We start from the raw sequence: 68,905 nt of genomic DNA, 5'->3' as shown, positions 1-68,905 counted from the left end.
GTGTGTGTGTGTGTGTGTGTGTGTGTTTCCCCTATGATGCTTGACTTCCAGACTCTTCCTTCGTCAAAAGTGTAGCAATAAAAGCGGTTTTCGTCTCCTCTCTCAGCCCCCCCCACCCCCCACCTGCTCCTCCACCCCCCCACCTCCCCCTCCACCTCCTCTCTGCATGCTGTAGCCGACTGGATCCTCCTCTTTGACCCGATAGTGTTCGTAGCCAATAGCGTCTCTCTGTGGAGTTGAAGCATGACTTAAAAAAAACATCAACTATTTTCTGTATCGTGCGAGTGTGATTCCTTTATTCTTCACTATTTTAACAAAACAAAACAAAAAGAAAGAAATTCTTTTTTTCTTTTTCCCGTGTTTGTTTACGAAGAGATATTTTCTATGGTTCAAAAATATTCTGTATTTTTATGAACTTAAAAGCTGCTTTTGGTAGAGAGAAGAAGAAAAAAAAGTTTTACGAGGAGACAACCGAAACCTCCGTGCAAAAAAATAAATAAATAAAAAAGATGATTTATTTGACGGTATATAGCATGCAACGGGCTCGGCTTACCACAGCCATTAAAACTCTCCTCTAATCTGTTCGAGCATGCACTGCCTGCAAAGCCTGTGGCTCTTAACATGCATGCTTTGATGGACCACTGATGCGGGCCGAGCACACACACACACACACACACACACACACACACACACACACACACACACACACACACACACACACACACACACACACACAGAGTTTTTTTTAATGTAGTCCTCGATGCATGCGCTAACGGTAGCGGTCCTCTTGAATGTAAGGTGCTTTATTGACCCGTGTCTTCTTCATGAGCTTTGCTGTGCGACGACCAGTTTTTTTTCGAGGATGTAACTTTCAGGATAGACGGACATCAGGCCCGGAGGCTCCGCCTCCTCCTCCAGGTAGCTGTTTTTTTTTTCAAATGTGCCAACCTATTTTCATAAACATATCAAACTCTTTTTCGTGTGGAGCTGTAGCACAAGTGAATGCGTGGCTGCGGTTATGGTGTGATTTCCTTTTTGTTTTGTTTGTATTTTTACCGTTCGAGCTTGTTTCCTTAACGGTTTTGTAACTCTTTAAAAATGACGGCAAGTGTTTGATTTCTTTCCGGGGTGGGAGATATTTACTCGGACACACACACACACACACACACACAACCTGACAGTTCGACTTCTTATCACATTTGAAAAAGTAGATTTGAAAGTCTGTATGTCGTAGCTTGAAACGCTTACTTTGAGTTTCTAAAGAGGTTTAAAATGAGGATTTTTATACACTTGCTTTTAAAACAGTTGATGGAAAAGTCGACGGAAAAGAAGTTGTGTACAATATTTTTCCTGTAAATTGGATATTTTCATACTGTATGATACGGGTTTCAATTGTTATATGTGGGTATTATTAGCTATTATTGTACATTGTAGAGTCTTTTTTCAGAGATATATTATGAATGATTCGATATTTGTCGAGTATTTTTTGTTGAAGATGTATTTATCGAGATGTTTTATGTGAATGTAAATTTTGTTAAAGACGATATTTTATACTTAAGTGTTTGCACTGCGATGATATTGACGTTTAACGATTGCAAAAATAAATAAATAAATAAAGCCAGTGGGGGACGTGTCTCCCGGAGTAAGAGCGCTCTTCCTGTGCTCATTCTCACACACACACACACACACACACACACACACACACACACACACACACACACACACACACACACACACACACACACACACACACACAAAAACACACTGTGCATATGGAGAGGCCATCAAACTCAGTTTTAAAGTTACATAACGGCAGAAAAACAGGAGCTGATGTAAGACGTTGGAGGCTACAAAGTTCAAGTTAAAATGCTTTAAAATGTCTATAATTTTGCTGCAGATTTAAAGGAAGCAGGACGGATATCAACATGTAGAATATCTGCAAAATTACCAGAAACTTTAAAAATAATAATATCCAACGTGATTCCTCTGATGCTTAAGATCACGACAATAAATGACTTGGTTTGTTCATCTAACCAAAGAAGACTGAATTAAATGATGTAAAACTACAAAACTGCAATCACAACTTCTTTGAATAAATGACCTTTTTTAAACTCTTTGATTTTCCCTTTAAAAACAAAACAGAAGGTTCCTCAATCCAACAGCTGTTCCAGATTTGTGTCGTTTATCAGATCGTCTTATTGGGACAAAAAGACGGAGCCGCCATTATTGTTATTGATTACAACCTGTAATGCTCATCTCACAGCCCTGTCGTCTGTCATCAACACAACAACACTTTAAACTGGAGATATTTCTGTGGAGAGCGTTTCAGACTGGATGTAATTTAACCTGTTTGTTTATTATCAAAACTTTTTTGTGTTTTTCTTCCACATTTTTTTTTTTTTTTTACCGTTTTTACCTCCAATCTTTGTTTCTATTTGGTCGCTGTGTTTCTTCCTTTTTTGTTGTTTTTTTGGAGTCACTTCCTGTTTTATTTTGTAGGAACTCCTCTGTCGTGTACTTTATTTCCGACCTCTCCTCACCTGTGCCTCGTCAGACTAATCAGCTCATCTGGTGCATTTAGCTCAGCCTTTCTCTTCCTCAGTTGTCAGTTGTTATTTAACGTTTTTATTTTTTGCCTTTTTGTTTCTGCCTCCTGCTTTTTTGTTTGTTTTGTGGTACGTTTTGGGTCCCTCCTTTCATATTGTGTGTCCCCCAAAATTATCAGGTATATAAAAGTCCTGCTCTTTCCTCTGAATACACACGACGCTGGACCTGCTGAATTAATGCGAAAAACCCGTATTAGAGACGACAATACGATCAGTATTATTGATCAAAAAATAATGAAACACATAAACTACATAAGTGTGATAAAAGGGATGTATTTTTCCATCCGATAAGGCATCAATCTGCTTCTCTTCATCCGTCACCAAATCCCGCAGAGATAATCGGGATTTGCTGACTCGGCGATGAATGATTGCATCTGAGCTAATTAATCACACGCACGCTGCTTTGTTCACGCTGAGGTTTCGTCACCGGACCGAACCTCACGATCAACGCTTCGAACTGCGATCGCGTTCAGATGCGGGAAAGTGTTTTGTGAACGGAGATGTAATCGCTTCACTTTAATTTCCACCTTGCAGGTTAAAACGGGACCAAACAACTCGTACCATCTTTCAATGGACTCAAATGGATGCAGCGTTTGTTGTGCTTTATTTCTGTTGCAGAATATTTTAGAATAGGTTCGATAAAATCAGTGTTTATAGACTTTGATACCAGGATGTTATTTACTTTTTAGATGGAAGTAAATAAAATCTTCAATTTGACCCAGTGAATGAGACACGGAGGCTTTTTAATTTTTTTTATTTTAAGAATTCTCCCTTAAAGTTGTGGAGCTGCAACTTGTCAAAATTTGAGGATGTTTTTATCAGCAGAACATTTTGAAGAATAGTCGAGGACTTTGAGGAGCAATGTGCAGGATTTAAGAGGCATCTAGTGGTGCGATTGAAGATTGCAAGCAACCTTTTTGAAGTATGTAAGAGAATCACCAAAAAAAACAACAATAAAAAAAAATCACTGAAACTTTAAGGGGTTAAAACTGCTCAGTCGACGGAAACTGATCTTCGAGCTGCAGCCGTGTTTGTGTTTTTGCACATCAACTCTGGTGTTAAAAAGATGACGGTTGTCGTACGATTTTCACACCTGAAAGTCCAAAACAAGGTCTTGTGTTTTTTTGTTTTTTTAAGCTCGAAACATTTCATTTTACGTTGCGGTTTCAATTTAACCGGTGAATTTTTCTGTTTGATCGGAGAAGAATTCATGAAAAAAGATAGATTTTTGATGCCACTTTATTATCTGTATTGTTGGCGTTTAAACCAACACTTTTCTCTCAGAAAATACATTTTGAAAATGTGATGTTTTTTTGTTTTTGTTAAGCCGATTTATGAATTTTTTTTTCCGAACTGAATTACAGTTAAATATTTGTTCCTCCTCCTCTCTTCACGTCTGCTTCCACCTCCCACTTCTTGTCTAAAGAGCAGCGACACGCTGCCACAGCTTCCTATAATAAATCTTCCGTGTTTCCCGAGGCGTCTCTCACCTGCTGCTCTGCTTACTGGACAACACTTAAAAAATAACTCTGAACATCCGGACCGAACGAGGAAAGTGTGAAAAGCAGCCGAGGTTAAGGACCTCAGGGGGTTAAGTGGGTTATGTACAGTGATGATGGCGGTGGTGGGGGAGGAGAGGGAGGGGGGGGGGGGGGGGGGGTGCAGAAGAAAACCAAAACAAACGTGGAGTCTTATCATTGTGTCTGAGGAGCCGAGAGCGAAGGGATGTTTCAAGTCCTGTCGCAGGAAGGACCGACGTTCAAACGTTCATCAGCGATGTGAAACTGTGTGTTTGTGTTCAGCATCCTGAGTGACAGGTTGTCATGGTAACACAACAAGATCGTGCCCCGACATGAAACCGACAAGGTTGGTGTTTTTCAGCGGGTAAATGCTAAACCAGTTTATACCCCCAACGCCCAACACACACACACACACACACACACACACACACACACACACACACACACACACACACACACACACACACACACACACACACACCCACCCTCCTCCTCCTCCTTCTTATTAGCTTTGTGATTCATGCTGATTGTGTGCAATCACCACAGAGGATGTCAATACTCCACTTGTTGATAACCGAGACATTTACACTACTGTGTGTGTGTGTGTGTGTGTGTGTGTGTGTGTGTGTGTGTGTGTGTGTGTGTGTGTGTGTGTGTGTGTGTGTGTGTGTGTGTGTGTTCACCACCTGCCGGACTCTCCCGATACGATCAAACACGCCCGGCTCACACACTCTTTGAGATAAGCGACGGAAACGGGCCCCTTTTTTTTTTTTTTGGTATCGTGGGGCCTCGTTTTACGGCCGCCTCCGACCGGGACCCTCCGCCGGGTTAACGATAGTTTCACTCCCCCCCCCTCCCCCTCCCCCTCGCGCCCTCCCGCCCCGCCCCGCCCCCTTCGCCCAATGACCCCCGTGTGTCATAACATCCCTTTACAGTAAACCCCGGCTGGAATTTGGACACTGGAGCGTGGGAGGGAAAAAACAAAACACACAAGCCGACTGCCAAACAGTCCTCCTCCGAAACTACGTAGATGTTCACCTTTAATATTTATGTGCAGACGTGTTTGTTTACATCTGTTTGTACATCTGTTCGTGTCCAGGTTTTTAAGTGGGTGCGTTTTTGTTTTTGGTTGCGCGAGCTCGACATGAAACCCGAATGACGTCTGCAGAGAAAAAAACAACTGATAAAGAACCCTGAAAAAGTGACTCCGCCACGATGCAGCTTTAAAATACTCATTTCTAAAGCCTTGTATGGATTTATTAATGGATGAATAATTCACGAAGCTGTAGCTGGTTGACGGGGTCGATTAAACGCTGATGATGTCGTGGGTATATTCTGCTTCACATTCAGTTAGTATTTCTTTTTTACGGGTTTTACGGAGAGTTTGAGAGACGCTAACACCGGCCCGACGTTAAATAACGCAACGTTAAACTACGTCGATAAAAACATCTCATCCATCATCTTGTCAAATATAGCAATATATCTTATACCCGCCTCTCTAACTCCCTCTAATAAAACTGTTGTTTTTAAATTTATTTTCCTATACAGAATACGTCATTTTTAGAGGCTATGTTTTGTTGTCTTCAGGTACAACCCCTCCTACCCACCCCCCACCCCCCTTTATCTGCATATTTAACCCAGACCATTGACTGTATGAAAAGAAGTTTACGTAGCTGATCGGGTCTGAAAAATGGTTCCGATGCAGAAGTGCATGAAGCTGCAATACCACCGAGTGCCACTAGAGGTCGGCTCCAAAAAGGCCTCCATAGACTCCCGTTCAACTTCTCTGGTGTCGTTAGTTAAAGTCGTTTCTTCTTATTAGTTTTCTGGAGGTCCATCTGAAAATAATCCCTCATTCATTAGAAAGTAAATTTCAAAAAGCCGTGTTGTCGGGGGGAGGGTGGGAGGGGGGTCTGTTTGATTGACAGGCCTGGGGTGCTGTCAGGTTACAGCTGTCGGTGGGCGGGACGTAGTATCGTCGTATTCAGATCCACCGCTCGCTGCAGGCTTTTATTGAACATGAAATCATTTTTATTTAATATTGAACATTACCGAGGACTTGAAATGACATCACTGTTTCTGATGAGAGCGTCAGCGCTCCACGAGATCCATCAAATTGAAAGGTCATCTGAAGTTCAGACATTCGAGGCTGTTTACGCCACTTTTCGGTCCCCCGGGGAAAGCGTCACACGGGACGATCAGGTTTAGAGTTGAAGCACATGATTCACCCCGAAGGTTCAAGGTTTGATCAAATCCATATGACTCGCATCAGACCCAGAAATTTCACAGCCGAGCTTCAGGAGCCCAAAAAAAAAAACACTCCAACTCGTTTCTGATTCGAAAAAACCCAAAACATCCTCCATGAGATTGTTTTCTCTCCTCAAGGATCCCCCCCCACCACCACCACCACCACCACCACCACATCCCCCACCCCCACCCGTCCCTCTCCCTCCCCTCCAAGTGCAAGAACTGTTATTCTCAGCTTCGTACGTTGTGTTTTTCGTCCAGCGCACAGATACGCGCAGGGTCAACGAACTCCCGCGTTGCGTAAGAACAGCGGCGACCCCGACGACCCCCGTCGGACCGATCCCGCATGTTCGGCCTCTTCCGAACGTCCACGCAGATGGAATGCGACGAGCTGAGAAGAAAACACCTTAAAACATGCAGAAAATGTCATAATAACCTCCCGGGGAAGAAAAAAAAAAAAGCGGATCACGGTGATCTGCAGTAAACTGATAACCCCCCCGCCCCCCCGCCCTCCACCCCCCTCCGTGGAAAACAGGACCTGGATAACATAACTTTGACCCACAGACTCACATCAGGAGACACATATTTTTCTACTTAATCAAGTCATGCAGACAGTTCAGGCTGCTTTTTAGGTGTTTGAAGGTTTTTGCTTTAATCCACAAAGAAAACAAGAGATTTTGTATTTTTTTTTAACTCGAGGAACGACTTTAAAGACCAGCTGATTTCTTCTGTGGATTATTAAGGACATTGTTTCTGGAAATTAGGGTGCTGTTGAATATTGGAAATAAAAGTAGTTCGAGGAGGCAGAAAATAACGCTCACCTCTACTTTATTTAGGGTCGAATCATCAACGAATATGGAAATCTCGACACTTTTGACCCAAATTTAGGTATAAGGTAGTGATGCTCAGGTAGTTTCAAAATAAAAGTGGGTCCAAACACCCTCGCTGGTCATTTCAGAGCACCTTGGAAACCACTGCATTCACCTGGTATCGCTGCGTACAGTCGATTCAGAGGATAAAATAAGTGGCTTTATTATTTGTTTAAGCTCCATCATGAAAACAAAAACCAGAGCTGCAAAAAACTGATAACGTGTTATTTGGGTGAACTGATTACTTTTTGTTATTGTTGTGTCTTTCTTATAATCTACGAAAAACTGTCCTTTTTTCTTTTATTTTTTTTTAAGTGTAAAAAAAATGCAACCGCTGTTTACATTAATCCGGCCCTTCGAGAAGATAATAAAGTGAAAAGAAAAGCGGAGTCAAAGAGAGTCAATGCAGTCAACATCACAAAGGTGATGGTGGTGGTGGTGGTGTGTGTGTGTGTGTGTGTGTGTGTGTGTGTGTGTGTGTGTGTGTGTGTGTGTGTGTGTGTGTGTGTGTGTGTGTGGGTGGGGGGGGGATTATGCCCCCCTCCCCCATCCTCCTCGCTCTATATGATCTTTCACTTTTTATTTACTGCTGTGGATTCTTTGAAGTGGATGTTCAGGACAGATTGTTCTATTGTGAATGAAGAAAGGATCAGCAGACACAGATTCGGATGGAGGAGGTGGAGGGGGTGGTGGTGGGAGGGCGGAGGGGTGGGGGGGTGGGGGCAAGTCTAAAGTAGCAGAAACTCCCATTTGGTTGCATGGTGGACATAATAACAGCTAATCCTACCAACACAGATCTCCTGACCCATTCATGAGACTGTTTCCAGTTCACTTTGCCAAGTGCAATCCTCTGGCTCGGACTTCCTCCTCCTTCTCATTAGAGCCGCGGCGAGAGAGGGAAGCACTGCAGCTAAAAACACACACACACACACACACACACACACACACACACACACACACACACACACACACACACACACACACACACACACACACACACACACACACACACACACACACACACTCTCACTCGCTCAGAACCAGAGAGAGAGAGGAGGAAACTAAACACAATGGATGCTGGCGCATGGGAGACTGGATTTCCTGGGTTTCCCACACACGAGCGTACAATCACAAGCTCGCAAACATCGACGCTGGTTCGGTAAAAACACGCCGTCCAACACGCACGTGAAGCCGCCGCGCCGCACGCCAAGACGCGCCGGGTTTTTCTAACCGACAGACGCCATTCACGGACCTTAAAGCGAGGCGAGAGCGGCCCGGGACGCCTTCGCCACCGATGTTTTGTTTTTTTTCCTTTCCAGAGCTCAAAATCTACGATCTGCGCTGCCCGTTTGATAAGACACGAATTATCCGATTAAGGAAATCTTGTGACAAGGAGGAGGAGAAGAAAAAGAACAACTTTGCCGGGGATTAGTGTCATTGTGCCGACTCGCATCACATTCCTGGCGGCTGATTCTCAGCCCCTGGGAGAGGATGCACCGGTGAACCGGACCACGCCTCCCAAAAATAAAAACAAAAGAAAATCGGAATCGACGCGTTCCTCATCCTTCACGGCTCAACGCGGACCAATTAAATACGTTACGAGCTCTCGCGTCGCCGATCGATTACTTTGCGACGCAAACAGGATGTTTGCGATGTTTACCAAACAACACGTCATCGTACCGAAACAACTGAGCGGGTCGTTCGCCCAAAAACTAGCGTTTGACTGTCGCGTTCGAAACCTTCGTCGTCATGGGCGACGATAATAAACACGCGGTTAATGTCGTGATGGTTTAAAAAGTGTACGTTATTTACGCAAATTAGTTCACGTACGTTAACTTAAATGAAGCCAAACGCTCAACGACACGGGACTCGAACGCTGGTCTCGTCGGGGAAAGTCCTGTTTCCTCCTCACACAGACTTTGTCACTCTTTATATTGCGTCGCCTGACTTCGTCCTTAATCCCCGCAATACTGAATAAGACCACCAGAGGGCATAAACGCATAATGAATGATGTTGTGAACTCGTATTCAGACTTTATGACTTCTTTTTGAGTTTCTACGAACTTTTATAACTCACAGAAAAGTTTTAGTTTTTTGTTGAGATCAGGACTCCTGCGGCGGTCCGAACCAATCGGCTGCTTGGGATCATCGGACGCCTTCGCCGACGTTGTCACGGAGATCTAAACAGCTTAAAGTGGCTGAAAACAAAAGGAAAAACATTTGCGTCACGGTCGGAGAAACCTCGTGTAGTATTCACGCAGGTGTGCATTCTTTACGCGGGTGTGAGTCCAAACAACCCTGTTTTTCTGAGCTAATCCGTCATGGATTCCCCCCCCCCACCCCACCCCCCCCCCACGCACACACACACCTTCTTCTGACGCACCCTCAAAAAGGGCAAGGTTTAAATCACCATACATGGATCCCGGAGGCTTGTGTGTATATTTGTGTGTGCGTGTGCGTGTGCGTGAGCGTGTGCGTGTGCGTGTGCGTGAGCGTGTGCGTGTGCGTGTGCGTGTGCGTGTGCGCGTGTGCGTGTGCGTGTGCGTGTGTGCGTGTGCGTGTGCGTGTGCGTGTGCGTGTGCGTGAGCGGCCGCTGAGACAACAAGACTGTTTTCCCCGCTGCTCTTGTCGAAGGTAAACATTCCAGCGTTGGGACGTTCAATGCCAAGCGCCGTTTCATCTCCTCATCATGTGACACCTGAAAGAGATGGAAGACCCTTCTCGGTTCTGCGGTCCAGATGGGGGGCAGGGCGGCGGGGGGGGGGGGGGGGTCTCGAGGTCACGACGGGGGTTCCCCGTTCTGTACTTTTGTTGTTGTTGTTTTTTGTTTATTGTATTGCGATAACGGCACTTTTGTTTGAGCGCTCTGTGATCTGACAGCGGGAGGAAAAACAGAAAAACACCCTCTCACACATGCGGTTGCTTCCATGAGACGACTTCACATGTTTTCTAAGCCCGCGTGTCTCAGCCTCTTTATATCAACCTGCTGATTACAAAGAGGGGTCCCATGCTGTGCTGCTTTTAGGGCCATGTGAGGCCAAGGCACACATTATCACAGGGATTGTTTTTTACACTGCCGGCCTCAAGAAAAAAAGACTTTTAGGGTCAAGTAAAAAAAAAAAAAAAAAAAAAAAGAACAGTTGGGTCAGATGAGAAAAAAATAAAAATAAAACGTCCGCCAGCTCCCAGCGGCCCCCGGAGGCTACGTTCCCTCGCAGGCTGCAAACGTCATCCTCGAATTACAGTTCAGCCGAGGACAGACATAAACATCAGGCAACACGTGACCCGGCTCGTAAAATTAAAACTTTTTCTCACTTGAAAAACTTAAAACAATGTAAAAAAAATAAATATTATTCTCCAGCACAAATTCACGTCCCTTAATATCCTTTTTTAACATGAGTAAAAAGATATATTATAAGTATTGACAGCAACATGCACTTAAGCATTGAAAGTGGAACTGCAGATTTCAGTGGTTCAAAGTACACTGAAAAATAATATAGTTTCCATAAAGATTAGACTGCTATATGCATTATTAGTAATAATCCAGTAATATTAAAAATACTTAGTGCTATTCTGCTGCATCTGGTGTACTTTTATTTTGAAATCTTTGCTGATCATCTTAGTTTTTTGCAAAGACAGGGAGGGGTAAAATACAATCAGTTTCATCATTAGGCCACAATGAGACCTTTAAAACTTCAGCAAAATATTTTACATTTTTACTTTGGCCTGATCAAGTCTGTAAATTGAAGAGTAAAGAACCTTAAGTACCTTAAACCTTTAAGTACCTGAAACTGCAATACCGCCGAGTGCCACCAGAGGTCGGCTCCAAAAAGCCTCTGGCTCCATAGACTCCCATTCAACTTCTCTCATCAAATCCAAAGTGAATAAAATGTGTCCATCAGTTATCTCGGTGTTGTTAGCTAAAGTCACTCCTTCTTATTAGTTTTCTGGAGGTCCATCTGAAAATAATCCCTCATTCATTAGAAAAGAAGATTCAAGAAGACCTGTTTTTGGGGGCGTGTCTGTTTGATTGACAGGCCTGTGGTGCAGTCAGATGTAAAATCAAACCTGCACTTGTATTTGATTGCGACTATAAAGTGAACACAGTGGAGAGAAAGTTGGAATATTTCCATCCTTTTTTTAGATTTAACAGAGTTGGAACTGAAGTTTTGAGTATTTAAATAAAAGTCGGTCGTCTCCGTATGACGAGCAGGAGAAGTGCTATTTTGGTTGTTGTGCGCTGAAGGACTTCCTGTTCAGGGAGAGAAAACAAATAGCATTTAAACATCCCGCGAGGACACGCTGTACACGTCCCGTTTTATTGGAGGACGGATCGAACGCTGCGTTTTTTTTCTTTTAACCCCTCGAAACTCACCGAACAATCGACGATCAAACTCAGAGGAACTTCTTTTTTAAATTCTGGACATTTCTTAATATGACAGACTGAACTTTAAAGAGAGGAAAGAGTTGTTGATGTGCAAAGAAAGGTGCATCGTTGGTCAATTAAGAACAAGTGTGGAGCCTCAAGAAGCTGAATTTATCCAAAGATCTGCTTTACCATTATCAGGATGTTTTATTTATTATGAAATAAATGACCCCGTTCAGGATAAAGCTGGTGTAGATGATGGATGGATGGATGGAATATTAGAACTGAAGTGACTGACGGCTCTTTAAAAACACAAAAAAAATGATCTCTTAAAAGTGTTTTTTACTGTTTTAACTTTATTTATGATCATGAACAGGCTTTTATTTTTTGATTATAAAATGTCAGAAAGTAGTTTTATATGGCCTGCAAAATGTCCCCTGGTTTATGCAGCAGAGGTCGAAAGACTTTTTGAATAATAATAATAATAATAAAGATAATGCGACATAATTGGATGTAACATAATCAATGATGTAGCTGGTTGAATTGGGAGCTAATGACACATATTTTAAAGTAGTTTAATCTTAAATATATAAAGCAAACGCAAAATAAATGTGATAAAAGTGCAAAATGCTCCTCTAAAGTCCAGTAAAACGGAAGTTTAAAGCACTTTAATTGTACTTTTCCACCACTGTTCCAACCACCTGCCCGACAGGTGTGTGACGGAATCCACCTGAACGCACGTGCAGGTGTGACGATGCCAGAGGGCTCTCTTGACTCTTCAGATTCAAAACTAAAAGCTTAGAGAGAAAAAGAAAAGAAAAGAAATCTGGGCGTCAGTGTGAGCGACATGTTCGCACCAGCTGACAGATGATGCAATCCAGTAGCGCAGTTGCGTGGAGACGTGACAGCGAGCAGCCCGTTGCACCAGAACATCAATCAGACCTGAGGAGGTCCACTCATTCAAATGTGGAAACAGACCCGGAGGTGGGTTGTGAAATGAAACAGGGGAGCACGTACTGAGATCGGAAAGAGGGGTTGTTGTTTTTTTTTACAGATGGATGCAGTGACAGGACGTCAGATTTCCTCGTGAAAAAAAAAACGTGCGGGTTGTCTTCCACCGTGGGATCACCAAAGCCCCCCCCCCCCCCCCCCCCCAGAGAGTAGCGAGGCGAGGACGTGTCCGTGATCATGTCAGGCAGCCCCGTTTCAATGCATTAGTCATTTATTATCGTAGGAAAAACGGGGTAATTACAACGGGACCATCTCCTGGACGGTGGCCCTAAAAAAAAAAAAGCCGGCTTCAAGTGCGCGCGCGATGGCACACAGACAGGGCTCGCATACCACAGAGTCGCGAGCGCAAAACGGCAGGCCCTCGCCATTTCCCGAAACTTGCCCTTTTCTTTTTATGATCCCTCTGCGATTCTCGTGTCAAATTAGAGCCGGTGGGTTGGATCTCAGCGGGCCCACGCTCTCCGCGCGCATCGTGGGCGTGCGTAATGTGCGCTCATTATTAGGGTTTTTTTTGTGGGGGTTTTTTTCCCACCACCCAAAGTTGTGTAAGATGTTTGGGAAGTACAGTTAATGGGAACCCCATCATGAATGGACGACGTTGTTCCCAAACAAGAGGGAGCTCATTTGTGGCCGAGCAGAAAAAAAAAGAAAACAAGGAGCCGCTTCACTCCTGAGAAAAAAAAAAAAAAAAAAAAAAAACTCAACCAGAATCAGTTCCCGCGTGACGCTGCGTGAACTTATTCTCATTTCAACTTATGAAAACAAAATGAAAGAATATCTCCCTCTGTCTGTCCGTGTTGTTACTGTAATGTGGCAGTTTGGGGCTAAAGTAGTTTAGTTTCGCACGCGGGTGAGAAAAGGGGAGGAGGTTGGGGGAGAAGGGGGTCCTTGATTGCAACATCAAACACTGGCGTCGTCACTCGTCATACGTGCAAAAACACTGCCTGTTCCAAAATAAATATTGACGTGATCGTTGTATTCAAATGAGCTGGCTGACCGGACATGGATGGGCCAATCAGAGCCCATCGTATCATTACACCTTCTTTTCAGAAATCATTCATAACGCCGATGCGTCAAACACTCACAGAGGACCCGGCTATAAATACGGCTGCGCGCAACGCACAGTTAGACATTTTCCCCAAATCAAAACGAAAGACACAACTGAGCAAGAAGCGTGGGAATCCGGCTTTTTAAACCTTCTCTCGACCTTACGCGTTCTATATTTAGTGTCCAGATGACAATGTTGGCCGCGGCTGGATTATATCTGAAGCGCGTCGTGCTGGCAGCGCTGTGCTCCGCGCTGCTCACGGGGACGCTGGGGTCCCCGGTGGTGGGGCCAGAGCCGATCCGCTGCGCCCCGTGCACTCCGGAGCGGCTGAGCCAGTGTCCAGCGGTGGCGCCCGGATGCGCCGAGGTGCTGCGGGAGCCCGGCTGTGGATGCTGCCTCGCCTGCGCCCTCAAGGCAGGGGAGCTGTGCGGGATCTACACGGCGCCGTGCGGCTCCGGACTGAGGTGCACCCCGAGACCCGGCGACCCGCGGCCGCTGCACTCCCTCACCCGCGGACAAGCCGTGTGCACGGAGAGCACTGCGCCGGAGCCCACCCCGGAGCCCCAGACACAAGGTAGGCCCGTCACCTCCACGTTATTCTACATCTGTGTCTCACCACATCCTGCAAATCCTCATGAAATATTGATCACACTAAACAGTTGAGTTGAGTCCGATGTGAAGCCTTTTTTTTTGTTGCAGCCACTCTCATTCATTCATCTTCCCTTTATCCTTCCAGATCAGGGAGAGCCAGAAGCGGAGATGGAGAACGCAGCCATCATCTCGGACCCCGGCTCCAGCTACTACCTCCCCGGTCAAAGTAAGCCCTTCGACCCGCAGGCTGCTGCGGACGCTCAGGAGAGCATGAAAGCCAAACTCATCGCCATCCGCAAGAAGCTGGTGGAGCAGGTACGACGCAGCAGACACAACGATCTGCTTACATGTTGTTGTTTTAAAAAAAAGAAAAAAGAAGGAAATCCTCAGTGCAATAAAAGTTTTTTGGGGGTGGGGAGAAGGTTTTTGGGGAAGAGGCCTAGTGCGCCACAAGGGGGAGCTCGTGTGCTGTTTTGAGATGAGGAGGAGGAAAGCGATTGAGAGGGGTGATGCTTGTTATTACAAGTTTTATATGCAGTTTGATGTCAGCCCACGTGCTTCCCTGATAATTAAACAGTGCTGATTGCATATATTTTTTTCTGCGTGTTAACCCCTTTGCGTGTCCTTGTGTGTGTGCAGGGGCCCTGTCACCTGGAGCTGCAGAGAGCCCTGGACAAGATCGCCAAATCCCAGCAGAAACTCGGAGACAAGCTGACCAGATTCTACCTCCCCAACTGTGACAAACACGGCCTTTACAAACCCAAACAGGTGGGCGCACCTTTTCGGAAGGAAAAAAAAAAAAATTGCTGAGTGTGCAGGAAATGTCCCCGAGTTGTGTGTGGAGAGCGAGAGATTACGTCTGGATTTGTCCAGCGGTGATGTCACCCATCATCGTACACAAAGTGTGCATGAAAAATGATGTGCGTTTTTTCCTCCCCTCGCAGTGCGAGTCCTCTCTGGACGGACAGAGGGGTCGATGCTGGTGCGTCAACTCCTGGAACGGAAAGAAGATTTTAGGTTCGACCGACCTGCCTGCAGACGCCGAGTGCCCTTAAAAACAAGAGATCAACCACTGGAGCAGATCGCACCAGGAGAAAAAAAAAAAAAGAAGCAAGCCACTGATAGTTTTTTTTTTCATTTCATTTCATTTTTTTTTTTTTAAATAGCTGTTCTATTTATTGATCCTTTCGTCCAATGGTGGTGTTTTAATTCAGGTACACTGTCACTGTCCCTCCTCCTCAAACACCCGTCCCAAAGAGAAAAAAAAAATCTATTTTTGTTTTTCTGAAAAGGAGATTTTTAATATTGATGCATTTTACTTCTACTCTTCCGCCTTATTTATTTCAATTGTATTTGCTTTTTATTTGTTATTTGTAATTATTTCATGAGTATTTATATCTTTTTTTTTGCCTTATTGTTATTATTATTATTATTATTATTATTATTATTTTTATTTGTGTATAAAGTGTATATATGTATCTTGGCCCTGAGGAACTCCACTGCTGAGTTGAGCTCGCTCTAACCCTTAAAGGAGTCGTCTGGAGGTTTGGTTTGTGACAAAAACCAAGCAAGAACAAAAAAGCACTGAGTGACCAAATGTCATTTAGAAGAATTTCTAAATGTTGTTTTTATGATTTATTTTTGTTGCCATGTCTTCTTTTTTTTTTATTTTTCATTTCCTGATGTGTGACACATCAGCGCTTGTCAAAGTGAATGCAAAACTCTCAGTTGGGAATCCTCAAATCCTCAAAACAAGTCTCAGAAAACATTTCCCATGGTTCCATGGGGCTGCAGTTTAGCATGACGGGCAGCGCCTCCCTTGGCGCCGCCTCTCAGACGGGTATTTCTACATTTACCTACCTCCGATATTTTACGCGACTGCTGTCCGTTGTGTCGATGTATCTGTCCTGAAAAAAAGAAAACTTTTACTTTTTAAGTTGCTGTTTCTCTTTGAACCAAGAACACATGACCACAAAAGAGCGAAAGTCCCGCCGCCAAAAACAAAACAAAACAAAAACGTGACGAGCGGCGGCGGCGGCGGCTCAGCTCCGCCCACATGCTGCTGTTGGAGAGAGAATTACTGTCTGATTGTGTGAGTCTATTCCAAAGTGATTAACCGCTCACTCGTGTGTATGTACACTTTTTGTAACGGAGATGTAATGTAAGAAAAAAAAAAGGTGATATATTTAATAAAAACATTAACCTCAGCTGTGCGCCTGCCCGGCTTCTCTTTCACCTCAGGTGGCGAAAACAAACGCGCCTCATCGGGGGGACGTGATTGTGAAAGCCTCGTGTGTCGATGCACCGCATTTTTCTATATTCGGTGTGTTTGTGAGCCGTGTTATCGCAGGGATCTAAAGTGGAGGTCCTGCTCTAACTTTAGCCGGATCGCCGGGACACGCAGCAGCTCCGCGCTGCCTTTTGACCCGCTCTCTGTTTGCCTTGGTCGGGCGCAGGAATTTCGCCTCAACCTCTCGTGCCCGCTGCCAGCCTGCCTGGCACCACCAGATTTATTTTTATTCTTTACAAATTGAACCTTCACTTTATCCTTATTGACACATTCCAAGACTGAGGGGAGCCTGATTGCGTTCAAGGACTTCAAACCGGGGAGCCGATCCGCGTCCCGATTGGAGAGTTTTGAGACCAGACGATCGGCGAACACAGAAAAAAAGGAAAACATCCAGAGGCGGCTTCTTTAAAATGTGTTCACTTTTTTTTTATTTTAAAAAAAGACATTAAATATTCAAATTATACTTTGAATCAAAATCATTTAGTTTCTCAGAGAAAATAATAGTTGTGTGATTTCTAGTTAAGTATCATGAAACAAAACAAAAACAAAAAAAACTAAATCTTTGAAGGATAAAGTTGAAATGAAAAACATAATAATACATTTACCCGTGAACAGAGAGAGCGTGAACCAGCAAAGTGACGTGAACAGGAGCGTGAGCGTGCTCTGCACTGACAGACCGAGGCGGGATGGCTGGGTGTGCCCGGAGAGAAGCGACGTTACCGACAGGCGAGAGGTTCACTGGGCTTCAACGGGCCGTGAACTGTAAGCTGACCGGAGACCTGAGTGCCTGACTGACACAGATTTGGCGCCCCGAGGCTGAAACCTACGGAGCCCCGGAGCGGCGATAGGACAGAACAAAAAATGTAAATGGTGTGCAGGAATTATTACTTGGAGGCCACGAGATAGCATTTCGTGGATTATATCGTTGGGAATATGTTAACTTTGAGGATGTTATCGACTTTATAGTTGGTCAACAGACAGTTGATGCAGGTGCGGTGCAGAAAGCCTGTTGTGCTGTCTCTCGATATATAAACTTATCCCGTGCGCACAAATTAATTAAAACGTGAGAACGAAATGCTATTGCGCGCGCACAATTTATATGGCCTCGATTTTGTATCTCGTGGCCTCCATTTAGTAATTCGTAGGGACGATTTAGTATCTCGTGGCCTTGATTTACATGTTTTTTCTCTCTATGACTACTCCGGAGCGCCGTAGAAACCCGCCTGCTGGGCGCGGAGCTCACCGACGACACTGCTGAGCAACAGAAGGAAACAGTTCATCCAAAACAAAAACCAAAACAAAAAAACATTCATTAGTGATTATATTCCCCAAAGTACACTGAATCATAAAGACTTTGCTGTGCAATCGGTGAGTCACTGAATTGTTCATAAGAAAACCTAGTTTGGATCAGCTTATAGTTCTTTTTTAGATAAATAATTTTTTATTTTTAAGTACTGTACATGATGTCTAGTCAGACACATAGCTGGCCAGGAAATAATATAATAATAATAATAATAATAATAATATATAAAAAGACACACTTACAAATATTAGGGAGGGAATAGCTTAAACATATTTGTGTGTATGTTCCTCCCCTTACATCAAGTCTTTGAACAGATGGGATGAAGCACCAACGGGCTGGTTGGAAGTTGCTGCTGTCTGTCAGAGGAAGTGTACGGCCGATTCTTTTCATGCTACCGAGCTACTGGGCGAGCATTCTTCGTCGGCGCTCTCTCTCCACTTTTCAAGTCTTTACACAGGATGCGGGAGAGCATCGGGCAGGAAGCTCCTCGAGGAGGACCCCGCCTCCTCCCTCAGACCCCCTACCACTCATGTGAATGCGTATTTGGTGCTGTGTCCACCCTCGTGGAGATTTGTTGGCATTCGATCATACGAAACAATTTTTTTTTTTCAAAGAAACAAAAACAACAACGACAAAGAAAAAAAAAAAAGTTGCATTGAATGGAAACATTTTCTGATGGGTGTTCGCTAAGTTTGCTGTCAGAAGTCCAGGTGTAGCTTCGTGTTTTTTTTTTCCACTCTAGGTTATTATTGTTTTCTTCCAATATCGCGCTATGTCATCTGACATTACCTCCGAGGAAAAGCATGCAGATGCAGATAGGTCCAATTGTCTTTAACTGCATGCATTGACGAGGAGCGGCGCAGCTAAAGTGCTTTAAGTGCTTGTGCTTGAAGCATCGGGGCAGCTGGCACCTGCGGCAGGAGGGGTGGGGGAGGGGAGGGAAAGGGAGGGGGGGTCTCACTGGGCCCGTCCACCTTTCAAACAAGCCTACACCAGGTCGCACCGCTGACAAGAAGACGACCGGAGAGGCTCGGAGGGGTTGGAGACGGGGGGATGGGACAACTTTTAGACCAGAGAGGGGCGGTGAAGACACGAAGGACTGGAGGACCTCAGCACCAGACGAAGGACGAAGGCAACAATCAGACAGAGCGAAAGGGACGGGGGGACGGGGGAGGGGGGGGAGACCGAAGACAGACTGATCCAACTGGACTGAACCCGAGGACTGCTGCAAATTAAAAGGAATACTCCACTGAAAATCTGTTTTTATCAGACATAAAAACCTGAAGGCGTGAAAGGAAACTTGGCACAGGGAAGGTCAGCTGTCGTTTAAAATGGTGATTCGAGAAGAGTCCGTACGAACGGCGCCCTCTTGTGGTAGTCACGATGTCAGAATTCGAAATTTTCTACAAGCCTTGTGTTTGCTGATGTTTCTAGAAATGTCAAAGATGTCATCTTTGCGTTGGATGTTTAAGGTAGGTAGGTATATACTTTATTAATCCCCGAGGGGACATTTTTTTTAAGCTGATGTATTGTAATTTTAGTCTTGCAGAGTTTATTGAAAATGTTGATCTTCCTGACGGCCTCATCTTGTCCCTCTGTACCTTTTCCATTTCCTGCAACACCCAGCTGTTAGCTTGCTAAATTATTAGCCTCCGAGGCTTCTAGACACCCGTCCACGTTGTATTTTTACCACTTAACCGCTTGACCGCCGAGCCTACGGCGCACATGACTTTCCACGTCGGAACCACGAGCTCACGAGCTCCATTTGAACGCAGCAACAGTCACAGAAAACGTATCATCGTCTTCATTTTGGTTGGCTTGTAATGTATCGTGGCGTCAGTTTCATCCAATTTTGGCGCCGTTTTAGTTTTAGACACCACAACTCTGGAAAACGCTGCTAATGAGCCGACCAATTAAAATGTCCGATTTCCAAAACTACAATTCTATCAAGACTTAAACTCTCAGTGAAGTATTCCTTTAATCGAGGGCTGAAGGGACGTTCAAAGCTTCTCACGGTTTTATTTTTCTGTCTATTTCGGTGTTTTCTGCATCTCCTGTCCATCAGACTAGCCCCTCCCCTGATCGGCCCCGCCCCCTCTGTTCACCTGCTTCCACTCTGCTCTTTGTGCTCTGTTTGCCTGCCTGGTTCTTGTAAGTAAAGCTCACTTCTTCTCTTTTTTACAACCTTTCTCGTCACTCGGGTTCCTGAACTCTTGATAAAAAGTTGTTTTTTTAAGGCACTGTAACTGCATGCTTCGCCCTGCGAAAAAGGAAGCTGAGGCGGCAAGGAAACACCGACGGTGCTGAATAAAAATCAAAATAAAAAAATCAAAGCCCTGCCCTTCCCATAATCCTTCACTTCAAAAATGGACCCTGAGCCGGAGAGTGTTTTCTGCATTGTTGAATGGAGCTGGGCGGTCGGACAACCTCTAAAACTGACACACAAACAAGCACACACTCACACGCCATCTTGCACGGACGTACACGTATGTTACACAGACACACACGGACAGACACATGTAATAGGAAATGTGTTTTTTTTTTGGGAGGGGGTAGAGGGGGGAGTCATGAAGAAATCCTCTTTTAAGTGAGTGGAAAAGTCCCTCCTTCTTCTCCCTCTAAAAGAAATAGTGCAGGTGATGGGATTCTCTCTGTCTTCCTCTGTCTCAGCTTTCAGCTTCATTTTTTTTTTTTTTTTTTTTTTAAAGAAAGGATGGAGGTTCCCTAAACACAGGACAGATAGCTGTGAAGGACAGGAGGCTGTGCTCCGCCCCTTTTCCCCCCTCCCTTTCCCCCTCGTTCTCGCCCCTCCCTCTCCGACAGAAATGGGACCTGAAAATCAAAAGGTCAGAGAGTTCCTTCAATGTTTACATAAAACTACATGCAAGAGCAGAAGTGGGCTTTCTTCCTTTCTTTCTTTCCTCTCTCCTCCTTCCTCCTCTTCCTCTTCCTCTCCCCTCCCTCCCCCCTTACGACATCTTCCTCCTCTCCATCCACTCGTCATCCCTCGGTCCTTCTTCTCATTTGCTCTCCAGGTTGTAGCACTGCGTCTCGCCCCGCTCTCGGCCGTCGTAGCCGGGCAGCGGCTGCCCGTATTTGTCCACGCACCAGCAGTAGCCCCGCCTCCTGCCTTTGGATGGACGGCACTGCAGAAACGTGGAGAAAGAAAGAAAGAAAGAAAGAAAGAAAGAAAGAAAGAAAGAAAGAAAGAAAGAAAGAAAGAAAGAAAGAAAGAAAGAAAGGGAGTCAATTTTAGTTTGCCTGCTGCTGCTCTGCCGCCACGTGAAGATTATCGTTTCAGGTGGCACCCGGCGGGGCCACCGACGAACACATCAGTCATCCGGCTCCCGCTTCCATCTTTAGTTCAGGGGCAGGAGTTAAAGACTGGAAAGTAGCAGAGGATTTATCACTCTGGGACAGATTGTGAAAACAGATTAGCGTTACCACGGTGAGGAATTATTGCACCCCCCCTCATCCCCTCTCCTTCCCCCTCTCCTCCCGTCACAGCTTCATCAGCACCACCTCCGGACTTGCATGTCGGGAGGCCGAGTCGTGCCTCAGCAGAAGTTTTATAAGACAAAAATGGCGGGGTGGGGGGTGGGGTGGGGGAGGCGGGGAGGGATGCAGGGAGGTTTTCGTAACGAGAGGTATCGGAGATCGGAGCGGGAGAGCATCGCTGCACGCTGTCGAGTTTGCACTGATTTTTTTTTTTTTTTTTTTTAGGCGCTGTGGAGCAGTTTACTTTGAGCTCCCAACCACCGGCTGGGGGGGAGGGGAGGGGTGTGTGTGTGTGTGTGTGTGTGTGTGTGTGTGTGTGTGTGTGTGTGTGTGTGTGTGTGTGTGGGAGGGGGTGAACGATGAAGAAGCAGATTATTCCTGATAGAGAGGTGGCGGGGGAGCGAGGAGCGCTCCGAGTGCAGGAGTGTGAAGGTAAACATGGAGTTGCTAAAATATTTGCCGAGGCCCGGTCGGAGGGCTGCAGGGAAACCAGGCGCTTTGCTATTCTGGGAAACTGGCAGACGCTCAGAAATCATCTGGAGCTGATTATGGTCCCCCGCGCGCGTGCATAAACACGCATTAGCATACACAAACAAGAGTTGCATGCACTGTACCGCGTACATGCCCCCCTCCCCCCACACCCCCACACCTGCTTCCACACACGTGTGCAGTAATATCGGATGTCCCGCAGGGGGCCCGGGATCTTTGTGGAGTGGCAACTTTATGAGCTCCATTTGGGATTCACAGGAAACGACACAATCAGTCGAGCCGGGCGAAAAACTCTGGCTCAGAATAATATCCCCCCCCCCCCACCCCGGCTCCATAGACTCCCATTCAACTTCTCTCATCAAATCCAAAGTGAATAAAATGTGTCCATCAGTTATCTCGGTGTTGTTAGCTAAAGTCACTCCTTCTTCTTAGTTTTCTGGAGGTCCATCTGAAAATAATCCCTCATTCATTAGAAAAGAAGATTCAAGAAGACCTGTTTTTGGGGGCGTGTCTGTTTGATTGACAGGCCTGCGGTGCAGTCAGGTTACAGCTATCGGTGGGCGGGACGTAGTATCGTCAAGTTTCCAATCAGATCTACCGCCGGCTCCTCCCACCAGCTCGTCCAAATATGGTCACGTTGTGCTCTGAACTAGCAAAGATGGCGACAGACAAATTGCCGAACTCGAGGCTTCATAACGGCCGTTCACAAACCGACGGGTGACGTCGCTGCTGGTCGCCGGTTGGTTAGAAACTCATCAGATGTTTCTTCCGGATTTGGCCGATTCGTAGCACTTTTTTTCCTACACATCGTATCACATGTGGATGGAAGCGGCCTCAAATCATCGGCCCTTTAATCTCAGAGGTCATTGTTTGCGTCCACTCGGTACGTGCAGACGGCATCGCGGGCAGACAGACGGGCTCGGAGAGAGTGCGACCAGGTGTCTGTTTCCGGCGTGGTCGACGTCCGCGTGCAGCCTGAGTGCAATGATCAAAGGCAGCTTTATAGAGACAGAGGCCCATTAAAATACCTCCCCAACAACTACTGCAGCAGTCTGGGGGCGAGTAACGCAGCCCAACATGCCCCGTTCTCACACACACACACACACACACACACACACACACACACACACACACACACACACACACACACACACACACACACACACACACACACACACACACACACACACACACACACACACACACACACACACCAACATCGGCTGGTGATTCTTTTCGGTCAACTCAGTTTTCCAGCTTCTTCTTCTTCTTCTTCTTCTTCTTCTTCTTCTTCTTCTTCTTCTTCTTCTTCTTCTTCTTCTTCTTCTTCCTCCTCATCTGTCTCACTCTTGTTTTCTGTCTCACTCTCTCCGTCCGTCCCCCCTCACCGTGCCATCGTCTGAGTCTGCGGACAGCTTCTATTTTAGCCCTGACCCAGCGGACGAGACTGCGGAGAGGAGCTTAACATTGTGTTCCTCCGCTCTGGTTAATGATGATAGAGTCCTGCATGTGCCTGGTGTGTGTGTGTGTGTGTGTGTGTGTGTGTGTGTGTGTGTGTGTGTGTGTGTGTGTGTGTGTGTGTGTGTGTGTGTGTGTGTGTGTGTGTGTGTGTAAGGGAGGGTTGAAAAGCCAAAGGAAAGGCGGAAGGGAGAGGAAGAGCAAAATGTGCATGTGTGCATTCCCCCTGTTGCTTGGCTACCTTTGAATTTCCGCTCAGTCTCTTTCATCTGTGAACTATTAGCAGTCATCTCAAGCAATCCTTTCTTTACTGCTTCAATCCACACACACACACACACACACACACACACACACACACACACACACACACACACACACACACACACACACACACACACACACACACACACACACACACACACATGCACAAAATGTAGGACAAAGCAAAAGACAGCCAAACATCCATGAGGCCTGGATGTCACTCCTCAGATTTCTAATGGAGACCCATTAAAATGCAACTCATCACTTGTTTGACCAACAAGTTTGCACTGTTTTTGCAGCAGAAATTGCACATTTTCCATACATGCTTTACACAATTACAACTTTGTTTCCTTTAAAGAGAATTCAATCGAGTCTTTTCGACCTCTTGAGTTGCAGATTCAATAACCAGGAGCTTAAAAATCCTCTCATAGAGAAATACTACCTGAAAACATGCGTTAAAGGTATCAAAAACTCTTGAAAGATGGCTGTGATGAGTTTGTAGCTTTTCTACTGAATAGGCGGTCACCATCACACATCTGTCCCGGATATGTAGACGTAACGACGGCCTACTAAACCTACTAGTAGTCGGTTCAGGGAGGAAGTTATCATCTATTAATCCTTCCATTATTAAGACTGCACCAACCGAGGCTTGGAGGTTATTGTTCTAGTTGCTTCCAGTTGCCGTAATAATTATGACGAGACCAAAGGATGGAAGGATAAAACGCAGCACTTTCACCCAGGAAACCAACCATGATATTTTCCTTAAACCTCATCAAACTTCGAACCAGAGACTGTATATAAAAGTGTTTGTAGCTTCCAGGTCTAAAAAAAAAGAATTAGGCCATAAACTGCAATGCCGCCGAGGGCTCCAAAAAAAAGCTCCGGCTCCATAGACTCCCATTCAACTTCTCTCAATAAATACAAAGTCAATACATTGTTTTCCACGAGTTATTATGGCGTCGTTCGCTAAAGTCGCTCCTTCTTATTAGATTCCTGGCGGTCCATCCGAAAATAATTCCATCATAAAGTTGATATCAGGCCTCAAAAAAGCGGTATGTTTGGGGTCTGTTTAATTGACAGGCCTGCGGTGCAGTCAGGTTTCCACCGTAGGTGGGCGGGGCTTAGTACAAATATGGTCACTTCTGGCTCCAAAATAATCATTTGTAATTAATAACAGTTCGGGCCCATAATGGTTCATATATTTGGGACACGTTTCATAGTGACCTGCTCAATTAGCCTGATGAAGGTCAAACTGGCTGCTCCAAATCAGATCCTAAATAAATAATGAAGATTCCGCAAAGTATAAAAGTTTTTTGGGGGGGATAAGCTACGTGTCTAATTTTTAACCTGGTATGTTATTTGTAACACAATAAAAGAATATAAGCTAACTGCAGGACCAAAGCCACAAACTTTTCAACCGTTGATACTCAGTACATGAGAACCCCCTTTCATGGTCCGGTACTCTCTGAACCACGGAGTCCCAACCACCGGGTCAGCCGAGACCTCGTGCCCTACATTCGGAGCCCCGCGTGATCCACATGGCCCATCACTAACAAAAAAACACACACACATTTCATCCACCCTGCACATTCATAATGCTACCTTTATGAGATGTGTGTGTTGTGCGTATGAATGTGTGCTCTTGTGATGCCGGTCTTTATAGCTAATAGCAGCACCGTTGGGCTTCACGGACATTAAAAAGAGCCCGGTTCTGACCACAGGATAAACACAAACTCATAAAATGTAATGTGTTTCTGTGTGTGTGTGTGTGTGTGTGTGTGTGTGTGTGTGTGTGTGTGTGTGTGTGTGTGTGTGTGTGTGTGTGTGTGTGTGTATAGGGGCGCACGTATATGGATTTTTGTCAAAGAGGGTGCATCTGTGTGTGTGTGTGTGTGTGTGTGTGTGTGTGTGTGTGTGTGTGTGTGTGTGTGTGTGTGTGTGTGTGTGTGTGTGTGTGTGTGTTTGCAAGTGCATCGGGAGTAGCTGCAGGATATGGCTTTTTCTGAAAAAAGAATTTGCTTAATGAATTCAACTTCAGAATAATTTGTTTGTTTTAAAAGAACGGAGCCACACAAACTTTAAAATTGGAGCCTAAATATTACGTTACGAAGTTTTGTGAAGCGCAGGGCTCGACCGGACCGGCTGAGATCGATATCGAGTTGATGACTGGGTGAGGTTGAAAGACTTGGGAAGTAGAGATTGTAAAACATAATGTTGTTTCAATGGAGCACATTTAGTGTGAAGCGTCGTGACGTGCACGGTGGAGGAGGAAGCAATAACTTTCATGAGTAAGTCGTCGAAGTTGCGTCTCTTGATCAACATCAGCAGCTGAGTTACTCACGTTTTTGCGACCACTTGGGACGCGAATATTTGTGATTTCACCGTGGACCTGAAACTGGAGCAGAGAAACATCCGATTTTTGGGGGGAACAGAAAGAAGTCGCAGGGAGGCAAATCAGGTGAGCAGAGTTGATGGCGAGCTGTTTTCTTCGTGCTGTGAGTGAGCGTGTTATCATGTTGGGGAACCCTGTTGCCATGGCGCCACAGTTCAGGTGGTTTGCAAGCGATTGTTTTTCCCTCAGAAGGTTCCGGTGGAACTCGGTGTTAACAGTCTGACTCTGGGGGACGAATTCTACGGTGACACAAGAAAACCCACCTGGTGTCTCCTGTCCTGACGCCCCTTCTTCGGTTTTGGACAGTGAAGCTCCGCCTCCTCTTGAAACGTGATGTCATCAGAACACCTCGCCCGGCTCGTCGCTTCATCGCCGTGGACTTTCTGAAACATCTCAAGGGTCTCTGTTGACGGTTTCACAGAGTTTGACCCGAAATCTGATGTAGTCGGTGATCTTTGGGCGGCGCTGCTTTAAAAACAGCCACGATTCTGTCGTGGAAATCACTGCATGGGCTCAGGAACACTTTGTCTGTTAGCGGTCGTGCTGAAGACTTTCTGTTCCTCAAAAATTGGACCCAAAATCTGATGTTTCTCTTCTCCAGTTTCAAGTCCATGAAGTCACAAATGTTCTCGTACTGGCGGTCACAAAAAACGTGTTGAACTCAGGTACTGATGTTGATCAAGAGACGTAGCCGAGCTGCTCCGTGAACGTCACTGTGCTGCGTTGCTCAAAACTTTATGCTCAACCTTTGTACTCATGTGATGGGCATATTTTCTAACCTTTTACAGACTACAGGGTCGGACAGACTTTACTTCACATGAACACTTAAAGCCAAAAGAATATGCTCTGGACTTTGAGGGGAATTTTTTTTTTTGATAAAAGCAAATTGGTGGTGGAGGCTAAAAAGTTTTTGTTCACCAAATAAGCTCTAATCTTTAGGTCTTTGCAGAGTTTTTGAAATTTGCTACATGGAAAAATTATTTCTCAAGCAAAAGTATGCAAAAGGTGCTGAACTGGCCTCAATATACAAAAAACAAAAAATGATTACTCTGCTGTTTATATTTTACAACAGCCACTGCAAAAAAAAAAAAAAAAAAAAAAAAATGGACTTATTGCATATCTGAAAGTGAGAAGGAAGCAGCGATGGATTAGAAATCCAGGGAGGGGAAGTGAAGCAGAGCGAGAGAGACAGAGTGAAAATAGCTGTCTGGGTCCCCGAAGGTTGGCCGGTTATTATAAAGCCATTGTGGTCGGTGTGTACGTTTCCACAGATCCTTCTGAGTCACGCTCAATAAGTCAGCCCTTATGGGCCTGGCGCTGTCCGGACTCAGTGAGCAAGGAGGCATAAGGGTACGCCGGCACCTGGCTCACATCCTTAACCCACGGCCTCCTCCTCCTCCTCTTCCTCCTCCTCTTCCTCTGAAACACTAAAACTCTAAAAGGGTACACAGACACTGTCCTCCCATTCACAACCCCTCCGCGGGGCGATTCCTGGCCAAACAAGGAAGGAAAACGCCAGGTGGGCGGAAGGGCAGGATGGACAGAATGATGGAGCGGGCGGGCCAGAACAAAAGGCCGGTGGACGACTGTAGGCAGGGCACAATGGGGGTAATGACGGGTGGGGTGAAATGATGAATAAGAGAGAGCGAGAGGGAGAGTGAGACTTTTGAGGGGTTGTAATGAGTTGGGTCAGTGTTGGGAATGCAACCGGGAGCCAATTCATATAACTGCTGCTAAAAATAGGTTTCTGTTGCACCGTAGCCGAGGCGAGGGACCGCCGCCGCTCGACTTCTCCCACCCGGCCTCGTGTTACCGTAGCGACACGTACAGAGCGTGCTCGACGAGCAAGTTTTCAGGCTACGAAAAAGAAAAAGCATCACCGCTTTCTGTAACTTCGTTCATCTCTTTAACTCTCCCTGAAGCTCTTATTTATTCATTTTTTTAATTCTCCTCTCAGGCTACGTTTGCTGTCGTCAGGGCGACAAACGACGATTAACTTGTCAAAGAAATAAATGCAATCGATGATTTGATCGGCTTTTGCTGCAATTGCCTCCTCAAAGTTATCGTCCTCGACTTTTAAATTTGGCTTAAAACTTAAAATGTTCCCACATTGTTTTGGTTTAGCGTCTAAATTTGTGATGTTTACTGTCAATAGATGCTTATTGCAGAGGTAAACAGCCGGTGTATAATAGTGACCAACCTGGTCGTCATTTTTCATCTATACATCGGTCCACATGTTGATTGATTACCGCGTCGTCCTCTATGAGAACAAAAAAACACAGCACATCGTACGAGAGTATTGAACCACTAATTTACACCACACATCCAGTTAAAAGTCAAATATTCCCCAAAAATACAGCTGAATAAAAACTACAGTGACGAGCTCGACCGCCAAAGTGAGTCAATATCATCCCAGAAAAAACGTTCACAGGGAGATCAGCAAGGAAGCAAATGATCTCAGCTGTTGAAATCCACAGTAACCGGCATGAATCTGATCTGAGCACAGCTGCTTTACTCTGAAACCCTTTTTTTTTTAGGGAACTCTGGAACTTTTCCTTTCCTAAAAAGTCCCCGCCGCTGGATGGATGACTTTCTTGCAGGCCCGGGAACCATTTCCTTTTTTTTTTCTCCCCCATTTCTGATAACGTTATCTGATCCAGAATTAGATCCTCAACAGTTTTTTTTAGATTGCCGTGACAAAAAACAAAAAACAGAACAAGACTACACAAGGAAGACTTCTTAAATGTAATTCCTTGATGCATCATTCTTGGAAACTATTAAACGGGTAAAAAACTTCCCGGTACTTTTGTACCAGGAAGTACTTTTTAACAGCTCGTGAGTGTTTCATCACTTTTCACATCGTGTGTACGGGTACTTGTCTTTCTTTTTTCCTCCCGTTTAGTCCTCCACCCACTGTCGCCCCCTCACCCATCCCTCCATCCCCTCCACCTCCTCCCCCACACCTCCCTTCTTTTCACAGTATTGTCACCCTAGACGGTTCACACGGTCTCCTCTTCTCTGTAGTTTCCGGTCATAAATCTCCGCAACACACCGTGAAGGCACATCCCCTCGGATGGATTTAACACAGCACCCCCCCCCCCACTGGCCCTCTGTGAGGGAAAAAAAAAAAAAAAAAAGGGCGACAGGAGCTGGCACACACACACACACACACACACACACACACACACACACACACACACACACACACACACACACACACACACACACACACACACACACACACACACACACTCAGGAGCCGAGCTTGACACTTTCCCAGGTAGATATTTGTTGATGAAGTCCAGGAAAAGACGCAGGAAGACTTTTTAATAACAGTAACAATGAAACCACAATTTTAGAGTGTGGGGAAGGAGTCTAGGCTGATTTTATCCTCTGTGTGTGTGTGTGTGTGTGTGTGTGTGTGTGTGTGTGTGTGTGTGTGTGTGTGTGTGTGTGTGTGTGTGTGTTATGGCTTGCGTTGGACTCTGACTCATGGTGCTCGTGTTTTTTTTTTTTTTTTGGTGACTCATGCATTTCTGAGAACGGGCTCCCGTTCTGTGGAAACCCCTCCGATAAGACTCTCCCGACCTCAGGAAATAGAGATGGTGATTATTATTTGACAAGCCCTCCCCTCCCTCCCATCCCTCCCCTGCTCCCTTCAGGTCAGCACATGTCACCCACCGAACTCCTCAGACTAATTTCAGCTTCCTCGTTTCTTTCTTTCTTTCTTTCTTTGGTATGAGCAGCGTGCGGGTGGCCTGCAAGTCTGCCGCACCACGGACAAGAAAAACCCAACCGGCGCACGGCGTGTTTGTTTTCCTTCAACCTCACCAACAGCACCCCCACACCTACACACCCTCACCCAAAAAAATAAAAAATAAAAAATACCGCCATCAAACAAGCGCCATACGTGCAGCCCCCCCCCCCCCTCCTGCCGCCACATCTACTGTGCCACACACATTCCCAGACCACATTCTTACAACCCCCCCCACACACACACACAAACACACCTGACCGACTTCATTTCCTGTGAGGGCATGAGTCAGACTGGCTGCAGTGCATTTACCGGAGTAATACATGGTTATTAGCCATTCTGATAATATAGTGTTGATGTGGCTGTCAAGGCAACCTGAGCAGCAAAAAAAAGAAAGAAAGAAAAGAAAGGGGGATGGAGGGGGGTGGGGTGGGTTATGCATGTATGGGTGGTTGGGGATGAGTCTTTGAGGATTCTTTGGAAGTGTTTGGGCATGCGGTGGGTCTGTTTGCATGTTTGCAGGTATGTGTGTGTGAGAAAGAGACAAGAGTGTGTAAGAAGGAAACCTGCGAGAGAGGAAACAGGAGGGAGAGCCATTCACCTGTTTTTTCTTGTAGAAGCCCTTTCTGTCACAGTTGGGGATGCGGAAGCCTCTCGGGTTGAGCACGTTGCTGATCTTAAGGCTGTTCAGGGTGCTCTCCATCTCCCGCCGACACGGCCCCTACAGCGACGCAGAGAAAAAACACACAAAAAAAACACCCTCGGTCCTTAAACGATCACAAAACACGAGAGGAAACGTCAGGCACACACTTCAAAAGTCAATAAAAGGTAGCATTTCATTTTATGGCTGAATTATCACATAGAAAGTGAATATTCTAACATCTTTTGCATTATTTTTAATGCACGCATTTGACTAGAATATCAAGTAACCATCTGTAAATGAAAGCATCGCTTTGTTGAGCTCGCAGATAAACGACAAGCTGTCGTCGTCGGGTCCACGTCGGAGAGGGTAAATCCCAAAATGAGACTTGTCACGAAGTGTTTGTAATCAAACTTTGACGGTGTTTAAAGGATGCTACATAACATGAAGGTATCCCGTTGGAAAATCTGGACCACAAATTGCACCGTATAGAAATGTTTGGACGAGGGACTGTTTGAATATCGTGTGTTGAGGCAACACAGGCAAAAATCACCTACCACGGAGGTTTTGTTTTTTGCCAGCTGTATATATGGAGCTGCAAAATCATCACATGTTCTCCCTTCTTTACACAGACTATAAATCACTTGTTGCACCGTCGAAGAAAAAAAACTAACTTCAATGTTGTGATCTGTTCTTCTTATAATCCTTATCCACTGTTGGTTCAATACTAATGAGTTGATTTCCAGGTGAGATTGTAAATGAATAAATGTAAAAAACAAAATGTAAATAAATCTTCAGTGTGGGACATTTGCACCTGCATGAATGTGCAAATGCTAAACGAGTTCACACAATGTTGATTAAACCCACCATCAGATAAATCTGTCTGTACTTCACATTATAAGGTGGTGTTTTTTTTTTTTTAGGAATAAGAACTTTATTGAACAAGATGTAAATGTACAAACAGTGTAGACAAGCACTCATTGTTTCGTAGTTGTTTATAATAATAATAATAATAATAATAATAATTTAAATACGTAAATTCCCTATAAGGTGGAAAATGTCTATTACCTGGTGTGACGTCACCGCGCTGGACGGCCGGAGACTTTACAAGCCGGGCTCACTTCCGGTTTAGCCTAATGCTAACCTGACCGGATGAAACAATTCACTCGTGCGGCTCCTCTACATCCTCCAAATGTTATAAGACGCCGACATCAGCTTCGCGGCGGTTGATGCGCCATTTAAAAATATATATATATGTATTTTTTTTTAAATTTAATTCATCCATAATTAATCCACCGCGACGCGGCCTCGGCGGGCTGCGGCCTCTGGCTCACCGGCAGGCGGGAAGAAAAGCGCCCCGCCGCAGGTGTAGAGCCAGAGAGGACACCTGGTCGAGACTGTCTTCTGTCCACAAAGGTAAACTTCATCACGGAAACTCTTCACACAACTTGTTGTAAACAGTCAACTTGTCCCAAAAGTTGATTTAAGTGCGCGTGTAAAAAAAAAAGAAGGAGCTAGCCTGAGAGCTAACTCGTTAGCACCGAGCTGTTTATAGTTTATGTGATTTCCATACTTCCTGTTTCAAACTTTTATCATTTTAAAGTATATTTAAAAATAAATAGCGTGCAAAAAAAAAATACAACGTAGTAGAGAGCGCTGACTGATATTTGTTTTTCCTCTCCAAGTTTTAAAAAACGTGAAGTTTGTGTTTGTTGAAAACTAAATGATGTTTACAAACATCAAGGATGTAAAAGTTAGACTTTGTCCTGAAGTGTGTGTGTTGTCTTTAAAATCCACCATAGTTGGAGGACGAGTGAGTGAACAGATTGATCAGAGTTATAAAACCTGGGATCGTAATAATCTGAGTGACGTCATCAACAACAGTCTCCACGCACCTGCCCCCCCCCCACCAGGTGTGTTTTTTAAACCTCTGCTTTGTGACTTACATACTCGGTCTCCCTCTTGTTCTCCAGGGAGAAGTTGTGGACGTCCACGTTGGCTCCTCCGGACACCGATTCCACCTTGTAGCTCTGCGTCTTCCTGTTCTGATCCTTCTGGATCAGCTTGTTGTGCGGCGGCGGCGGCCGGGTGTCCATCGACCCCCGACCGGGCCCTCCTCCCTTCTCCGTCTCCAGACCGGGCGGCGCCGTCGTCATCGCCGCCGCCGCCGTCGTCTGGGTCACGTTGGCGCTGTCCTCCACCTGATTTCCAGCGTTTTCTGCCCGGACAGACGGTAAGTCATCAGCGTGCTTCATATGTATTGATTGACACTTGGTAATGACACGTGGTGACATACAGCTGCAGGCTGAGTGTTAAAATATTGTATTTTATGCCTCAAGTCTCTTTAAAAACATGAAAAATCTGGACTAAATCCGACTTAAATCGTCAGATAAACTCCGGAAAGTGTCATTTTTTGCTGTTTCGCAAATCTGAAAGCTTTTTTTTTTTTTTAAATGGTTTACGGTGTCTTCTTGTCCATCAAGTCCTGGTTTGACAATTGCCTTAAAGTTGACCTTTTAAGTTTCTAGGAAACATCTTAAACCATATGTTTACCCCCCCTCAACTTAATCCTTATAGAAAATTATATGCATTAAAGTATCCCATACAATACTATCATACAAAATGCTGAATTGCTGCTTCTCCTTCACCGAATCCAGCAGAGATTTCTTTTGACTGTGTACGTGAGGCCTGTTTTAAAACAGACAGAATAAAGTCGGCTCATTTTGCCTTGTGGGCTGTTTGGAGCCCCGAAACGAAGCCAAGTAATAAACAGAAACACGACGATTTCAGATCCACAAATTATTTTCCACAGCGTGCAGACCAGAGATATAGAGTCACAAAAAGGAGGGAACGGGGGTGTAAACAAGACATTTAAGGACGCCGAGAAAAGAACCATGTCGTGTGTATGTTTTATATGCGTGTATGGGGGTGGGGTGGGAGGGGTTGGGGCAGGTAAAGTGGAAGATGAGGCAGCAGATATATTAATAGCCTGCGGCGTTGGCAAAGATTCCTGTCAAATCGTTAAAGACGGAGCAGAGCAGAGACTGATGGGGGCGGGGAGGAGGGATGGGGGGGCTTCAGATACTCCTCCCTAATATAGGAGAGGACCAAACTACCCGCCATGTGCCACCCGCCCGACCACACCACCGCGAGGCCACAGCTGAAGGAGCTAACCCAGTTTGGAAACGACGTCCCGGAGAGGCAGAGGGGACGATGGGAACACACACACACACACACACACACACACACACACACACACACACACACACACACACACACACACACACACACAGTTTTAAACCGTTTAACTGAAAGCAGATTTTTGTGTTGGAGAGCTGCGGCGAGGGCGGTGGACGGGCATGTAGGGGTGTAGCTCGTGTGGGCAGGCGGGCTGGCAGCCCACCCCTTTTTTTTTTTTCTTCTCCGTGACCACCTGATCAATTAGTGACGTGGTCGGGGCTCCACAGACTCCACCGGCTCACCAGAAACTTAAGAATAACAAAAACGGCGGACATCAACAACAGCGCCGAGTCACAAAGCGCTCTTCGACCCCCCCGACACGGACGCCACATGTTTTTTTTTTTTTTTTTTCTGAGCTCTTCGACAATGTCCGTAAATGTCCACAAAACCAAGCGACCGAAAATACGGAGCCCTGTTTTAGATTCCTGCAGGCATTAATTTTTATTGCCAGTATAAACTTTTTATATAACCTCTCTAGGAAGTCTGGGGTGTTTTATATAAACACATTACGCAATTTGTTTGTATAATGGCACATGGGTAAACAGCACAAACTGCGGTGAGGAGAGCTTGTTAATGTCTGGGGAGGAGAGGATCGCTCTCGGAGGCGCGCTGACACACTCTGACCAGCGGGGGCGTTTTGAGCTCATTTCCCTCCTTTATTTTTTTTCTTTCTTTCTCCATCTCCAGCAGTGGTGATACAGTAAATAACGCATGCATTGATGCATGTCACACTTGCTCCTATTGGTGTTTTTTTGTTTTTTTTCCCCCACATATTTGAAATAATGTCCAATTTAGAGGCTGACAAACATAAACTGTTACAGAAGAATAGGAGAGAGGTGGCTAAGTGAGGGGAAAAAGTAAAAGAGTGACAATGTTGAGTGGTTTCTTGCGTGCACTCCACATATTTCTGTGGCCAAACCAAACAAGCAGGAATAAGAAAACACGTACACACACACACACACACACACACACACACACACACACACACACACACACACACACACAGGCCTGACGTCAGCAGCGCCTAAAACACACAGCCGTGTGTATTCACATGTAGGCGGCATGTGTGGCCGTTCGACCGGTGTGAGCAGCGCTGCATCTCATTCACACAAACGCCGTGCAGTAGGACGTCTCTCCCGTGTCGTACCGGCGCGCAGTCGTAATGCGGCGGCTGCTCGAGATGTGTCGGCTCGCATCCCGGATCGGGGGAAGCGGCGGCACATATTTTCATGCTGTGCACAAAAAAAAAAAAAAAATCCACGAGCTTTTTCTTGAAGGGAAAAATGAGGACGTTACAGAAGACAAGGACATGGTGTGCGCTCAGCCTCGGCTAAATACTGTATACTTACAGTATGTATGTGGCATTCCTTAACTATTGGTTTGAGGGAGCCAGGCTCAGTGTGTGTGTGTGTGTCAGGCAGAAAAGGGAGAACGAGCAGTGTTGTCCTTTTTTTATTTTTTTATTTATTTATTTTTTTTATATACAAAGGATCTGCAAACGACAACCTTTTTAAAATTTCGTAATTTTTTTTTTTGGTGGGCTGTGGGGGGTATTTAAAGCACGTGGAAAAAAAAACCCGGATTAATTTCTGGCACGCTGGCTCCATGTTTGTGTTTCATCTCAGGGTTAGCTCGCTGTGATTCAGTGTGTGTTCAGGGGTTAAAGCCTTCTCCAAACGCAGCTGCAGATAAGCCCGGCTCTTGTTTTGGCCTCTCTTCTGCTGTCCTACTGATCGCACTTAAAGCTCTTCACGGTTCAGCTCCCGCTCTCAGATCCTCCATCGGGACTCGGCTGCTCGTCCTGATTGCCGGCTCGAGACTGAAGGTGATCAGGGGCTCTGCAGACTCTTTTTAAATGCCCCATTTTATTTGCTTATTTTTCTTAATTGCCTGATTTTTTTTTTTTTTTTTTTTTGGTACTCTCAGGCCTGAAATGTTTGGATTCTTCCATGCAAAGGACTTTTATTTTGAAAAGGGCTGCAGCCTTATAAATAAACATACTTCTTATTTTGATTGCAGCTCCCATAGCTGGTGTTATCCAAACTTTCAGGAGCCTGTGGGATTTGTTTAACCCAGGCGGAGCACAATACTGTGCAATGTCAAAGCTCCCCCCACCCCACCTGCCCCCCACCCCCCACCCAGCTGCCAGGATCGGTGATTTACATTGTGGTGGGTTGCAAAACAGCCCAAGAGAAGAAGTTTGCGCATGTTTTCTGTGTGCTTTAATCTTCAACAGATTAGTCAATGTATGTCTGTCTCATCCACTTTCAATACTATGCACTTAATCGGTGTGTTTTCCATGAGGAGGGAAACACCCCCCCCCTCCACCACCACCACCGCCACCCAGACCTGGACAGCAAAGAGCAGCACCTCCTCATGGAGAGAGAGTGCCTGTCAAAGCCACCGAATGACACCACACACACACACACACGCAGTAACGCACATACACACAGAAGCAACAAAGATATCTGCAAACCAATACAAAATTAAAATAAATAAATCTCTTCCTACCTTGTTTTTGCGCCGGTGTGAGAAGGCTGCTGAGTTTTTTGGCCGCGGGGCCGCAGCACACTCCCCGTCCCTCCAGCAGCGCTTGCAGGGGTCGGCTCTCCCCCGGCCGGTGCTGGCAGGTCAAGCCGGAGCCGCAGCGCGCCGTGTACACTCCACACGCTTGCCCGTCGCCGAGGGCGCACGTCATGCAGCAGCCGCAGCCGGGCTCCCTCACCCGCTCCGCGCAGTCCTTCGGCAGCGGCTTGCACTGGAGCAGCGCGCCGGCGTCGCACGGCTCGCATCGGACCACCGGCCCCACCGTGCCGGCGAGCCGGGCGAACGCAGCCAGCGCGGCGGCGAGACAAAGCACGCAGACACCGGACATTCTGCCGATTAAGCTGGTCACAAAGGGACAGTATGTGAGTTGTCACGTAGGCTTAAGGGGACTCTCTGTGACACAGCGAGCCGGCTAGCCTTCTCCATCTGTATTTTCTTTTACGCGAACTTCTCGTTTTATACAGGCGGAAAAAAGAGCCAACAAGTCACACCCTCCTCCGTATGAATAATGTAAACGGAGAGCCCCGATATGAGGGACCGCTGCATCCAGTCTCAGCGAGAGCTCCTCAAACACTCAACTCTTTTCTTTTCTTTTTTAAACCTTTATAGTATTTTAGTGAGGGCTGCTCATTCCCGTCCAGGGGAGGGGGGGGGGGAAGAAAAGTAAAGGTGTTTTGTTTCCATCTGGAAATTTGGCCGCTTGTAACAGGACAGACAAGTTATGTGATCCTGCAGATCAATGTAGCTTGAACATGTGAGGCTACACTTTTCTCTCTTCAGTGTTCGCTCACATGATTAATTGTCATTTTGCAGATGAAGATGCACATCTGCAGATTTCAACAACACGAGGGGGGAGGTTGGGTGTGGGGGTGGGTGTGTGTGTGTGTGTGGGGGGGGGGGATGTAAGCTGCAGCGGGAGAGTTTTCATGTGTGTTGAAGCGTTCCCAAACCTCTGGAGGTTTCTGCACCACTGGCCACATCCCCTGCTGGCATCAATGGTATGTGAGTAAAAAATGCCATTGGCGGTATCCCCCCTTCCCCCCATCACCCCCTCCCACACACACACACACACACACACACACACACACACACACACACACACACACACACACATACATGCAAACACTGATAAAACATTCTTCATGGGCAGGTGTGTAGGTGGCCTCCATATTAACTTCACTAAAACAATAATTTCATTGCCATATAACCTTTTGTGTGTGTGTGTGTGTGTGTGTGTGTGTGCGTGTGTGTGCGCGTGTGTGTGTGTGCGCGTGTGTGCGCGTGTGTGTGTGTGTGTGTGTGTGTGTGGGCGGGCGTGCACACGACCTCGACCGCGTTGCTCGGCGGTGGGTGCAGCCCTGAAGTGGTATTGTTTTACTGTTTTAAAGCTGCAGAGTTTGGGATGCACATGTCAGTCAGAGGCAGCGGCCAGCTCCCGAGCACGTGCCCGAACACCCCCCCTCCTCCCGCCCCCCTCCACCCGGTGCTCACCTTTCACATACCCCAGAAGCAGACCCCGGCGATCTGGCACTTTGCATTACACACACACTCCCTTGCAATCCGACAAGCCTCCCCCCCCCCCCACCCCATCTGCACCTTTCCCTCCTCTACGCCCCCGCCCTCCCCCACCCCATCACCGACTCCTACAGGATTTCAAATTATTAGAAAGAAAATGTTTCAGATTGTGCCGGCTCAGCATCGCCCCCCTGTCCGGCATATCCTCCCGTTCTGCAATAACAAACGCAAGAGGGGGGTACACACTGAGAAAATAAAGCAATCAGTATCGGCCATTGTGTGATTTCCACCACAGAAGCAGAAAAAGTGTTGAGACTGCATTATGAAAAACAAGCAGAGGGTAAGGAAACACCCCCAGAATAGCAAGAAAACGTCTCCTGCTAAGATTAGTTTTCTTATTACTTGACATTTTTTTTTACCTCTTTCGGCATTTTTTCACGTCTGAAATATTCAACGTCTGAACCCCTTTTTGGCTTGTTTATTGTCTGCCCGTCTGTCCGATGGTTTGATTTACCTAAAGCGCCCTTACGGTTTAAACTAATTCAGCAAAAAAATGTGTACGAGCGCGGGATCGGCTCCCGCTTTGATTTGTCGTACTCGGAAAAGGTGACGGGGTTCATTGTGACGTGTTTTATTTTCTCCGGCTGCTTAAACGATAACAAAAAAAAAAAATATATATAAACAGCTTTAAAATTGATGTGCCACTCTTGCGTTTTTTTTTGTTTTTTTTTTACGACAAATTCCTCAATTGGATATATTGCGCAACGCAGACGAGGAAAAAGTAAACAGATGAGGACATCCGCAAGGCATCCTCCAGACTTCCAGATTCCAGAGTTAAGGAGCGGAGTATGTTGTAATTCGCCCCGGGACAGTTTGGGTATCAGATAAAAATGAAATCAGATAACTGCTGGCACAAACCTCCACGTCTCATTTCCCAAATCACATGCTGGAGTTGCCTCTGTTGCTGTCTCAGCAAGCAGCAATAAGAGACACTATTTGTCTAACTCGACCCGTCCTTGTCTTCATCTCTGCATCTGCACTTTTGTCTCTTCAGCATCGTGTAATCTGATATTCTCTCATTATTAATCTCTTCTTCCTTTTTTTTTTTTTTTTTTTCTTAACATGTCTCCGTCCCAGTCGACATTCCTCCGCGTTGCGTTCCCACAACACATTTCGGAGGGGGGGGGGCATAAATCATTAATTGGAAACACAAAGTCGATGACGGTCCTCAGTAACGTTGGCACAATGCACTTTATAATTTGAGGTTTTTGTGGGAACGAAAAAAGGTTTCTGGGCTGATTTATTTGTTCCCTTCCCTCCGCGAGCCGTTCGAGCAGCAAATTTCCTCTCTTGTCAACATGCGGCGTCTTCGTACGCGAGCCGTACCGTCAGCACCCGCCGACCACGTCGTGACCTCCGTATCACTCTCAAAAAAACAGCCATTATTTTACACTCTATGCGCCGCAGCTCATGTTTAAGTGCCGTTACTTCGTGTTTTGTAAGTTGGCTGACTTTCAAATCGGCCAAAGGTCACGCTGCAGTCGGCGTACAGTTTGCTGTGAGTGGATCTTGTTTTAGGTTGTTTTGTTTTCACCATCACAATGACAGATATTAACTCAGAGCTTGAGGATGAAACTCTGGTTTGGTTCATCTATAAATTTAACACACAAAAAATTAATGACAAATTTGGCAAATGATGGATTTCTTGTCAGGTCAAAACGACACATTTTTCTGTTTTCTGTCATCTGTTTGGATTTTAAATGACAATCAGACAAAACAAGCAGTTTGGCTTTGTGTTTTTTTTTTCTTACATCACTCTTAAAAGCCTAACTTAATTAACTAATTTAACCTAATTTCTGCCGACATTCTCCAGAGCCTTCAACCGCATCTCCCAGCTTTCATCGGTGGAGGGAGTTTGCTCTGTTGTCATGGAGATAGCTCAGTTGTCATCTGTGGAGACCAAAAGGTCCAGCTGAGCAAACTCTGACCGCATATCACACGTTGTGGTCGAAAGCCTGGGGGAAAAATTAAAAAAGCTGATAAGTGGACCTTGAATTAATGTTTTTTTTGGTGAGGGGTTAGTTGGAGCTGGAGATTGACGGGTGGATCGGTGCGGCATCGGTGGTGTCAGCAGGCAGTTTGTACTGGACCGTTTTAGTTAAGAGGAGCTGAGCCGGAAGGCAAAGCTTTCGATTTACCAATAGATCCACATTCTGACCCCGTGGTCAGAACTGCGACCCCCTGCTGTGACCCAACGGTCATTAGCTTTGGGGTATTGACCGAAAGAATGACATCGCAGATACAAGTGGCTGAAATGAGTTTCCTCTGCAGGACGGCCGGGTTCGGCCTCACTGATAGCGTGAGGTGGTTTGGACATCTGATGATAATGCTTTATGGACATACCTTCAATTGGAGGTTCTTTGGTTTCGTCCAACTGGTCGGAGACACCGTTGTAACCAGTGGGCTAACCTGCTCAACCTGCTGCTGCCAGGACCTGACCCAGATAAGAGGCAGAGGATGGATGGATGGATAAACTGATGGATAGATAAACTGATGGATGGATGGATGATGTATGGATGGATGGATGGAAGAATAGATAATTGGGTGGCTGGATGGATGGATGATGTATGGATGGATGGATGGATGGACGAGTGGATGGGTGGATGGATGAATGAATGGATGGATTGATGAGTGGATGGATGATGGATGGATGGATGGATGTAAAATTTGGTGTACATTTATTTCACTGATAAAAACAAAGCTATTAAAGAAAAAACATCTGAATTGTCATAAATGGAAAACCTCCCCGGTCCAAAGATGTGAATGGCTTTCATATATAAAAAGCAACTCATTCAAAGTGGAAAACAAGAGCAAGCCCACTAAAACGCAGCCAAACCTTTTTTGACTCTTCATCACAATCAAATTAGTTCACAGCTTCCTCACATGTTTTCTTTATAAAACATTTTTCTTACGGCATCCAGTGCATTCCGATGCGCTGATAGAATCGAAATAAATCAAGCGAGTCCTTCGGGCGGCCAAACGACGGGCCCGTCTTTATCAACAGAAATCCATTCCAGCTTCGTAAACATCCTCACGATGCAGCCCAAATATTTCAAGATCGTCTGCTTTTCGTCGCTCGGCTTGTCGTCGCTCTGCTTTTATTGTGTTGTCTCAGCCAGCACAGCCACTTTCAATCTTTTTTTTTTTTTCTCTCTCTCCTTTAGTCATTTATTTATTTTTTATTTTTTTCACTCCACCGTGCAATTGAGTTGCTTTTCCCATAAGGAGAATGATTAACATGTAATTTTGTTGAATGATGTTGACTGTGGCTTACAGGCAAAAAGCATAAATAATGAGCGCTGCCAGCTTCGCGTTGAGGAAAATCATTTGGTGCTCCTTAACTCAGCCGGCGCGCTGACAGCGAGGACAGGCCTCGTCCATCATGGGGGGAACGTGGAGATCGGCTAATGAAGCAGGGATCATTTCTGCGGGCTGATAATTGCATCTTGGATGTTTATTTTTTTGGGGAGGGGGGCTGTTTGAATGACAAGACTGTGCAGCATGTAGTGAAACAAATCTGGTAAACTTGTAAAAATGAAAGGAATTAGTTGGTGGATGTTGGGAATCTGTTATTTCCATCATAATCAGAAGTGACATCTAACATTACCACTTAATGCCTTTAACTGCCTTTTAACTGTAGTGGAGCGTAGAAGTGAGGGATGTAACCATTTGTAGGATGCCAACTTGGGTGGCAGACATCTGCCTCTGTTAACCACCATCTTCAGACCCCAATTCATTTGGCTGGTTTTTTTTGGGTTTTTTTCAGGTCAGGACCGTTGATAATCGTTTTCCAGAAAGTTCAAGGGGGCCTTCCAGTTGCTGTCGAGTTTCTCTTCGGGCTCTCGGTGTCGAGCGAAAGCAGGTAAATTACCGCGTCTTTTTTTTTTTAAACATTTGATGTGTTTTCCACACGGCAGCCATAAAAGCGACACAGGGCGTGCACTTTCTTGGAAAGCAAAAGCCTGACTCGAGAGTAAATGTAGCAGAAATCATAAGCGTTCTCATTATAACATTTTGCGACTTTTACAATGTGGGTTTTTTTCAGCTGCCGTAACACGATGCCGTCCTTCTCCTAGAGACAACGGCGCAGCTTTTATTGCGATCTATTAAATGCCACGCAGCGCTTTATAAAACCAGCCGTTTCTTTATTGATTGTTGCTCCGCGGGAATGAACTCTTCCTGTCGTATCTGCTTTCAATGAATCGATGGAATGAGCGTTGGCCTTTCTGCTCTCTGTCGACGCCTGCGTGACACGGTTAGAAAAAACATCTGGAGGCAACAATAGGAAGACGAGGAGAGGAATGCGCCGAGCTGCAAAAGGTGAAGAAAGAAAAAAAAAAAAGAAGAAAAGTCAGCTAGCCTAAGGTGTTTTTTATTTTTTTTATTTTTTTAATCAAGGCAGCTGCATGTGGGAGCCGAAAGAACGGCAAAGAGGTTAACGGTTCGAGCACGTGTTACGATGTGTTTGTGGTGAAGTCTTGCGTCTCTCTCTAGATATGCCTGGCAGCTCTCAGCAGGAGGTCTGCAGGAGGTCTGCAGGAGTCCTGCCCAGCAGAGGCTCGCTCTTAATTGCTCAAACAGGCAGTGTGGATTTGGTGTCACGCCCGCAGGCCAGGTACGCAGCATATCCAGGAAAGATCACAGTCGCTGGCGCCCTGTGGTCACCGACTGTGTCCGGGTCTGCGGTCCTCCCGCGGCGAGCCGGGGCGGAGGAGGAGGAGGAGGAAGAGGAAGAGGCTGCTCCTGCTGCTGCTGCTGCTGCTGTGGGAAGGAGATACAAGGCTAGACAATCTCACCAGGCGCTCTCAGGTTGACCAACTCAAGTGACACTTTCCTGAGAGTGGGCCAATTTCAGGCCGCTAAGAGGATCAGTTTCCTCTTCCTGTCCTGACACACATACTCGGCGGTCTTCGGTGCTCCGCTGCTCGCCGGCCGCTCCAAACGCTCCGCCGCATTTTTTTTTTTTTTTTCTAAAACCAACGTGGTCCTGCAGCACGGACGGGGATCAGGGAGCGTTTCTCACTAAGAGGATTGAGATGTTAAACCCAACAAGTCTAACTGCGACCGCTGGTAGGCAGCAGGCAAAAAAAAAAAAAAAAAAAAGGCCTGCGTGGCAGCGAACCCGGCGACAGACCAGAATAGATTTATGGGGGAACGCGTTGGGATCGAGAAAAGAGAAAAAGACAGACCAAAGAAAAGCGTGACACAGTGGGGGGAGGAGGTGGGGAGAGGGGGCAGGTGGAGGGGCAGGTGGGGGTGTGGAGTGGACGGAGAGGTGTCTAATCTTGGATGTCGAAGCGGTGCTGAGCGTTGTCGCATGCAGTGATGTCACCTCCGGAGAGGCAGGCGGGGCGTCTCAAGCCAACAGATCCTCGAGAAGAATCTGTGAATGGACACCTGGGAAGAGTAATGGAAGGATTAACCCCTCCCCCAACATTTTTTTAAAATAAAAGTCCAATAAAAATTGGGTCGTTGTTAAAAAAAAAAAACACAAATGAAATCAGATTCTATTCCAGTTTCGGTCTTGTGGCATAAATCTCGTAAACACATGCATCAGCAATTCCTAACATTATCGTGTTTAATGTGAAAACAGGTTTCACATTTCACATTCAGCTCGATGGAAGATTTTAGTGTCTTTCAGCTGTTGTTTTGGTTTTACAGTTGTTATTTTTCTGGCACACGGCAAAGCAGCTGTTTTATTGGAAAAAGCCTCAAATAAACCAACCGTACACAAACCTGTACGGCACTAACCAGCGAACAGACAAAACGTCGTGGAGCATTTAAGCAGCTGAAGAGACGGGAATTTTTGGGCTTTAAGGAAATTTCAGAGAAATATGTGATTTGTCGAGTTTATTTTGTGGCGCTGCTTGTGTTTGGCAAAAATAAGATAAATGAATGCAGGTTTTATGTCACAAAAAATGAGATTATGAAAGACTCTGCCACCCGAAAGACTTAAAAAGCTTAAAACATTCACGTTTTGTACTTGGAAAGACACTAAACCAACACGGCTTCGGGCATCGTCTGACCTGAGCGCTGCCCGTTGTGTCTGAGCGTGTCATGCTTAGAAAATAGTTTTTCCCCTTTAAATGACCACATTTGTGTGCGTTCCCACCGCAGACTGGACATAAAAGTGTTCGTCAGCTTCCGGGTCTGAAAAAGTAGCTGCAATAAGCTGCAATACCACCGAGTGCCACTAGAGGTCGGCTCCTCCGGTTCCATAGACTCCCATTCAACTAGTCTCATAAAAGGCAGTAAAATAGAAGAAGAAAGAAGTAACTCCTTCTTATTAGTTTTCTGGAGGTCTTTTTGAAAATAATCCTGTCATTTTGGAGGGAGGTGGGGGGGCGTGTCTGTTTGATTGACAGGCCTGTGGTGCAATCCGACTACAGCTATCGGTGGGCGGGACGTACCATCGTCATGTTTCCAATCAGAGCCACCTGCTCGCTCTTCCTTCTCCTCCAGCTCGTCCAAATATGGTCACTTCCTCCTCCGAACTAGGGAGATGATGAAAGGGAGGGAGGGGGGGAGGGGTGAATGAAAATGTAATCTCACTCCAGCTTTTTTTTTTTTAAATATATCTCCCCGGACGAGACCTTGACAACAACACGTTTCCCATCAAACAGCTCGGAGCATACATCGTATCGTCTGATTTGTGTGTGTGTGTGTGTGTGTGTGGGGGGGGGGGGGTAATAAAGATGCCAGGAGTGAAACCAATACGACTTCTCTGCAGCCTCCTATAGGTCGGTGTTTCCTTTCCTCTGCAGAGCTGCTGACAGGACAGTCTGCAGGCAGATGCTCACACCAACCTCTACATGAATAGTTTTTTATTTTATAATTTTTTGTATTCATCTTTATTTAACAAAGTGCAGTAAACAAAAACAAAATACAATCATTTGCAGTTCACGTTGAAGTTGCGTAGACGTTACATACAGTTCAATGTTTAGAGTCCGGTACAAAAAGTCATTCATAGTTAATTCAATGACTATAAAGGGCTGAATTTTTGTAAAAACACCCGTTTGAACTGTGTTAAGGACTAAATTTGGGAGGAGCTACTTTGAGTGACAGTCTTCAGAAATCAAACTTCCTTTAGCCCCGCCTCAGGCTCCACCTCACTGACCATTTTTTTGGATCAGCCGGAAGTACGTTGACCGTATTTGGAAACCCGCCGATCCTGCGTCCCCGCCCTCCGATAGCCGTAACCAGCACCACAGGCCTGTCAATCAAACACGGCTTTTTGAGGCCTATTTATTAAATAAATGACAGGTTTATTCAGGGCGTTGTGAAAACCACGCCGCGCGTGTCGGATTCATACTTCCAGACCATATAGTCTAATGTATCGTTGCCACGGCTACCTGTGAAATTCCTCGTGTGAACTTAATTTCTGACACAAAATATTTGGGAGCTATTCGACATAATGAAGACAACGCGAGCGAGAGAGGAACAAAAACAAACACACACACACACACACGTATATATCCTTTCTTGGAAAGCCACAAGTTTCTAATTATATCCTGGGTTTCAAATAAAAAGCGTTTACAGCCAATTCGTTTGCGTAAATGCCATTCCTGTCTGCGTGGAGATGTGTAACCATTTTCTAACCCCGAAACAATAAATAGTTTATTGCTTTTATTTGTCATGGCTTTATGTTGTATTGCCAAGCCCTCAAAAGAATAGACAGAAGAAGAAGGAGAAAAAAAGGGCATATTTTGCCTTGCTAATGACTGAGTGTGATTTATACAGTCTGTCTTTGACATGGGGGGTGTCTGTACTTTTTTATTTTTTTATTTTAACTGAGCATAATTAGACCTCTGGATGCTTCGTGCATCACAAAACACATTCGACAGGAGGAAAAAAAAAAAAAATGTCAGCGCATGAGAAGGAATTAAAAAAAAAAACGCCTGGAGGTCCCCCCCACCACCACCACTATCCCCTCCCCCCACCAAACAAACCACAAAAGGTCAATGATATCTGAAACAAACATAACGATTGGGCTTTGACACACTTTCAGAATCGGATACAGGAGGGGGTAGGGGGTGGGGGGTGGGGAAGAAGGAGCGTATAGATTGCCTCGGGGAGGAGGGGAGGGGGAGGGGGGGGGGGTCGTCGTTGTCCAAAGAGTTAGTCGAGCATGAGCTCGTTCCCCTCCTTCCTTCATCCTTACTGACCCCGAATGCTCAGCGAGTGGTTTTAACAGTAGCAGGAGTTCACACTTTTACCCCCCCCCCTCCCTCACCCCCACCAACCCCCCCTCTCTCTTTGTCTGCCTCTCTGGATGAGAAAGAAAGAAAAAGGAGGAAGACTGGTTTTCTTCTTTCGGATCCCCCGTCAAAGTGATTTCTAATGACATGCTTGCGCTCGTCGGCCCCCTCCCACACACCCCCCATCCTACACACACACACCCCCCATCCTACACACACACACACGCACACACACACACACACACACACACACACACACACACATTTTAGAGTAAATGAATCAAGCAAAGTACGCGGTGCCTCGTTAAGTTGAAAGTTGCTGCTTCTCTTCGCCCGCAAGAGTACACGGCGCTCCGCAGCCGCCGCGAGGAAAGGCGTGTGTGCGTGTGCGTGTACGTGTGCGTGTGCGTGTGCGTGTGTTTGGTGGTGTACTCGGGTAGACTTTGAAGAGCGCCGTGTTGAGCAACAGGGTTGTTTGTTAACTTTGGGGGGAAAAGCAGTTTCAGATGTACGTCTTTCTATTTCCACATTTGTTTACATGGGGGGGCTGCGTTTTCCAGAACTCAAATACTTTCCAGACTTGTTGTAAGCCCCCCCCCCGCCCCCTTCTTCCACCCCTCTTCCCCCCTCCACCTTTTTTGTTTGTTTTTGCGATAAGTTGCGTCGAACGTCTTAACCTTCACTTTAGTGGGATTTACGGTCCGTCGAATGGACTCCCCTTCCTGCGATACCTTTATCATAATTATCTGTAACTCGTAGTCATGGAAACCGTTAATTCATCTTTAAGCAACTCGTTGGGGCACTTTTCTTGTGTATCAGTGTCTTCGGAGAGACATTTGTCTGAAATGTGCGCCATTACTCCTGTTTTTTAAACAATATGGCGTCTCCACCGTCGTCTCTCTCTCTCTCGCTCCACCTTCCAGATTTCTTCCGTTGACTATTTAACACATTTGATTCCCGACATCAAACCTCCTTAACTTGTTGGTTTCTACTTTTTTATTTATCTTTCCACGAACAAAAAGACTAAAAATGTGCAACTTTTTTTTATGAAACATACTCTTAAATCAACACTTCAAACTGGCACTTTACATACAGACACGTAATCACAGAACACAACCTGCAGCTGGTTGGTCGACGGCTGCGGTCGGTGCGGAAGATCGAGACGTTTGATTGGTCGACTTTTCGCAGGAAAATTATATTTTAGATTATTTATTATTTTAGACAATATGTTACGTAATGATTGAATTAACGGTTCTGAAGATGCACGTAAATATTTCAACGGATCAAAGCGAAAAGACGCACATCCCACAATGTAGAGCAAACGCACACACACACACACACACACACACACACACACACACACACACACACACGTGAACGTATTAGTGTGGACAGTCAAAACTAATATATTATAACATAATATAATAGCGGGTTTTTGCCAGATTTCTGGAGGGCAAAAGCAAAACTATGCATTTTAATGTGATGTTGTACCCTGACGCATTATTTAAATATTGATTATTCTCAGTGTATAGCCATGTGTGTGTGTGTGTGTGTGTGTGTGTGTGTGTGTGTGTGTGTGTGTGTGTGTGTGTGTGTGTGTGTGTGTGTGTGTGTGTGTGTGTGTGTGTGTGTGTGTGTGTGTGTGTGTGAGTGAGTGCAGGAGAAGAAAAACAACGCACCAGGTCTGACTAACTCTGATGTCTAACTGAGATTAAAACAGTGCCTGCATTGTTCAGGAAACCACAAATTGTGCAGAGCTGAGAAGTGATAAAGGACGTGTGCTGTCACACACACACACACACACACACACACACACACACACACACACACACACACACCAAAACAGGTGGCTAAGTCATTGCATCGTTCACTTAACGCCAAGCCAGTTCAAAACAACATCGTTTATGAGGCACTTTTGCTTTATTGCACTTCATTTTGTTTACAAAAAAAAAAGGACGAGAGAGCGAGAGAGAGAGAGGAGGAACGACGACGTCATGCGATGAGTCAGATTGAAAGCAGTGACGTCTCCAACCTGCTGTTTTTCCCCTCGGCGGTGCCCGCTAATGATCTTAATTGTCTAATGGTGATTGCAAGGACTGCGTTCGTGAGGCCGAGAGTTAAACGGCAAAACAACAGAATAAATCTCAACCACAAACAATCTAGACAAGGTGAAATTCGTTGTTTTTGTTTGTTTGTTTTCTCCTAACGGGGAGCGATTTGTCGCATTGATCAAATTCAGCGCTGCTCCTGCTGATCATGTATGACAGATTGATAACATGGATTTCTTCTTTTTTTCTTTTTTTTTTTGCTGCGTGCGTCACCTGACCGGCGAGGACTGGTGGAGACGGATCAGGAGGTTTTCAGCAGCCAATCGCGGCTCGGCCGTGCCGGGCTGTCAGTCATCTCCCCCGCAGCCAATCGCTTACGCCGCAGCTGGGGCCGAGGCTCCCGCCTCCTGAGCTGTGCAGTCAAAGGGTTAAAAAAAGAAATTGACTGTGGTCCAATCATCCGGTGGGGTTTGACAGCAGCCTGTTCTGTCCCTCAAAAAACTCAACACAGAAGATGGATTCACTCACGTTTTCCTCCGTCGCCGTCTCTCTTTTGTCGTGTCGCTCGATACGAAGCGCTGCGTTTATTTATGTCGTCGGTTTGACCTTTATTTTAATCAGAGTGGTCACTGCTAGATGAATCCTGCTCACCGTGGTCCAAAGTTTCATGAACCCGTTGACACTTAGAGAAGAACACGAGAGACAAAATCGGAAATAATTAAACAGAAATATCAGAAAATAGAAATGAAGAGGGAAGACAAAAAAAATGAATGAATGAAAACCTTCCTTAGAGATAGAAAACGTTCATTCAAGCTTCTAAACAGCAGTAACGTATGTTTTAACTGGACGTTCATTTTACATCTAAATGTTGTTGTTTGTGTTTTTGAGCATCTTGTCCAAATTGGCGGCGTGATTACGTCACAAATCAACACGCTGGAAAGTGAGGAAAAGAGGTATAAAATGTATGAAAAGAAAACATCACGCAAACAGAGGAGTGTGAGGCCGGTCAAGGTAAAAGATCAAATAAAATAAGACTTTATTAATCCCACAGTGGCACAGAAACCCAGTTAGGAAATAAAAAAAATTAAAAAAAAGGTCCACAAAATTACAAATACGTGTACAATAAAACAAGACGGATGAAAAGATTCGTGGCCCTGATCTGATAAGATGATGCAATGATCGGCGCCTACCTGAGCCGCGGCCATCAGACGGGTTATAACCCCTGTTAGCTCAAAGCGTACAGTCATGAACACATCATTAAACACGTGTTCTCACCCCCCCACCCCTCCCCACCCTAAGTTGGCAGGTGGGGACATTTAAAATGTTGGGCGGTCTGGAGCTCGCGGACATCAAAAGGATGAGTCACCCCCACCCGGCTCCAGATCGCCGGCCTGCATCGTGAAAACCGAGCGGGCGGCGCGTAAAACACAGAATGGAAAGTGGGATACGACCGGTCACGGAGGAATGTAATCAAAGTGCCTCTTTTTTTATTTCTTTTATTTCTTTTATGATGCTTCGCAGCGGGGGAGGGGGGGGGGCACAGGACACTGAGGCCGTTACCTCGCACGCCATTTTCCACCCGGTCACTGCATGTGGGACGCATGCTTGCTTTGATTTACCAAGTGTGTGGATGAGTGTGATGCATGCGTGAATCCCTTCAGCGCGTCGTGATTTGTAGTTTCCGCAGTTGGAATAACTTTGTTTTGTAAATCTTCCAGTAGAACACCTTTAATTCAATCTTTTTTTTTTTTTTTTTTTTTTACCATCAGCGTTAACCCGCGAGGCGTTCAGGGAGCGTTTCGTAAAAATGATACGTTTCAGAAAACAACCAGGCTGCCGCTCTCCCCCTCTAAACCGCATGAAAACTGTAGATTTCCACTGTGATGTTTATTCAAATTTTCTTGGAAAATAAATGTTATGTAAAATTTCTCCAAAGTTTCCTGAGGAAAGTTTCTGCCATGGAAACACGATTTAAATCAGGCGTTGGTTTTGGGTTTTTACAGGTGTTAAAAAAAAAAAAGAAAAAAAGGTCTCTGAACTTTTTGATTGCGCCTCAAAATTCAACCCAATATATTCACTTTTTTGTTTTGTTTTTTAACCATGAAGTAATGGAAACTTTTTTGGGACGGACAGTTGATATATGACATGTTTCAGATTAGAACAGTTGAAATTAATTATCCCACTCGCATCCCGGCAGGATCCATTTTCGTAAAAGCTGACTCACTCCGGTCCAACTGAAACCAAAGGTCGGACTGTCCTTCTTCCATTTTTTATTTGTTTTATTGTCATCGTGTTATGGTGATAGCAACGGATGTGAATCACCGACATGTGACTCGCCCGTCTCTGATATTCATTTAAGCACTTTGTTTTTGTTGTTGTTTTTTTCCACTCTCGTCCAGATATTAGTCACCACCCCCCACACCCCACCCCACCCCACATCCTCCCAGACCGAGAAAGGTCTGAAGATTCATTATCTCCAAAAAAAAAAATTCAAAAGCTCCAACGTTGACTGAACGTCTACACCACTTTACACACAACACCTCTCTGCTGTAGACAGTTTAATGTGCACGAATGCTATGAAGGGCCGAAGACGGGTGGAGGAGGGGTGGAGGAGAGAGAGAGAGAGCGAGCATAGGGGGTTGTAGACAGTGCCATTTATAAAGCATGGCCCTCTGCCTGCCTCATAAACTAGGCATTATTCTGGGAAAGCAGGAAACCGGCTGGACTTCAGGAGCGATGGAGACTGAGTAAAAGACCCAAAAATATACATGTGTGCATATATACATGCATATATGAATATATATACATATATGAATTAATAATATGAATTAATAATTCCTTTTTACCATCATTCCTGAGTCTAAAACCTTCACAGCAGACGTGACACCGACCCACAAACAGGGATGACTATCACTTCCAGCAAATTCAGATGTGTCAAATCCTGCGTTTGATTGGAAACCTGACGATACTACGTCCCGCCCACCGATAGCTGTAACCTGACTGCACCACAGGCCTGTCAATCAAACAGACTAGTTAATGATTTTCTAGTTGACGACGGATTATTTTCAGAAAACAAATAAGAAGGAGTGACTTTAGCTAACAACACCGAGATAACTGATGGACACATTTTATTCACTTTGGATTTGATGAGAGAAGTTGAATGGGAGTCTATGGAGCCGGAGGCTTTTTGGAGCCGACCTCTAGTGGCACTCGCTGGTATTGCAGCCTAAAGCACTTCCGCACTTTCTTTTTTGTTTGATTAATGAGGTGCAACATTTAACGATGCCAAATTGACTTGGACCCTGATAAGTGTCTAAAAAACCGGAGAGATGAACTACAGAAAGGATTTCCATCTTGTTTGGTTTGGTTTGACTTGATGCCGCTGCTAATTTAATCAGATTTTCAGCGCGACGATGCTCGACTACTAAATATATTATGTTTTATACAGATTATAAAGATGTTCTGAGTGCACGCTGGAAAAGTGAAGTCACGAAAGGATGAAAGTTACACCGAGAAGAGCGGCGTGAAGTCAAAGGAACATGGGGATGATGACGGCATGGCAGAGAGGGAGAAAGACAGCTGATCTCTCGCTTGTTCTTCCTTCCTTCCTTCCTTCCTTCCTTCCTTCCTTCCTTCCTTCCTCCCTTCCTCCCTTCCTCCTTCGTCTTCCCCCCCAGTGTACCAGGAGGTCTATGTTTAGACAGGATAGAGTTCTCCATGGATAAAGCTCTCTCTCTCTCTCTCTCTGCATGGTGAATGTGTCAGCGGAGAGAGTTATAAGCCCTGCCCCCTCCACCACCACCACCACCACCACCACCCGAACCTCCACCCCTCCCCCCACCCCATCCCATCCCATCCCCACCCACTCCTTGGCAAGTGGCAATCAGTCAGCTGATCTGTGCTGCTGAGGGGATTTGGTGTTCCACGTAGGCTATTTAAAAAGCACCACCACCTCCTCCTCTCCTCTCTCCTCCTCTCCTCTCTCCTCCTACTCACCTCCTTCTCTCCTCCTCTCTCCTCCTCCTCCTCCTCCTCTCTCTCTCTCTCTTCCACACTATTCACTTTATTTCACCCTCTTCACGCGCCAGTTCTCCAACAACCACACAACATACATACCCCTCACCCCATTCACCCCCTCCTCCCCAACCCCCCTATATATATTGCTCTCTGCACTTCCTCTGCCCATCCCCCCCTCTTTTCAATCTTTTTTTTTTCCTGCTCCCTCCTGCCTTCACATCTATTGCTGATTTTTTTTTTTTTTACATCTTTTTTATTCCCCTTTCCTGCTGTCTCTGTGAGTCCAGTATTTTTGCGGGTTATTAACAAATTTGAGGAATTTGGGGGTTTTTAGTGTAATAGTTGTTTTATTTAAATAACTGGATTCTTCTCGGCGCCTTCTACAGCTCAAAGATGACGGATGAGTATATTGGTTGCATTCAGGAAACAAAATCTTTTTTTGGTGAAGGTCAAAGGTTATTACAATTCATGGTTAAATGTTTATCCACAAAAACACGCCAGAAAATGTCACATTCGCCTCGTTATTACTGCGTGAATATAAAAGTCTGGCTGCGATCCAGCGAGTTGTTGTTTCCACTTGTTGCGTCCTGACTTGATCTGATTGGGAACACGAGGACATTACAACCCGGCCACCTATAGGAGAAACGTAACTGCACCATAGGCCTGTCAATCAAACAGACACGCCCACAAACATACCTCTTTTTAAGGTTTAATATCTAATTAATGACGGGATTATTTTCAGATGGACCGCCAGAAAAACAAAAAGAAGGAGCGACTTTAGGGAACAACAACATAATAACTCGTGGAAAACACTTATGGACTTTGTATTTTAGAAGAGCAATTGAATGGGACTCTATGGAGCTGGCAAACCTCTAGTGGCGGTCGGTGGTATTGCAGTTTAAGGCCTCACTTGACTACGTCCAATTTTACATAGTCCATGGTTCAAAAGAGTCATTGCTATGGCGAATCTTTGGTCTGAACTCGTGAAAAAGTACTTTCAACTTTCATTCCTGAAATGTTGTTCGGGAACAAATGACTCCAAACTGTCCAGGATAAATTTAATTTCCACCACTTCCTTTCACGCATATTTTATAAAATTATATGTGCATGTGTGTTCTGGAACTTCCATTGCATTCTTTGAATTTCATGAGCAGCACATGGGATTATATAAACCCCACCGGTCATTGAATCGTCCACACAAGTCATTATGGTGTCATTATCTAAATTCCATCCTACTGATCAGTGCTGTGATTGTCCTTTTGAAAATATCTTCCTTATTAATTAGATATTCGGCCTCAAAGAGAGCTCTCAACTCTCACTCGTCCAAATATGGTCGCTTAAAAAATGAAAGAAAAAAAGATGGCGACGGCCAAAGCGTCAGACCGGAGGCTTCACAACAACAGTTTATAAACCGATGGGTGGTTTACCACCAAGCATAACACCGGTGTCTCATAGTATCATCAACATCTCTGCAGATATCTGATCTCCAGTGAATCCTCAGACTCTTAAGTCTTTTACCCGAAACCTCTTCACCTCCTGAATCATACTTACAGTAATCTCTTCTCTACTTGTGGCAACTTGCCCACACCAGCGCCGCCTTGGTGTTATTATTATATTTTTGATCCGTCCATGCTCCTGACAATTTTTACATCATTCCTTTCTTTGTCACTGCTGCAGGAGTAATCGCTCACAAGACGTTGGCGTGTCAGCAATATGTAAACTAGCGGACCACCGCAGGACTCGGTGGATCCTGCCATCAGGAAGATGTCCTGCATCAGGTTTTAACTAACGTATAGATCAACTTTAATAGCAGTGTTTGATTTTTGCTGGATCATAAATTGCACATTTAGTGCTGCGGGAAGCTTTGCCCGTCTCAGTTGCTGCAGGCTGAGATGATGTCATAGTTTTTGAGAGAGATGCACGACTTCCACCTTCAACACACTTATCCAGTCGTTATAAGTTTGCTTTAAGATCTTACGCACACACACACACACACACACACTGTAACACACACCCCCCTTTCCCGGTGAGTGTAACCATGCAGCATTGCAGGCCTCACATTCTGGGAGTGTCTCCAGCTCCTCTGTCAGCAACGGCTGATTTCACCCTGTTACATTTACATCGGAAACAAAAACATGGCCTTGGGACTTCACGGCAATATATATATATATATATATATATATATATATATATATATACACATACATACACAGGAGTGTGTCTCAGTGTGTGTGTCCTCTCTGAATGCATGTTTAGAGGTGTGTGTGTCAAGAGAGAGTTATGTTCTAAAAAAAAAAATTAAAAAAAGTTAGTGTAGATTTACTGAGAGCGAGACGTGAGAAGTGAGAGAAAAGAAGGCTAAAAGGTATCTGGTGAAAAACACGGGAGATTTTTTTTAGCAACTTGAAGCAGCAGAACGACTCCGCGATGCTTTTTGCTCTGTTTTGAACATCAGGTGAAAAATACATTAAAAAAAAAATACAAAAAAAGTACACATCTTTCTTTAATACCGAGGCAGCTTCACGGGCTCGTAAGCAGCTCCGTGTCCTTATAAGGTCCAAACTGGACTGTGCCGAACCGGGCGGGGGGGGGGGGGGGGTGAGGTATCAGCTTGTGTTTTAGCTACATGCCACATGCATCTGACTCAGGTCACAAATTTGATGACTTCTGACTTGGGAATCACAAAAAAACAAAACCGAATGACTCATGACTTTACTCTGACACCAGTCCCGTGACGTGAAATATGTGATACATCCCCCACCCCCAAAAAAAGCCCAAAGTGGAAGAATCTTGGCTGGTGCTCAAGGACCAAAACAGATCATTAATTATAACTTGATGGTTAGATAAGAGGTTTCATTTCAACCTTCCACCTTTCAAATAATATCATTGCTAATAAATTTGTGTTTGTAAATAATTATTTTGTGAATAATTGCACTTCAGTTTTAATCTTTGTTTGTGGCATTTGGCTGAGATGAAAGTCAATCAAAGAGTTGAGAGACTAACTGAGTGCAGCACGATGATGATCCATTTTTTTTTGCACTTTTAATTTCCTCTTCTCTTCACTCGTCTCCCTGATGTAAAATCTTTGGTTTCACCCTCTGTTCTTTTTCACACTTTTTTTTTTTCCTTTCTCTTCCAATTTTTCTTCCCTTCTTCCCCGTTTTCCTCATCTCAACATCTCATTGTTCTCTTTCTTCTTCCACCCATTTTTCTCCACTCCAAATCTTCTGTTTTTAATTTATTCCCCACGTTTCTTCAGGAACGATCTCCTGTATCTGGAACGATCTCCTGTATCAGGAATGATCTCCTGTATCTGGAACGATCTCCTGTATCTGGAACGATCTCCTGTATCAGGAATGATCTCCTGTATCTGGAATGATCTCCTGTATCTGGAACGATCTCCTGTATCTGGAATGATCTCCTGTATCTGGAATGATCTCCTGTATCTGGAACGATCTCCTGTATCAGGAATGATCTCCTGTATCTGGAACGATCTCCTGTATCAGGAATGATCTCCTGTATCTGGAACGATCTCCTGTATCAGGAATGATCTCCTGTATCAGGAACGATCTCCTGTATCTGGAACGATCGATCTCCTGTATCAGGAATGATCTCCTGTATCTGGAACGATCTCCTGTATCTGGAACGATCGATCTCCTGTATCTGGAACGATCTCCTGTATCTGGAACGATCTCCTGTATCAGGAATGATCGATCTCCTGTATCTGGAACGATCTCCTGTATCAGGAATGATCTCCTGTATCGGGAACGATCGATCTCCTGTATCTGGAACAATCTCCTGTATCAGGAACGATCTCCTGTATCAGGAATGATCTCCTGTATCGGGAACGATCGATCTCCTGTATCTGGAACAATCTCCTGTATCAGGAACGATCTCCTGTATCAGGAACGATCTCCTGTATCTGGAACGATCTCCTGTATCAGGAACGATCTCCTGTATCAGGAACGATCTCCTGTATCTGGAACGATTGATCTCCTGTATCTGGAACGATCGATCTCCTGTATCTGGAACAATCGATCTCCTGTACCAGGAATGATCTCCTGTATCTGGAACAATCGATCTCCTGTACCAGGAATGATCTCCTGTATCTGGAACAATCGATCTCCTGTATCTGGAACGATCTCCTGTATCAGGAATGATCTCCTGTATCTGGAACGATCTCCTGTTTCGTGAACGATCGATCTCCTGTATCTGGAACGATCTCCTGTATCAGGAATGATCTCCTGTATCTGGAACGATCTCCTGTTTCGTGAACGATCGATCTCCTGTATCTGGAACGATCTCCTGTATCAGGAACGATCTCCTGTATCTGGAATGATCGATCTCCTGTATCAGGAACGATCTCCTGTATCAGGAATGATCGATCTCCTGTATCTGGAACGATCGATCTCCTGTATCAGGAATGATCGATCTCCTGTATCAGGAATGATCGATCTCCTGTATCAGGAATGATCGATCTCCTGTATCTGGAACGATCTCCTGTATCTGGAACGATCTCCTGTATCTGGAACGATCTCCTGTATCTGGAACGATCTCCTGCATGAAGGATGAAGAGTCTCCTCGTCCTCCCTCTTGTAGACAGCGTTGATGTTGGTCTGCTGTCGATGGAGCAGCAGCATCACATTGTGATGTGCGGAGGCCGGTGAACTAATAAACCTGTTGAAGAAACAGTTTAGCTCATTCGCCCTCTCCAGGTTGCCAACCGTTGTTTGTGTGGCGTCTCGGCTCGTCTCTCTGGGCGGCGGGACAAGACGGGACGGCCGCTGCCTCCGTCGTCCCGCCGGGCAGAGCAGCTGAATGAGCTCATTGTCGGCCGTTGGAGAGTGCAGGTGCACCTCCTTCTTTTTCACCTCCGACCCTCGGCCCTCGACCCCACAAAGCCCTTTGTGAACTCTATTTACTGGCGACTCCAATGAAACCGCAGTCCATTACCAACATCTCCTCTCGGCCTTTCTCTCCCCCATTTTTCTACTCCTCTCAAGAAACCAATTAGCGACAATACAAGTAGGTTAGACTCTCCATTCAGAGTGGGCATTGTCCAACACAATACCAGGAAGCATTGTGAGCTAACAATTAGTGGCAATGGGGCAGTGTAGAGTGTCACTGACATTGTTGGGAGTCGCACAAGGGCTGGGTTTGTTCCCAAAGAGAGGGAGTCGGACGGGGCGGAGGACGGGAGCGGAGGACGGGAGCGGAGGGGTTCCCAGGTGCTGAATTGGCCCAAAAGCTTCGGCACCAATGTGTCCCGGTCACACAAGACGCTTATCGGAGGCTCAAGGATACAGGATACAGGAATGTGTCCCCGAGTTGTTTTTCTCTGGGTGTACATGTTTATGTTAGAGGTAACCCTACCTGGATTGGGTGTGTGTGTGTGTGTGTGTGTGTGTGTGTGTGTGTGTGTGTGTGTGTGTGTGTGTGTGTGTGTGTGTGTGTGTGTGTGTGTGTGTGCGTGCGTGCGTGCGTGTGCGTGCATTCCTGTACGAGTGTACGAGCCAAAGTGTGAATGTGCATCGAGTTCCCTGGTATTTCGTGTTTTTTTGTTTGTTTGTGTAGAAATGCAGCTGATCGGGGCTTTTGTCTGCACGTGTGTGTGTGTGTGTGTGTGTGTGTGTGTGTGTGTGTGTGTGTGTGTGTGTGTGTGTGTGTGTGTGTGTGTGTGTGTGAAGGAAGGTGTCCGGGCTCAGCGACCTTCCGGCCTTCGAGGTCAAGAACCCCCCGGGGTCATTAGCCTCATGCTAAGGCTAGCATGAGCTAGGAGGGTGGGGGAGGGGAAGGGGGTCCTGCCGTGAAGAGGCTCCACCCGGCTGGTGTGACTCTGTGCTGGAAGGTCACGACCAGAAGGTCAAAGGTTCAGTCCATCATTGTTATCCTGCCATCCCAAACACACCCCCGCTGCAGCATGACATCATAGCGCACACACACACACACACACACACACACACACACACACACACACACACACACACACACACACACACACACACACACACACACACACACACACCCCTACACACACCTTTGAGGAGGAGGTGGCAGCGTGTGGAGACAGAGCTGCTGACAGCTGACACTGGCTGGGCTCGGCCTGAATGCTCACCTCTGTTCAGTAATGAGAAAAGTGAGACGGCCGCGAGATTTCATCAGTTCTGTCTGATACAATTAGCCGTCGCAGGTAAAAAAAAATAAAGCAGAAGTTGGGTTCTCACTTGGAGGTCAGCAGGAGATGAGCTCTAATCGAGTCACCTCGTAGAGGAATTCGTGACATAAATTAGCCATTTGTGGGAGCAGATCTGGTAATTATCACGGCGAACCTCGAGTAAACTCAGTAAAATCACGAAGACGAAGGGCACTCTAACCCCTGCAGTTTTTTTTTGTGTTTTTTTAATCTAAATCATGCCGCAACGTCTCAAAAGGGCCAAATTATGAAGTCAGCTGGATAACCGAGTGAGAAACTATTTTTACATCAGAGGACTCCGAATCCAAACCTGATAATTTAGTAATCCTAAATTTAGTAATCCTAAATTTGTTGCACAAGTCCCAGTTTTACACACCAAGTCACGAGGACTGACGACTAAACCCACTTTGGACTTGGTACCAAACCTCGACTTGTCATTTTGGTACCAAAATGACCCGGTGGCCGTCGGTGGTATTGCACTTTACGGCATTTCATACAGTCTAACATTGTTCCCTGTCGTGATCTGCACCCGGTGGAAGTCTGGATCCTCCGTCTGCGCCGGAGGAGATGGGCACAGAGCATGGTGCTTTTGGGACGCCTTTGTTATCCACGGTTACCCCGGGCAACTCCTGGTTCATTTCGAGGTGGAGTGACAGCAAGGATGTGGGGCAGCGAGCGCGGACACTGGAGCCTCTCCAGACCCGGTGCCCATTGTGCAGCCATCCCGAACGACCCTGTTTCTATTTCTGTCCGCCCTTCTCATTCCAAACTCTCGCTCTCACCCTCTTTCCCTCTCTCCGCTCAGGATTGTTTGTTATTCCTTTTCTCCCAATTATTTCTTCTATTAATTAGTTCATTGATTTGGCCTCCTTTTTTCTTTTTTTTTTTCTTCCTTGAGAGACAGAAATCTGGGTCACAAATACAAAAACAAAACTCATGAGGTAGAAGTGCTGAGTGGGAATACTGATTGAGGGAAAAGACAAAAAAAAGGGGGAAAGGAGGAGGAAAAGATGGATGCAGGGAGCCAAACAGGACGGACAGCGGGTGTCACATGCACTCTCGACTTGTTCCCACATTCTGTCAAAGTTTTTTTTTTTTTTTTTTTTTAACATGTGCAGGAGAAACCAAATAAAAGACAGGAAATAAAAGAGAAAGGGAGAGAAAGAATGAGACTGAAACTGAAGATGGAAGAAAAAAAACAGTTGAAACGTGAACCAGAGGTTCTGTCGGGTCGAATGAAACACTGTGGAGAGAAGCAGGAAACGGCACAAAGAGACGCACACAAAACACACTGAAAAACCGAGGCGGCACGCCGACATGGAAATTGTGTCCGTTTGTTGCAGCTCTGGTTGGAACAGCTGTCCGTAATAAAAAAAAAAAAAAGTTCTCCCAAAAGTAGTGTGACGAAGTAAGAAACACAACAGACGATCAGAAAAGTCGTAAACGAAGCAACAGTTCATCCAGATTATCTAAAGTGCACCTCAAATGCCAAATATGATCTCATTGCACCGGAAAACTGCGCAGGTCTAAGGCCAGATCAAAAATGTCCGAGTCTGTTCATATTGAGCAGGAGGGAAGCGATAACCTTCGTGAGTAATTATTCCAAGTTACGTCTCTCGATCAACATCAGCAGCTGAGTTCAACACGTTTTTTGCTACCACTTGGTACGAGAACATTTGTGACTTCATCACGGAACCTGAAAATGAAGCAGAGAAACATCAAATTTTTGAGGAACAGAAAGTCTTCAACGCAGCCAAGTGTTCCTGAGCCCATGCAGTGATTTCCACAACAGAATCGGGGCTGTTTTTGTTGTTTTTTAAAGCTTTGACGTTGCCGGGATTTGTGTCACCGTAGAATTCGTCCCCACAGGGTCAGACTGTCAACACCGAGTTCTACCGGGACCTGCTGAGTTGCCATGGCAACTAGGTTCTCAAATAGTTGTTTTTTGCAGCTCGGGTGGCGTAAAGCGGGTTTATTAGAGCTTTTATTTACTGAAAAACATCTGGCAGCTGCTGGAAACGCGAATGATGATGGAGGTGATACGAAACAAAACAAAAAAAGACTCCGTTTGAGGGCAAAAACAACGAGCTTAAAAATGGAAACTGCAGCAGGTTCATCGGGGTGTGGACATCTTTCACGTCACACGTAGCAATAATTTGATCCGTAGTTAATATAAAATGTTAATCGGAGCCGCTTCAGCGAGGCAGAATATATGTTAAGATATGCACCGGTGTGTGTGCTCGTCCCATTTTCACGCACACTGAATCAGCAAAAGTGAGTCATTGCATTTAATTAGTGATGCAATGGCATGAGAGCCACACACACACACACACACACACACACACACATAATCCCTCCCTCATTAGGTGTATTGTGGGGATGCTGATGTAATGCAAGTTAATCTGTTGGCCTCTGGTTGGCTCGGTGGCCCAGCGGGAGCTCTTTGTGTGGGACATTACCCCGGCCCCGCCCCCTGGAGACAGGTTCATTAAGACTGACGCTGATACCCAAGTACCCAGACCTTTTGTGTGTGTGTGTATGTGTGTGAGTGTGCGTGAAACAGTGTGTTTCAGTCAGTAATACTAGAGACAATACAATGAGGAAGACGGCCATAAAGGCACTGTTTTCTCAGCATGTGTCAGAGCGCACGTAGGCCAGAAATCTTGATTGGCATGTGTGTGTGTGTGTGTGTGTGTGTGTGTGTGTGTGTGTGTGTGTGTGTGTGTGTGTGTGTGTGTGTGTGTGTGTGTGTGTGTGTGTGTGTGTGTGTGTCTCATAAGGCTCATATCTCTGGGTGATATCCTCGCGCCACACTCGCCAACGCTTGAGTTTTCTGTGCGTTGGAAGTCAAAGCCCCGTGATGCGTTCATGGTTACGTTTTTAGCACGTAAATCCGAGCGAGTACACTTGTCAGGGGGGCTTTCGAGTACTTACGAAGTGCATTGGGAGTGTTCAGGAAAAAATACCAGTAACACCCAGTTACTGATAGATGATGCGAAACCGTTTGTCAATCAATTGACCTTTTTTGGGGGGCTAAATAAGTGACGAATCAGAGACGTTCATTACACAGGTGCAAAGAATCTTGTAAATTCAGCGGGGGATGGGATTTCCAAATATTCAAATTGATCGTTAAAATATAGAAAAATGTGCGACTATCGTTCTTCTTTTCCCCTGTTTTTTTTTTTTTTTACCGACGCCTGGTTGTTATGCGTTACTCCCGTCAGAAGGTGGCGGTAATTCACCTAAAAGCTGTCCGCCATTAAACAACGTAAGAAGAAAAAACACGTTGCTCGGATTCGGTTTCACAAATTTTTATCCCACGCTGTTCAACATGTACAGTATTTCATTCAGTATCATTTTTATAGAGTTTATAGTGAATTTCTGTCTCAGAACGAGTTTTTTTTTTTTTTTAAATTTGCAGCAAATAAGTGTGAAGAAGAAAAAGGAAATGATGTAGTTGAGCACCTTTCAGTACAAATATTTGATCAGTATTAGCGACGCATTAACGTGTAAAACAGTATTTTCTATAAGAATGTAACATTTTATGACCTGATTATGTTTTATGCGCAGTACTTGAATAAAACTCTCCACCTCTATATATATTTTCATATCACGACAACAAAGCATCAAAAGAAAATCCATAATTTTCCTCGGACCGCCCTGCAGGACCCTTCAGTGCACCAAACTTAAAAATAGGTTGTTTTTTTTAGTGTGTGTGTGTGTGTGTGTGTGTGTGTGTGTGTGTGTGTGTGTGTGTGTGTGTGTGTGCCCGGCCCTCCTTGCAGCCTGCAGCGCACTTAGCATGGGCTTTAAATAGCTAACTCAAATAAAGTGTGAGGAGGTCGGGGATCAGAGGCTAAGAGCGACTCTGTGAAGGAGGCATTCCCGAACGGAAGCCGGAGGCCTTTTGGATTTCAAAACACCATTCGGAGCGAGCAATGCCGGGAATGTGATGTCGTCCGGCGGCGGTGGCGGCGGCTGTGAAAACCACAGGGGCCACCGAGGTGTGCTGGTGGGTCGCCTGACAGGAAGTGCAACAGGAAGTGCGAGCAAAATGGCGGGCAGGTGACAGGAGAAAGCGGGTTGCTCCTGTGAGTCTCGTCAACCCGGAAAATCTGTGAATTGCTGAAAAGGGAAACACGACCCCCCCCCCCCCTCGGCACTTTGCCTCCTTTTTTTTTTTTTTTTTTTTTTTTTTTTTTGTTGTTTTTTTTACACACTGTGTTAAATTTCTATTCTTTCTTATCCTTTTTACCTTTTGACGGCCTTCTTTGTGTGCAGGCTGTGGGAAAGTTTCCCGTAATGGTGAGGTCATCCTCCACCACCAACAACCACCCCCGCTCACACACACACACACACACACACACACCCTCGCTGCACCCCCCACTCTCCATGCCGTCCCCCCAGGCCAGGCAGGACTCTGCAATGTGTCCCCAACGTCTCTGTCCCACTTCCAGTTTCCTCAAGGCTCCCCACAGAGACCGGGAACCTGAATAGAGCCTCATTCAGAGCCCGTATCTGCCGATCCGGCCTCCGAAAAAGCAAGACAGACGGCCATCGGTCGATCTGCGAGCCACCTGGAGACTCGTTGGGCGTTTTCAACCACCTTTTTTTTTTTATCTTCTTCTCTGTCATGCTCTTCGTCGTTCTCAAACACACACACACACACACACACACACACACACACACACACACACACACACACAAGCTCGGACACACTCTGACGCCGCCAAGTTTATTCAGGAGGGCGGTTCTCCGGGCGTGTGTCGGACCTGCTCGGGTTCATCTGTGTGTCCAGAAGTGAGAAGAGGAACCGGGGAGGCTGGAAATCAAACGAGAAACTAATTATGACTCAAAATACTTCAAAAGTTTTGGATGGGGTGTGAAATGTGGTGGCTCATCGCTGCCATCTATTGGCCGGACTGTAAACTGCGCTGCAGATTTTTTTTTTTTTTTTTTTTTTTTAAGGATTGATTCACCTGAAAATCATAAAACCAAGATATTTTCTCACCTTTTACTTCAGAAAGTAGAAAATTATTACCTGAAGTTTCAGCTAAAAGGAGGCTTTAATTTGTATTTTAGATTATTGTTTTGGTTATTTTTAGGACATTTTCAGCCCTCATTAGAAAGTGGAGCTCAAAAAAGGGTCACAAATCCAAATGAAAGTTAATGTAACTGTTTCTCTGTTTGCTAATAATTGATGACATAACCAAAACATTTATTAATGCACCTTTTAAAAAGCGTAACCTCAGTTTTTTGTTTCGGATAAATCACAAACCTCAATTTAAACGCTTATTTTTTTTAATCTCTTAAATATTATCTAGTAAAGAAATAATTACATTTTTTACAGCGTTGTGAGCGCCACAAACAAAATGCTGTTGATCTTTAATGCACTGGGACGGATATCTTTATACATAAAAAAAAAAAATTGTTTTGTAATTTACCACTTCAGAGTTATTAATTTACAAAAAAAAGACATGTAAAGAGCAAAGAGGCTAGAAAAAGGTGTTAAACTTTTTACATCTATCACAGTCCCTGTATTTAAGAGAAAGGGCCTCCATAACTGTACACCAGTAAAAGGAACATATTCACAACTATATTAGTAATAACACAGGTATATGTGGACCGATTATGTTGTAACTTCCTGTTATATAATATCCGACATCATATTTCTTCCACAATGTGACATAATTGCATAAAATTCTGAGGTACACATCGTTTAATCCTAATTTACAGTATGTGTTAATATACAAAAATATACGACACGTATATATATCTAGGAAACAGAAACACTTTTACACATCTGTAAAAAGGGATAAATATCTTTAAGCAATATATAAACACAACACGAAAAAAATCCATCTGAAGTACAGGCGACCACGTTATCGGCTTTGTCACGCGACACTATTGTTGGTTTTGCACCAAACTGATGCTGAAACCTGATTCACATCTTCATACAGATAAGAAAAGGTTTCAGAGTTATAAGTATTTAAAAAAATTTTTTAATGTTTATGTGCAGAATATGTGATATCCTCCAGGTTCGATTAGAAGTAAGTGTTGTTATATTCGACAGCCGGCAACAAGCGCGGTCGGTGTGACGAGGAAGATGTAGTTTCAAAATAAAAGTCCGATAAAGTTGACAAAAATAGATTTTCATTATAAATCCTTCTGTTGAAAAGTTGTTTCAGCTTCCTTTGTATTCTTGGCTCCCTCTGGTGGCGACATCCTGCAGTGCAAGTCAATACAAGTTCATCCTGCTGGAGTGTCGACGGTTCAACCTTTTTTTTTGGGCTCCTGATATCTTTCAGATCAACGTTGAATGTCGCGGTCAGTTATTGATCCCTTGTCGAGGTCCTTTTTTTACGCTCGCCTCACTTTTTGTGCGACCCGATCATGACCTTCGAGACGAAGTTGACGATGGCGGTCGCCGGCTGCTCGGGGTCGTGCTCGGCAAACAGATGGCACATATTTTCGGTGTCGCTCTGAGATTTCCGGGCTACGAATCCAAAGACCCTGGAAGAAAGACACGGAGACATTTACACCAAGAGCAGGGAAACCTTCAAGCGATGCTTTCAGTATGGAGCGAACAGCAGTGTTGCTTCAACTGATACTTCCTCTGTGAGCTCGAAAACTATAAAAGCTTTGCAGGTTTCCTGTCAAGCACAATCTTCTTTTTTTTTTTACAGTAGAGAAAAATGAAAATAAACAAAAAAATATGCAGCAGTTTCGGTAGCTGTTTATTTACATCAGCTAGGTGTACCACAGGGATCCATCACGGGTCCTCTTCTGTTTTACCTTTTATATTCATGACGATTGTCTCTGTCGAATTGTAAAATCTACTTTTATGCCGGTGATGCTGTTTTCTATTGTCGGTTTGGTGCTGTTCACTTTGCGACCAACCTCCTTACAAATTAAAAATGTGTTTTTAACAAACTTTAAAAAAAAATCATGCTGTTTTCCAGATCCAAAAAGCGATCATATTCACCTTTGTATCTCCACTGTAACTGGTTTTATGATTAATATCTTGGCACGTGGCTTGATGAGAAATTTAAGGAAGTGGACTGTTAGAGCAGCTTTCTCTCATTCTTGGATGTCCTACATTAATATGTGGCAGCTGGAGGGAAACTTCCTTTTACTATTCAGTGACACCCGATGACCTCGATGGCGTCAGATCGCTAATTTATTGCATCAGACTTGTCACATTTTCGTACTTAATCCAATTTCAGTGTAATTATAATATGATTTCTGTGTGATATAATGACTCTACTTAATGCAGAAATTGATCCTGCAATATTTTTCTTGATTAATTAACCTTGAATAATTCACAACCATAAACACGCTTGGATGAGGTGAAGGAACTTTCTGAAACCGGACTTACTTTGCAGTGGAGCCGCTGCCTCTGGTCCACCTGTTAGACAACAGAAGAGCGAGTTAGTCCAGCGGTTACTTCTGTTACCGTGACAACTCTGCATGTAAAAACCACCATCTAAACAACAGTGTGTCATATCGGTCTCAAAGTCTGAACTCTAGTATTTCATCATCAGCAGGGTCATTTAAATGGCTGTAACTTTGTCTGTACTTGTTGATAGATAGATAGATGGATGGATGGATGGATGGATGGATGGATGGATGGATGGATGGATGGATAGATAGATAGATAGATAGATAGATAGATAGATAGATAGATAGATAGATAGATAGATAGATAGATACGGCAATAGCAATACAAATTACAATAAAAATTGCAATATAAATAGAGGTAGTAAAAGAATAAATATAATTTTTTAAAGATGCACAGAATATACAAATAAAATAGAATAAAATCAAATAAAATGAATATCCTTCAGAGGTCTTTTCTGCTATCAAAGTCATTTAAATGTTTTGTAAAAGTGTGATGCGACTCACTTCCTGCCCTGCGGGTCCAGAGAGCAGAATATGACCGTGTTGACAGCGTAGTGTCTCCTGAAGAACAACCTGCAGAACCAAACAGAGACCGTCTGTTTGTAACGTGTCACCTCAATCTGTGTGTGTGTGTGTGTGTGTGTGCGTGCGTGTGCGTGCGTGCGCGCTGCAGGACACTCACTTCCTCTGGTTGTCGGTGAGCGTGATTCCCTGCGCCGACACCTTGAAGTGGACGACGGTGGAGGCGGGCGGCGGGTCCATGGCGAGCGTCAGCGTGGTCGCCTTCTGAACCGCCTGGTGTCCCGTCAGAGACTCCAGCTCCACGGAGCCCAGGTACCACACGTTACACGCTGCACGTTAAGCACACGTTAAAAAAGGAGCAGTTCAACACGCAAAAAAAACAACTTAAAAGTCTCCATCTGATTTGATCCGAGTGGCGTACCTGCTCCCTGTTTGAGGAGTTCAGCTGCTGAGTTCGTCGCCGTCGGTGCAGACAAGTCGTTCAGCTCCTCCACCGGGTCTGCAGGATAAAAAAAAATTAAATAAATAAATTACATACACATACATGCACGAAAGGCTCAAAATCACACAAAAACTCATTTCAGTCCCAGTTCAAATTTATGTTGTTTTTACTTTAGTAACCAAAACTTTTGCACAGTTCTTTCCATATTTATCTCTAAACTACGATAAATACCACATTTAATGACCACTGTTTTACTTAAACTTCTCAAAAACATCAGTATAAATGTTTTTTTTTAACACAACAGCTTTGCAAAAATAGTTCATAATCTGCGACACTTTTTTGAAAAGTCGGTTTGATTCCCAGCTCACTGTTCAGTGACATGATATCGCCCGGACGCTGCTTACCTCTGCTGGGCAGGATGAGTTTACACGGCAGAGCCAGAGGAGTGATAGAGTGCTGACACACCAGAGCTGTGAGACTTCCTGTCAGGAACAAAAAACATCATATTATATTATATTATCATGTTAACATTTTAAAAACAAAAACGACCGAACAGCTCAGAAAAAGAGCCAGTCGCACCGCAGCGGGCCGACCAGCAGAGGGCAGCAGAGGAGATAGTCAAATGCAGGGCTACTTTGCTGTTATTATCACCTCACTGCTGGACTATTAACAGATACATTTCTGTGCTTTTTTATTTGTATTCTCCTGCTTTGATTCAATCCCAGCTGCAAATATCAAGACTTTAAACAACACATGAAACGGGAAGTTGCAGCTGCAGGTTTCTCACCGAAGTAGGGCTCGTTGGGGCAACCTTTCAGACGGACTCCCTTCTGCGTGCACTCGATCAGGAAGTGTCTCACAAGCTCATTGGACAGATCCACTGCAGAGACAAAAGTTCAGTAAAGTTTTAGTTTATTCACAGCTGTGCATGATGGGAAAACACGTGCGGGTGTAAAGACAAAGTTCACGTGGAAAATGCCCTTAAATCTTGTTGGATTCACACCTTAAAGTGTGCAAACTGCATAACAGAGCATTTTGCCCGTTGCATTTTTCTAACCCACCTTTTTTACTCTGCTGTAACACCGATGGAGGGGGCGTGGCCACCTTCATGGCCAATCCGTACGCCCCGCGGAAGGAATGACTGTCTCTGACGATGAACGAGCCGGGCTCTTTGTCCTTCAGCACGGCGATGGCTGTTTCAGTAGGTCAGCGGGAAGAAGGAGGAAGCAGAGATAAAGCTAAAGTTAGACTCGCGTTCACGCTGTTTTTACGCGGCCGTCCAAGACCAATATTTACCTTGGTCTCTGGAGATGTCGGGCTTGTACCAGAACTTGGAAGTGTCCTGAACAAACTTCACGGTGTCCTGCTTGCTGCCAAAGTCTGCGAGACACAGATTAAAGATTTCAGACCGTCGTCAGGGCCAAATATGACGAGGCAGCAGAAAAAAAGGAAAAGCGAAAGAGAGAGAGACTGTGTAAAGGGTCACTTCACACAAACTGCTCTTTATCTTTCGTTATCAAGATTTTCCAGATCTGAAGTGAACGAAGGTGAATTAACTTTTGTTTGTGGAAGTAAAAAGTACTGAAAAGTTGAGTTAAACTACTTATTTTCAAGGTCAAGACCAACTTTTTTTCAGTGTTTCTTGTAAATCCACTGAACCGACTCTTTTTACAAAAGAAAGATGAAATAACCGGCGCTCCATCCGGGTCGGTGTACCTGCTCCGGGGGACGGGGCCCCGCTGAGGCCCCGGAGGGGGTCGGGCGTCATGGAGGACGAGAAAGGGATGCTGAGGCTGCTGCCGCTGTAAGGGCTGGAGAAGCCGCTCAGACACGGGGAGCGGGAGCCCGGCTCGCCCCCCTCCCCCCCTCCCCGCCTCTTGTCGGGCAGCAGCGGCGTCAGACCCCCGTCGCCCCCCAGGTTCAGACCGCCGAGGCCCCCCACGGCCTCCAGCAGGCTGTGCTCCAGGCCGCCGTTCCCCAGCAGCAACAGCGAGGACAAGTCCGCGCTGTCCGTCCCCCCGCGGACTCCCGGGTCCCCGCCCGGGCCCCTCGGAGGCCCCCGGGGGGAGCTGTGGGCGTTGGGGGTGCTGAGGGAGCAGGGGGACGAGGGCTGGAGGGGAAACGGGGAGTTCAGGGAGGTCGGAGTCCGGTCGTGCCACGCTGGAGGAGTGGAGCTGACGGAGGAAGGAGAGAGAGAGACGGAGGATGAGGGTTGGAAATGGATCGACATTCATCGGCGTGACGTTTAATAACTTGAAGAGGAGGAAGAGGATGAGGGGGAGGAAGAGGAGGATGAGGGGGAGGAGGAGGAGAAGCAATGGAGATGCTGATGTTTTGATTTTAAACAGAATTTCAAACGGTGTTCCTAATAAAGCGATCA

The 68,905-nt window shown here is 45.4% G+C and overlaps 3 protein-coding genes across 3 annotated transcripts in view; 1 reads left to right on the top strand and 2 right to left on the bottom strand.

The window, feature by feature from the left end:
• Positions 1 to 13,574: 13,574 nt before the first annotated feature.
• LOC138631706 (insulin-like growth factor-binding protein 1) lies at positions 13,575 to 15,370 on the top strand. The gene is made up of 4 exons (XM_069716839.1): positions 13,575 to 14,240; positions 14,403 to 14,572; positions 14,897 to 15,025; positions 15,202 to 15,370. Exons 1-4 carry the CDS (start codon positions 13,853 to 13,855, stop codon positions 15,310 to 15,312), a joined length of 798 nt encoding a protein of 265 aa, XP_069572940.1. The 5' UTR covers positions 13,575 to 13,852; the 3' UTR covers positions 15,313 to 15,370.
• Positions 15,371 to 20,654: 5,284 nt separating this feature from the next.
• On the bottom strand, positions 20,655 to 36,666 carry igfbp3 (insulin-like growth factor binding protein 3). The gene is made up of 4 exons (XM_069716833.1): positions 36,094 to 36,666; positions 32,289 to 32,560; positions 30,304 to 30,423; positions 20,655 to 20,996 (listed from the first exon to the last, which is right to left on the bottom strand). Exons 1-4 carry the CDS (start codon positions 36,455 to 36,457, stop codon positions 20,871 to 20,873), a joined length of 882 nt encoding a protein of 293 aa, XP_069572934.1. The 5' UTR covers positions 36,458 to 36,666; the 3' UTR covers positions 20,655 to 20,870.
• Positions 36,667 to 63,443: 26,777 nt separating this feature from the next.
• LOC138631713 (tensin-3-like) overlaps positions 63,444 to 68,905 on the bottom strand; it is a 40,448-nt gene continuing 34,986 nt past the window's right edge. The window contains exons 18-27 of the mRNA XM_069716848.1: positions 68,242 to 68,699; positions 67,822 to 67,905; positions 67,587 to 67,718; positions 67,313 to 67,405; positions 66,930 to 67,007; positions 66,505 to 66,582; positions 66,244 to 66,412; positions 66,066 to 66,134; positions 65,539 to 65,568; positions 63,444 to 64,673 (exon numbers count right to left, since the gene is read on the bottom strand). Coding sequence (XP_069572949.1) covers positions 64,532 to 64,673; positions 65,539 to 65,568; positions 66,066 to 66,134; positions 66,244 to 66,412; positions 66,505 to 66,582; positions 66,930 to 67,007; positions 67,313 to 67,405; positions 67,587 to 67,718; positions 67,822 to 67,905; positions 68,242 to 68,699 — 1,333 coding nt within the window. The 3' untranslated portion in view covers positions 63,444 to 64,531. The remainder of the gene's footprint in view (positions 64,674 to 65,538; positions 65,569 to 66,065; positions 66,135 to 66,243; positions 66,413 to 66,504; positions 66,583 to 66,929; positions 67,008 to 67,312; positions 67,406 to 67,586; positions 67,719 to 67,821; positions 67,906 to 68,241; positions 68,700 to 68,905) is intronic.

This window comes from Brachyistius frenatus, unplaced genomic scaffold (genome assembly GCF_029030835.1).
Source record: "Brachyistius frenatus isolate BFR_SWC_R1_liver_20210118 unplaced genomic scaffold, ASM2903083v1 Contig_163, whole genome shotgun sequence".
Classification (NCBI taxonomy): domain Eukaryota; kingdom Metazoa; phylum Chordata; class Actinopteri; family Embiotocidae; genus Brachyistius; species Brachyistius frenatus.
The sequence above is the reverse complement of the archived record's forward strand: the minus strand, read 5'-3'. Positions and strand labels throughout refer to the sequence as shown.

Coding starts and splice junctions, on each gene's coding strand:
- LOC138631706 (XM_069716839.1), top strand. CDS start 13,853: ATGACAATGTTGGCCGCGGCTGGATTATATCTGAAGCGCGTCGTGCTG. Junction 14,241..14,402: donor CCCGGAGCCCCAGACACAAG/GTAGGCCCGTCA, acceptor TTATCCTTCCAG/ATCAGGGAGAGCCAGAAGCG. Junction 14,573..14,896: donor GCAAGAAGCTGGTGGAGCAG/GTACGACGCAGC, acceptor GTGTGTGTGCAG/GGGCCCTGTCACCTGGAGCT.
- igfbp3 (XM_069716833.1), bottom strand. CDS start 36,457: ATGTCCGGTGTCTGCGTGCTTTGTCTCGCCGCCGCGCTGGCTGCGTTC. Junction 32,561..36,093: donor CACACCGGCGCAAAAACAAG/GTAGGAAGAGAT, acceptor CTGTCCGGGCAG/AAAACGCTGGAAATCAGGTG. Junction 20,997..30,303: donor GCTTCTACAAGAAAAAACAG/GTGAATGGCTCT, acceptor ACGTTTCTGCAG/TGCCGTCCATCCAAAGGCAG.